Genomic DNA, 72,089 nt, shown 5'->3' on the forward strand with positions numbered 1-72,089 from the left:
AAGACAAATGAAGGGGGGAGGGAAATGGAAATTCGATTGAAAGTAGGACAATTTCAGGGAAATGTGACTCAATATTAGTACAGGATATATTAGGTTCTAGCCTCATGTCCTTGTCCCGTTGCTCGTACTTTGTCTATTTACAAGGACGTATTTAATGAGGGATCCAAGTGGTCCGGACCCCCCCCCCCCCCCCCAGAAATACTTACTTAGTAATAACATTAGATAATGAAAATAATGAAATTATAAAATAACTAAAATAAAATAATGAAAATATACTTGTTGTATAATTAAGGTTTTATTTTTTTCGTCGAATGTATTGGAAGGCAAGGATTATATTGAGATCATACGACTTTGAATGAAAATACCAATGAAGATTTATTACTAGTTATAATAGCATGCATAAAGTATCACCAGGAACTTTAATTTTCGTCAACTGGATCTAATATCCATTCTTGATATTCCATAAATATTCAATTCTTTATCAATTTGACATTAATTTCCATGCCAGGATTTTTTTCTTTAACAAATTTTGCCGACCTTAACGATACGTAAGATAGAAAATGAATACTTGCTGTTATATTGCTATATAAGGAGGAACTACGTGGATTTGTGTGGGGCAAGAGAAAGGTCAGGATTGGCCTGGTTCCGACTGGGGGGATGGGCACAAGTTAAACTAAAACGGAAGGACGGGAGCGTAGAATACCCGCTATGCGGTGAAGATTAGACAAAATTTCAGATTCTCCTCCAGTGCAAAGAAACAAGGGAGGCAAGACAAAAATATATCAGGGAAATAAATGAAGCTAACATTGAGACTATAATGACAAGCGTTATTAGGAGGGAGAGACCGAGAGAGGGGGGGAGGCGCAAATAGCCTAAGGAATCTGGGAACTTTCCTACACTACGCCTGGGCAAAGAGAGCGAAGAAGCTCAGTGGGGATAGCGAACATGTGTGAAGGGGTGGGGGTTACTAAATAAATAAATAAATGTGAGAAAATTTAGGAGTCACTCAGGTAACGGTGCAAGTGTAGTGAAAGAGTTGAAATGAAATAGTGTTTGTGAGCTCCCAAGCAGTGTGAATGTGGAAGTAGATTGAGAGGAGGAAGGGTGTAGGGAAATTGTACTAAAAAAAAAAGTTAATCCTTGTATGGTATGTAGAAGACGAAGATGGAGGGACAACGTTGAGACAGACCTAAAAGGAAATCGGTAGGGATGGAAAAGAGTATATAGATCTTGCTCAAGATAGGGACAGAAGGAAGCCCTGTGTTGCTGCAGCCATGAACCTTCGGGTTTAGGAAGGCTAGAGAGTTAATTAGTTATGGTATGTACAGCTGTAAAGGCTCATACTGGAAATAAATTCTATTCTATTCTATTGCTATATCCTTACACTGTCTTTTCACCTATTCATGAATATTTTAATCAATAGTATGTTAATTAATTTCATATAATTGTAATTATTTTAATTTATTTTGAGACACTTGGTTCCGAGCCCCACCCCGCTGAAATGTTTTTCTAGATAGGTGCCTGTGACTATTGAGTATAATTTTTCTACATCTTCGATTAATAGCGACGATGAGGATGTATTTTGATCATTTCTACATTCATGACTGACCGGGTTCAAACCTGGAACATCTGACGCGGAAGAAAGGAGGCTGCATAAAGGTACATAGACGCGGGAAAACACGAACAAATCCGGCAAACAGAACTTCTGACGTCTGCTTCTATTGAAATCAAATGGTGTAACGCTCACTACAGAGGAACGTGCGGAACCGTAGGACGGAATTTCCTGCTAGAAGTCTGCACGTTATCTTGGGGGGTTATGGCCCACTGAGACGCCGGAAGCGAAACTGTTCCGTTCTTTTTGCAGCGCTTCCGGCTTCTCAGTCGAGCTTAAGGCACTTCGTGATTCATTTATTTAACATTTTTCATGTGTGTACATGGCCCAACGAAACCACTACTAGAGGAAAAGGTCTGAATATGGGCCCCGCTTTTTATGTTGTCATTTTCGGAGGAAAAAAAATAATATATCAAGCACCTGCCTTTAAGATGCATATCTATGAAATATATTCTTAAATGTAATCGCATGCTAAAGTATAGAAGGTCTCCATTTTTTTTTTTAAAAAAAAAAAAGCAATTTCCAAGAAATGGTAAAATGTTGTATTTCAAAATTGTGGTCTAAATATGAGCTACTAGTGGCAATATCACAAAAAGCAATTAAAATTTTAAAAAAAACAGTTATTTATCGCTAAAACATTATAAAATTCATATTTATGAATAATCTTTTGTTTTGAAAATCACGCGGAATGGGAAAAATCGAAATTAAGAAAAACATCCAAATATTTGTTGAAAATGTGATCTCAACATAAGGACCTCATGTCATAGCCCATACTTAGACCATCACGCTATTTTTCTTCTTCAATTTATTTTCTCTTTGTGTGGAACATATTTCACAAACAAATCATGGCATTATAAAAGCCCACATTTGTTTTATGTACAGCTAATATCATAACTTTTACAAATCAGATGAGAATTCAGAAAACGCTGAGTTAAAACATACCTGCTAAAAGTTTTCGGAGGTCGTAATTCTATATCAGCGTCCAAGGGCGAAACTAACCACCACTTTCTCTTGCGAATTGGCGCCGCAACCTTTGTCCTTGACAGATAACCAGTTCCAATAGCCTCTGCCAGGATGCAGCACCCGGTATTAGTGTTGCTCACGGGACGGGACATGTCCCGTCTCGTCTCGTGTCTCGTCTCGAAAACGAGACGCGAGACGGGACAAGCCTTTTGAAATTCGAGACGGGATGAGACGGAATGCCTTTCTCGTCTCGTTTTCGAGACGAGACACGAGACGGGACGGGACGGCTTTTGGAAAGTCTCGTCTCGTCTCGAACGTCTCGAAAAAATAAAAGCAAAATTTTTAATCAGTTGCAAATACTTGTTTGCTTGGAATAAAGTATTTCAATTAGAAACGTTGATAAGCGTGTATTAAGTCAAAATAAGAAGACTATTCTAGAGAGAGGCATGAATGAATACCTAAACTTATTTCCTATACTCTCTCGAAACACAGCGTTACTCCCCATTTTTTTTTTAAAAAAAAATATTCCAGGTTAATAACTTTGTTACGATAGTACTCCAGATACTAATACAATTCTGAATAACATCAAGTAAAAGGGCAGGTAGAGAAGGTGGAAGGAGGGGCCAAAAGATCGTGGAATGTCCGCGTCCGAGGTTTATCTTGTAAAAATAGTCTCAGCTCTATAGGTTGGAAAGATAAACGGACCGACGGATGTGGTTTATTTTTATTATATATTTTTTACATCAAAGGGTGTACAGAAGTGATTGTTATTAGGAAGTAGGAAAAGCAATGTATGAAACATGGCAGTACAAATTGATAAGGAGTTATTGGGAAAGTTATTAAGGAGTCCAAGATATAAGCAAGACTAAGAGAAGGAGATAATTAGGGACAAAATATCTTGCATTATCCCACGCCGAACAGCTGAGAGCTAAAGAGGAGGAGAAAATACGGGAAATATGGAAAGAAGTAATTTGGTGATTTTAGTGTTTACAGGGAACCACGACAAGATTTTACCACATGATTATTTGCACGGGTTGCGAAATTATTAGAATGTTATGGAAATTTCGGATATGTCTTTGTTGAGAAAATTCTTGTTGTTTCCCTCAGGCATTCTGCAGGTGGTTGGATTCGATTTTTTACGTCCGTTTGAAGATTATTTCCAATGTTTTTTTTTTTTTATTTCTTTATTTCTTATTTAAGGAGAATACTATTCCTTGGATTGTAATACCGAAATACTGAGGCTGATATAGAATATATTTCAAATGAAGGAAGTGCACTAAGTTCTGTATAATCGTCGTAGAAGGAAACTTTGTTCTATGAGGGGACTCCCCGATGGTACAGTGGTTGCATCGTCGCCTTGTAATCAAGGGGTCCCGGGTTCGATACCCGGTGAAGGCACATTGTGATTTGAACCCCACTTTAAACTGTGGGTCCAGTCCCAATTAGCCTTTCTGTAAATCGATGAAGGAATGTTGTAGCTGTTCTTTTTATTCTGTAAATTTAGCCTTCAAGTTTAGGAGCAAAATACATGTAGTATCTACTGTCTACATTTTCACTCGTTATTAAACACATGTCACAAAGTAGTTTTATCGAACTTCAGAGGGAAGCTGACAGCAATGTCAGGGTGGCGGGAGATTGTTTACGACCAGGGTGTATTCCGAGACTATTTTTCGCCGTTCCCCACTGACAAAGGTTTCGCTTTGAAGAATGGACACCGTTTCTTCAGGGGGCAAACACCAAACATAGGACGAGGTTGACCTGCAGTAGCGGGTTCGTGCCATAAATCAGGCCTAAAGTAGGAATTAAAGTTGATGCAAGGGAGGGCCAATAAAAATTCTGTAATTTGGTTTGCTTGCTGACAGGAAGTTTTGCAGGAAAAGCTGAAAAGGAAAACGGCAGACTTTGAATGAAAGAGGGACAGTGAACACAAGTTCTTTGTATTATTCGTCGACACACAAGCTTTCATTTCGAAGGTGAGGCTATCAGCAGCGAAGTTATTAGAGGGTTGGAAGCAGTGACGACGCCAGAGGGGGCAGAGGGACGCCCCATGTCAGACACTTCGCTCCTCCCCACCCGGGCCCCCAACTGAAGTTAATTAAATATCGAATAATAAGAGAGTTCATTTATAAGAGTATGACGATTTTCACCTTTTCAAAGTGGTGTATTCTGCATGATATCACTTTCCTGCTTATAATACCAACTTGATTAACAAATATTAATTTGCTTCGTTCAAGATTCGAGCGCCGACCTGGGCATAGGTGATTTCTCATTCATTTATGTCCTGTAATAGCCGAGATTAACCTAAGTTTTAACCAGTCTTAAGAACTGGGAAAAAGTGTTGAATGTGGATGATTTTAAAACATCACGAATATTTTCAGGACCACAAGACATCATCTGTAATACGGGCGAATTATTCTAATCGTGGTCGTTAGTGACAACGCTAATTATTAAAAGACATTCAAAGTTGATTCAAGATTTGGTTGGTTGGTTGATTTGGCGTTTGAAGTCCACTTTATGCACAGTAAGGCTAATCGGGACTGGACTTATAGTTTAAAGTGCCTTCACTGGGTATCGAACCCAGGACCAAAGGTGATCGAAGAAAACCCGTCACTACATGTCAGTTGTGGATTCATCGCGGTTTCTTACTATTCAGGGACTTGAATTTCGAGATGATGAGTCTGAGGAAACCTTAACAAAGGGGATTTCTTCGATACTCTTGAAGCTAATGAGGGGATATTATTTGGAAATGTATTGAACGTGAACCTTAAAATGCAAATTACACTTAAAATTCGATTCAAAACATATCGCGGGCAGGTAAAATAACGCTTATTAGGATTTGCAATTCTTCAATCATTAGATGCAGGTTCGCTCTTTCTCGTACATATCAAAATCGAAGATGTAACCTTTGCCTGATTTTTTATCCTGTGATAACATTTCCCTGAAAGGTGAAAACACAAATTTTGCCCAAAACTCTTCAGCGTTACGAAGATGCTTGTCCTTAAAGTCTTTGAAAAGGCTTGCTCCAAACAGGATGCTGGATGCAAACTGCCTCATTTGGCTGTTCTTGCCATTGAGAAGAAATGTCAAGTCCTGGACGTACCAAAGGTGCGCAATTTGTTCTCCAAAGCACATAGAGCAGAGTTCTCCTACAGGAGAATTGCACTTCACTAAGTGCCTCACATTGTTTCTAATACTTAAAAAGATTCATTTCTTCCAACGTCACGTTTATTTTGCAAGAAAATTAAACTCTTAGAAGCATTATTTTCATCATTTATATTATTATCTTATAACTTAAATATTTATATCAGTAGTTTCATCTCAAGAAAGACGATGAATTATAAAATTATGAATGTCTTTCAATACTGAAATAGGCCACTAGAGACAACGCAACTTACCAATAAAAAAGAATTATTTTTTTATTAAAACGAATCATGTGGAGATAAACTCGTAATCAAGAAGTAAATTTAGGCAGTAAACGTCCACTCTAAATAAAAGACACACACAAAACACCATACATGAATATAATAATAATTATAATAATAATATTATTATAATTATTATTATTATTATATAAGTATATATATGTGTAGTGTTTTCGGGCGTTTTAATGTGACTGCCCCCTTACAATATTTTGTTGCCAGCCAGTATCGACGCGAGGACCCTTCATTACAAGACCTCGACGTTATTACTACGCCATCGGGGAGGTACCCAATTTACACAAAAATGTTGATTCCAATAACACGTTATATGCATAATCTGATAATGATGCACTTTGGGTGCATCTAAACATATTTTTTTTCAACTATAGCATGTCTAAAAGAAGCATTGAGGTTGGGATTTTTATAACTTCAGGAGGCACGGCTCTGTAAACGTGCGATATAAACTTAATGCAGGTTTTCCTTCCATACGTGGTGGTTTTGTCACGTTTCTTCGCTTCGTAAAACATACACTTTTGCAGGAAAGGCTTCTTGTATCCTCTTGGGGCCTTGCTCTAGCTAAACAAAAAATATATTTGTTTAGCATAATCGAGGGTTACATATTCCTGCCGAACTTACTAGAAAACAAGGATTCTATTGGGATCATACTGCTTTGAATGACAGTATCAATGAAGTTTTATGTACGCTACTACTTATAATAATGAGCATAAAATATTAATCAGGAACTTTATTTTTCGCCAACTGGATGTAACATCTTTTTTTGTTATTCAGCAAATATTCAATTCATCACCTTTTTTGACATTAATTTTCTTGCCAGGACAGCTGTTTTTATGCAGATTTTGACGATCTTAACTACACGTAAGCTAGATACTAGCTAATATTTGTGCTGTTATATTACTATTCTTCTACCATCTTTGTAACATGTCATGCAATAACAATAATAGAATTGATTAATTTACATATTCAAGTGAATAGACCTATGAATTATATTAATGCATTAATTTAAACATTTGCTTAATTGTTGTCGTTAATGTTATTATTATCATTTTTTCTGAAACACTTGGCTCAGACACCATCCCCCGACATATATTTCTAGATGCGTGATTGCCGAAGGATAAATTAGATCAAGCGGTGGTGGTACCGGACTTAGAGGCTAAGGGGAAAACAAAGAAGTATGTGCGTCATAAGCTGAGCATAAGAAACAGCACAATATCACAAAGAAACACTTTTTGAAACTTATGTCATAGAAGATGTTTAACAATATTAAGAACAATAAATGCTTTCTATTTGTAATATACTAAATATTGAACTTTTTAATAGTCTTTTGTGTTCGTACTACACATTTAAAAACTTTTTTGTTGCTCCCCAGCGCCAAGCTTAGAATTTAAAAAAAAGATGTACATTTTCATAGTGCACGGAAGTTCGACATTCAGAAAGAAAGAAGGTCTATTTGAAAACATTTCAAGACTTCCAAAAGGTATAGCAGTAATGAAAAAGAGCATTCACTTATACCGTGTTTGTTACAACCTGTCCGGCTTCCCGCGGTAGCTGATCGCTGGCTTTTCTAGCATAAACCAAGCGGTGTTGCTGCTGAAGACCACCTGAACTCCGTGCTGGGGAAAGCCAAAGCCAAAGCCAGGCAACAAATTAAAATACGCAACGTGGCAACAACGTCTACGTAAACTCCTCTCTTCTAGCTTCCATTCGCTCCTCGCTGCCCAGCAGACGACTTTTTTCTCGTTTCTCATTGGCACCAAAACTGTCGAGCGATCGCTAGCGCGGGAAACGGGACAAGTTTTAACAAACTTGGTATAAATGTACGATGGATAGACAGTTGTATGAAGCGAGAAAAACCACAAAGTAGATTTCATAAGATACCTAGCAATCAGTAACCAACAAACTGCATTTTTAATATTAATGTCCTCATGATTAACGAACCTTATTTATTCTCACCACGCAATGGGTAAAATATTTGGAGCTTTATCCCACTTTCCGGAAAAATATTTCTTGTTTCTGCTACTTTTGACTTTTGTTGGCATGATATCCCGGATCACTTTTACGAGACGAGACGGGACAAAACGAGACGGGACGAGACGAGACGAGACAGAACCCTTCGAGACGGGACACGAGACGGGACAAACGAATATTTTCGAGACGAGACACGAGACGAGACAGCATTTTCACGAGACGGGACGGGACAGACCAAAGTCTCGTCTCGTCTCGTCTCGTGGGCAACACTACCCGGTATCGCTGATAACTCCAAAACCCATATTTAAACCTTCGCCCATATTTAGACCTTCTCCTCTACTACTGCTACTACTTTATTGTTGCTATTATTATCACTTAATTTACATGATATTCTTAGATAAAGGGGAATATTGAGCGAGAAAGTTGAATTTTGTCAGTTGCAAGGAGATATTGTGACCTCAGATTATGACAACACTGGTCATAAGGGCATGCGATACAGTCTCCACGGGACTCTTCTTAGCTCTTCCGTCCGTGACAGTGTGCCAACTTAGCTCCCTTGGAGCCAGATCTGGCTCTTTCGTGCACTCGTTTCGATGTGAACTGGGACGCCCAACCCCGTGCCCAACTATGATGCTATCACTGGTTCCGGCTATAGACCAACTTTTGTCATAATTATACATTTTGCACGTGACGTGATATTGTTATATTGGCTGCGTCGCCCCACTCCCTCTTATCTCCCCAGCTACTTCTTTATATCGCTGCGTTTAACGTGAAATTGACATAATATTGTTATCAGGGAATTCTTTATTTTCGATTTCATACGACCATCGGTGGATTATTGAGATGTGCGATGCCGCCAGATCTAGATGTTGAAAACAGAATAAATTGTCATAAATTTAAAGTTATCGATAATAGTAGTGCTCCCACCTCTCTGACAACTAACATTACCCTAGGAAGCACTTTATCCAGCCTTCGTAAATCTAGCTCCTTGGAAGTCAGTTTAACTCCATTTTAAGGTGAAACTTAGTTATTTTATGCGCGTCAGGTTGGCAACACTGCCAGGAGGCAAAGAGAAAAGCATTGATCATATGGGAGTATGATTTGATTCGTTCTCTTAGGATAGAAAAATATGTCAACGGGTAGAGGGCAGTTTGAAGCTGCATTTCACCAGCGGAAAAGTCGAAACGTCCATTTGATTAGCCGTAACTTGATGTTGAAGTTGATTTCCCGTAAGGAATACATGGGATTCCGAAAATTCTTATTCAACATATTTTTCAAACATCGTGTTCAGCTTAATAATCAACATAACAAAATATTTGCACTTGCAACATTGAGAGAAATTCATACTCTTGGATACACTCAGGGTTTGTTTTAGTAGCAGTGCCCATTCGGACGATACTGAAATAAATGCACAATTGGTGCGTAACTGTATCTCCTCTCCATAAATCACCTTTCGGCAAGTCGACATCTGTCCGTTCGCAGTTGAATCATAGAGGGACCTATATTTAGTTAGGTTAGGTTTGGCCAGTGGCGTCTCGTGGCCTCAAATTTGGCCGGGGCTTATTTTTTAAAGAATTTAAAATATAATTACAATACACATGAATTACAAAAAATAGGTATTTTTTCTTCTAGACTACAAAACTGGACTTACTTTTTTGAAAGAATTTAAAATGTAATGACAAATTACATGAATTACAAAAGAAACAGGTATTGTTGTGAAACATACCTTTCTACGAACGTTGACTCCTGTTCTTCTGCTCAGCAAATTTTGTTATTACTTTTTCGTTGAAGCCCTCTATGTTTGAAAGGTATTCTATCTGTATTGTAAGCAAGTGCCAAGGAATTTGGTCTGTCTTGTCCCATTGCATTTCTTAAGCAGGTTTTAATACGCTTCAATGTGCTGAAACATCGTTCAGATTCAGCTGTTGCCACTGGAGTTATTAAAACTATGTTTGTCATTTTTACTGTTTCTGAAAAGGTACCCTCCAAATAATTTTAAATAAAAAATGAATGCAATCTACTGATAGAGTTTATGTTTTTCAACTCTTCACTACAATAAAGAACACGAAGTTCCCTCTTTAGTTTTCCCTCTTCTATGAAGGGATAATAAATCTGGGAAGATGCCTCTGTCTAAAGATTGTTCTCTTTCATTATGTCCTCGTAGAGCAAGTTCATGTCGACCACAGAATTTTAAGCAATCGATAATTCTATTTAATATATGCCTATTTTTCCGGACAAATTCATTGTGTCTTGTAATTGACAGCCTATGTCCTTCATCAATTTGTGTTCGAACATCAACCCTGCCAAACTCACTCAAACATAGCGAATGAAAGCCACCAAAACTCTACAGAACAACACGCGAGATCGAACGCGACGCAACGGAACTAGCCCCGAATCAGCACTCAAATCCATTGCACTCTCCCCTCCTCTCTCTGCTAGCATGTGACCTTCACTGTAGCGTAGGTGGGTGTAGGCCACGCCTTCCTTTGCGACGTGCCCCGGAAACCGATAATTGACATCAATGCCGCTAGGAGCGCTGTTGTATCCATTGCAACACACGATGAATTTACGTGAGTAAAAATCGCCTTTTAAAAGACTGTGTGATAGTTATGTGTTATGGTGATTGGTCCGTTTTTCTTTAGGGGCTAAGCCCCGGAAGCCCCAAGGGACGAGACGCCACTGGGTTTGGCCTAACTTAACCTAAATGTAGGTTCCTCTATGCTTGAACAATGAAGGTTGGAAACAACAGAGACGTTCCAAAAACTGCCCCCACTTCCATTGCTATGCTGTAGCAGGTGTTTGGCAATGCAGTTCAAAACAAAAACAGATTATTTCCATGGTAAAGCACGTTCCTTGATTGCTTCAAGGCAACACAAACCCCACAGAGAATTATACTGGCAGAGGCGTCTCCTGAACGCATGCGGTGCATGCGCGCATGCGTCAATTGTGGGGAAAAGGACAGCTTGCTCTGCGACGACATTAATGAGCATTTCTACATTCTGATTTCTTCGTATAGGAGAAGCATTTATTTTACACGAGAGCGCTCAATTAAGCTTGTATTACATTTCTTGGATCTGAAGTAAAAGAAAGTAATAATTATTTTCCCACAATTGACGCATGCGCCACTTCAGATCCAAGAATTGTAATATAATCTTAGTTGAGCGCTCTCATGGTAAAATAAATACTTCTCCTACATGAAGAAATTAGAATGTGGAAATGCTCATTAATGTCGTCGCAGAGCAAGCTGTCCTTTTTCCCACAATTGACGCATGCGTTCAGGAGACGCCTCTGTATACTGGCGAGGAGTATTATACTCGCCAGAGCCTCGTTAGTCTGAGAGGTGCAGCGCAGTTCAGAGTGTACTATGTGGAAGAAACGGACATTTGGGTGTAGCCTATTCACAAATGATCCCCTCTTATAGAGCGACCACAAACAAAAGAACATTCGGCTAAAACTTTCCCCTCGATCCGTTCAGCTAGGGTACCCCCGCCTCCCGGCAGTACAGTGCACAGGAGTCGCGGGTATGCGCAGGTTTTCTTGCCTGTGGTTCCACTATACAAGGGTTGCTAGGAGGTCCAGGAATTTTAAATGAATTCAATTCCGGTCCAGGAGAGAAAATCAGCAAGCGTAAAATGGCTCAGGACCGCAAAGAACCTTTTTTATCTGTAAAATATTTCAATTCTGTCCAGGAACCTTTCCTCCAGATCAGTTTAATTAGGGTCCAAGTTCCGTATTGAAATTAAACAAAACGCAACTTGGACCGAATTTTATCGGGTGATCCGTCTGAGACGTCAGAAAAGTAAACAATAGGTTAATGTACGTATCTCTGAGTAGTTTGTTGTAATATATGCAGAAAGGATGTAAGTTTTGAGTGAGTGCAGGTTTATAGACTTCAGCCGCGTGGCGCTAGCGTTCATGGTAGATAAAGATAGTGTGGTCACAGCACAACAGCGCACAATGTATCGTATGGGATGTGAAATTTTCACTCAAAAGTTACATCCTTTCTGCATATATTACAATAAACTGCTCAGAGATACCTACATTTCTACACAACGGTTTACTTTTCTAACATCTCAAACGGATCACCCGGTATATTGTGCGAGAAAATTGATTCCGGTCCTGCAGCGGAACCCAACAGAACCCATTATAATTTATGGGCTCCTGTACCTTTCACAACCCTGCCTCTTACACTCCACGTACATGGAGTGCCGATGATACGGAGAGTGTGGAGAAAGGCTGCCCATAACGGCAGAGAAGGGGAGAAAGCGAGTAGGCGGAGCAAAGCAGTGCACGCTGTTGCAAACACCTGGTAGCTGCAGCCGCGTTGCCCCTCCATGCACTCACTTCCCCTCGCGCACTCATTGGCCGAACCCTCTCGAGGCACTGCGTGCGTAGAAGAATTGTTTCCTTTCGCCCAAGAGTGTAGCATAAAAATGGCACAGCCTGTCCCAAGATTGAAACCGACAGGTCATGACATCTCACAGCCCTGATAGATGAGGTCGTAATCCTCCTCGAGGACGTCTTTGATTGGCAATCAAATTCAATTAGCCACATGCGGTGATTAATTTTTACTCTGGTTTCCGGCCTAGCCGGACAAGGAAAAGATGTGGTCGGTAATCTGGCCGATATGTCCCTCCATAAACATTCCGAAACCCGATGGCCAAGAACGAGGACATGGAAACGAAGTCACATTCGGCGCAATAAACCCAGTAGAAGCTTTATGGGAAGGGGAGGGGGGCAATCTCCCCCTCTCCAGCGACTTTTGAAATAGTGAACCAAGCTATGGGACGTCACCCCGAGGCAGTTTTGGACTGTATAATTATGAAAAACGATCCCCTTTTCCCTGTAACAATAGACTGCCGTATATCTGCTTTTACGAGCGGCGTTTCCTTCCCATACCTTCCCCCCCGGGCACCAACTTTTAGAAGCGCCATAAAATGGAGGTTTAGGATGGTTCGCAAACGTGGCATTAGTGCGGCCAGAGGCGCGGGAATTAAAACAAACAGCGGTGCATGGGGGGTAGCTGGCTGCGTAAAATTGGCGGCAAAAACTTTGCAGGAATGCACAAGGGTAGCAGAAGGTTCTAATAAATTTCCACGCACCGGCGCTTTCTTAAGGTGATCTTTTACCCTTAACATTCTCCTCGTCAAGCCTGTGTTAGCTTATAGGATAACTTTTGGTCACGTTTATCTCGAGAACCGGTAGGAAAAAAATTGTCAAATTTTATCTGAGCACTGAGAAAGAATGCTTCTAAGTAACCATTTTCTGATATTTGCATTTATTGCACCAACGTTCTCAAAATTAATTAATGTAGATCGCCTGGCCCAACTGGCAGGGTTTTGCATATACGTTGTATTATTGTTCCTAAGTTTCTTGAAGACTCAAGCGTTCTGTCTTTTTTTGTCACTTTTGGCTAATCGCGATGAATTTGAATTTAATCACATGGTGTTTGGTGGCTAGTCACAGCGGTTTTGCAAAATCTTGTGGAAAGGGTCTCCAGTCGCACTTGGAGTATGTCCAATGGCAATGGATATATAGTCCGTTTGCGACCATCGACGTTGGTGCGCTTGCGCCGATTGGACGAGTCCACTGGCAAAATAGGGGTGGAAGGGATAAGGGAAAAAGGTTCCTTGAAGATCGTCTGTTGCTGAATCCGAAAATCAGATATGATGTTTCAAATTCTGAAAACTTGCATATACTTTGAGCATTATGGCAATTCACTATTGCGTCATGTTAAAAAATACTTTTCTTCCGAAAGATGGGAACTGTCTTCCACAACCCTAAGTCAAGGGACCAGGACGAAGGAATACGACGAGTTCTGTGTCTCTTCGACTGGAGACTGTCAATCGCCAATTTCTGGAACATGTTCCCGTGCAGCTGTAGAAGAAGTACATCAAGTGGTAATCGCCATATATTAATGAATTATTAAATTACATCTCATACGTTTGCAAATCGTTACGTCTGTAGGAGCCAGGGAATATCCAGGGGATGCTGTTCGCACGTTTTGGTAAAACGAAGCCGGACAATTTCATTGGTCCAGGGGGACACGTGATCACCCCAATCTCATAGTTTTTAGAAAATAGTTTGAAGACAAGGAAAGTGTGCGCCTAGTGTGTGTGAAAGGACCTGATAGAGGAAAGATAACAAGCTGCGATACCATTCAGAATGCAACTCGAGACAGCACAGCCTGTGATAATACACTTCGAACCCCGGAGAATGCAGTACTATGTAGTGAACAGTCGTGTGTGGCAAAAGGTGCCAGGTTGGTTAATGAAGTAGCGATTGGTCTGTAAAGAGGCGCAAGTTTCTGTATACAAGTGTATCTTATGATTAAATATTAATAATAATAACCCTTGGCTCTACAGCCCGTAAGGGTCTTAGCCTATCTCCCGACTACCAGTTTCCCTCCCACAATCCTACCTATAGGTGTGGAGATCTTATACCGGTAATGGGGTGACGTGGGGTCAGCACGTTGAACCCTCAGCCGTTATTGGAGATTTCCGTGACCGGGTTACGCTACTCACTCGCAGCTCCTCAATTTCCTCACGATTGTGGGTTGCCACCGGTCCTATATACACAGGCCGAGAACCCAGAGACTGAACCCAGGCGGACTCCAACCCATGCCGTCCCGCAGTCGGAGTCCAAAGCACAGCGCCTTGTAGACTGCACGGTGACGGAGGAGGACTATGCCAATAGTTTGTTTCCCTCAAGTAGAAGAGATAGAAATTAGGAAACTCATCCTTGGTAAGTGCAACGAGTCAGCAAGGCCAGATGCAGTTAGGTCAAGCCAGAGGCTTATAAATTCCTCCAACTTCCCTGGCCGAATCCTGGAACGAAATCCTGCAATCTGTTGCAGCATTCACGAGTTAAAAGTTGTAAAATGCATCACAAACACAACAAAGCGAGCCATAATAATAAGGGTTTAAAGTGAACCGGAATGCACCGGAACTCCATTCCGGCAAATCAGTTTTCTGCTGAAGCTCAGTTCCTCCTGCAACAATGGATTTCCATTTTACACGTAAGTCCATCCTTTGTTACATCAATTCTTGTAAACAGTAGATGAAGAGCAAATAAGAAAGTTCTTGGGTTACTAAATGTGTCTCCTGTCGGTGGGCGGTCGGGAAATTTAGAAAAAATATGTTTTGCAAAGGGCTAGTCGTTTAACATGTAAATTAAACCCTAGTTTCCTGAAATGACAGACGTGATAGATCTTGTTGTTCATATATTTACTTTTGGATGCAATAATAATAATAACTACAATTCTTATTTTAATATGCATTTATTACTCCTACTCCTACTTGTGTCTATTTATTTGTGGTTGGCAGTGGTAGCGTCGTCATCAAGGAATCCCGGGTTCGATACCCGGTGGAGGAACATAATGGTTCGGATCCTACTTTAAACTGTAGGTCCAGTCGCGATTAGCCTTTCTGTGCATAAAGTGGACTTAAAACAACAATTCAATGAATCAATTCAATCAGTTGATGTTGGCGTTCAGGCTAACACAAGGTCTCTCCCTCCAGCTTTCCGAAAATAAAGAACGTCGGTTACATGAAAAGATTGTAAACTACACTGACTGCTAAGAGGAAAGCCCTATCTCCCACTCCATAAGCACGCCACTGTCGATGGAGAGTAGGAAATCCCCATACAAGACTTCAGCCTCTGTTGTTGGCAATTCCGTATTGCAATGCCATGTCCGAATTAACCAAACATCAACACGTCCTCCTTGGACGACAGCTATATGCAACTTCAAAGCTTTACAATATGGCGTCGGTGCTTCAGTCTTAATTATTTCTTGCTTTAAAATTTCAAACGGGTCTATTTGAAGCGTCTGTGAAACATTTACCCGTCGCCTGCGACTGGCGTGAGTGACTTTCGATGTTCAATCAATTTGAAGGAAAAGAAGGGAGTCCGTGACGCCTCCTCCGGTAGCCAGGCCAGCTCCCTGACGCATGAATACTACATACTCGTCGACAGAGGCAAAGACACGTCTCGCAACGAAGACCTCCGCCTTCGCCTGTTCATTTGGCACGTCGTAGCCGGGTAATCAAATCACTCCCGCCTGTTTCAAACGGATGGACGGGATTGTCTTCGAGCCCTTTACCACCCTTACTGGAATACCTTCCCTCCCTCGCCCAAATCATCCCTCTTTTATATTTTAACGAGGTGGACGTCGTTGTCGGAGAAGGGAGTGAGACATTTGGCGTCCAATTTGACGGCTATAAGTTCGCGCGAGAAGGTTCCATGATCCTTTGCACGGAAATAGTGGATTGAGATAATCTTTGCCGCTTACGACTAAATCTTTTGCCTGTTGTGCACAGAAATAGACATAAGCTAGTTCGCTGCAGGTTTTTTGACTCTGTCTGCACTCGCGTGTCTAGTTGGTTACACGGTGCAACACTGACTCGTGTACATCTTTGATTTGGTGTCAGGTAGTGTATTTGGTGTCTGCACCGTTTGCACTACGTTCTGGAGCTCCGTAATGTGCGGTGTATGATCACGTGGTGCGTGCTAACGAATCAAATGAACGTTTAAAGCAGCAGACAGGCATTTGTTGAATCTTCTGAATTTGAACACCGCTATGCGTCAAAAAAGCATATGATTCGGTCAAAAGAGATAAATTATATAATATATTAGTAGAGTTTGGAATACCTAAGAAGCTTGTTAGTATGATAAAAATATGCACCAGTGAAACAGAAAGTAAAATTCGTGTGGGTATTAATATGTCTGACAAATTTACAATTCATGATGGGTTAAAACAAGGAGATGCATTATCTCCATTGCTCTTTAAGTTTGCCTTAGAATATGCTTTTAGGAAGGTAAAAGAAACTAAAGAAGGACTAAAATTAAATGGTGTGACTCAGTTGTTAGCATATGCAGATGATGTAGACTTACTGGGGGATGATGTAAATACAATTAAGAATAATGCTAAAATATTTTTCAAAACTGCTAAAGAGATAGGTTTGGAAGTTAACAAAGAGAAAACTAAATATATGCTTACAGGCCGAAACCAAGTGTTAGGTAATAATCTAATTATTGATAACAACTCGTTTGAACAAGTTTCCAAATTCAAATACTTAGGAGTAATATTAACAAATGAAAATTATATTAAAGAGGAAATAAAAAGTAGGCTTAATTCAGGAAATGCATGTTACTTCTTTCTTCATAAACTTTTGTCTTCTCGTTTAATATCTAAGAAACTAAAAGTTAAAATATACAAAACAGTAATTTTGCCTGTAGTATTATATGGATGTGAAACTTGGTCCCTTACATTGAAAGAGGAACATAAGTTGAGAGTATTTGAAAATAAGATCCTTAGGAAAATCTTTAGACCTAAAAGGGATGAGAAGACAGGTGAGTGGAGAAGGTTACATAATTTAGAACTACATAATTTGTATTCATGTCCAAATATTATTAGAATAATTAAATCAAGAAGACTTAGGTGGGCAAGCCATGTGGCACGAATGGGAGAGGAAAGAGGAGTTGACAGGATTCATGTTGGGAAACCTGATGGTAAGAGACCTGTAGGATTTCCAAGACGAAGATGGAGGGACAACGTTGAGATGGACCTAAGGGAAATCGGTAGGGATGGAAAAGAGTATATAGAACTTGCTCAAGATAGGGAAAGATGGAAGGCCTGTCTTGCTGCAGCCATGAACCTTCGTGTTTAAGAAGGCTAGGGAATTAGTTAGTTAGCTATGCGTCTACCTGGTTGAACATTTCCTTGCACCAGCCTAGTGTGGGGTTATACCTGCACCACACCTAGTGTCCAAAAGTGTAGCGAACTAGATGCGGCTAGGGTGACTTGGGCGTAACTTGGGGCTTGACACAGGAGGGTCAGAATGAACTTGAGGTTTATTTTAAGGAGAAGGGGGCAGAATCGAAACCCATGAAAATAGAGACCAGCACTATTTTCGGTAAATAACTATTACATATTTCAAATCATAAAAATTGGTGTTTATTACTTTGCTTCTCAGGTCCTAAGATTAACAAAATAAATACTTAACTTGAAAATGTTAACAAACCTGAACATTGAAAGGGACAGTGCCCCTCGCCCCCTCCAAGTTTCGTCTATAGACTCACATCATCAGTTACTTTACGACACGTAAATTGTTAAGTTGGAAAATTGTAACATGGGGCAGAGCTAAATTTAACGACTGTGTGTGCGTTCTCTGGATGAAGGCAAATAAGAGAGGATTCGTTGCCTGCCAAATTTGGGACATCCACGCTTTAATGCAATCTGTCTTTTCTAATTCCGTTCGAAAATTTCAGTGTTTTGGGTGGATTGACACATTTACTGGGAATGTGGTAGTCTAGCTAGAAAGAATACATTATTTAATAAATGAAAGCGTTTACGGCATATGCGTATATAGAGAGCGTAAAATGAAATGAAATAATTCAAGCAAAACTGATTCCTTTTTCCATCATTTATTTGTTTTATTAAGATAAATATATGAACAGACATTATGTTCCAGAAACATAAACACATGCAAATCTACATTGTCCCTTTCATTACAATTGATAGTATCTAATATGATTGGAAGGACATTCTCAGCAAAACTGTAACTCGGTTACATTCAAGATTTAACTTTTCGAACACCATCTATCAACATTTTCCAGCTAGTGAGCAGTACGGATATCACGTGAGCAGACGAGACAGTTTTAACTTGTGAAGTATGTAATGTTTTACTGCATAAACATACAGTTAAAATTAAACACTCCCAAAGAACTCTTAAGCACACAGGTAATTTTCACTAAACTAACACTTTGCTGACAATGCATGAACAGCAGATGTGACTTTCCAGTATTTCTTCAATAAAGTCTTACTTGATTTCGCATAGGCATCGAGGATATAGCTATTTCATACACAAGACAACTTTCCATGAATTAAATCATTGATTAGGATTTTGAATAAATGTTTTACATTACGACTTAATTTGTTAAATTACAATTTTAACTGGCTTTGCATTGTAGAAAGTTTTAAAACTAACTTCAACAACCACCATAGCTCAATTGTACGGCAGTGAGCAAGCAATGCAATAATTGTTCGTGAAGCAACGTTGAATTTTTATAACTCCAAGATAACTAACCATTCGTATACTCTTAGCTAAGAGTCAATCTAATCTTGCCCATTGAAATACAATCGATTCAAAATATATTGTTTGAATTTGATTTGTTTACTGGAACTTTTGATAAAAGTTTAACACAGAATACAATTCAAACATGTCCATAATTCTTCTTAGGTAATTAATAAACTTTACTAATTATTTAAATTTTCAAATAACTATTCCTCTTTTGTCGAAATACAAAACAATTATTTGCAAAATTTGAGTTTCAGATTCAGAGTAGTCGTGTATTTGACTCTTAAGTATAAAACAAGTGAGACAGGAAAGTTGTAACTTGTTTCACAATACTTGACATTCATTTTCGATTAACGTATACGCATAGAACATTAGATCTCATCAGGGCTATAGCGAATTCAAGAATAAAGGCAATGAAGCTCAGGGCAAGACCTATTACCCCAATGATGAAAGCAGGTTGGAGGTGGTCCGTTGAGAAAACAACTTGCTTGTCTGGTTCGTTGACCGAGTTCGCCCCGATTCTAAACTTCAGTTTCAAATCATGCATCAGGTCTCTGGACCACTTGTCCCTCAATCCAGCTTCCATTACCCTCTGTATTATTGCATTCATTCTAGGGATATAAGGAGAGCCTTTGGTCAGGAAAAATGAACAGTAGTTCACAATAACCGGTTCTTCTACGATATGTACCAGGCTTCTACCATTGGCGGTTAGATAGTTCATAACTTCGTATTCCAAATACGGAGTTGGCTCATAGAGGACTATGTCTCTCCTGTACGCTACACGATCCATGGCTCTTCCGATTTCGTCATCTGCTTGGAAACGACCTAGCATATCTATCATGGCAGGATTGGATGAGACCCTTATCACTCCTTCATGTTCTGGAAAGCACCTTACTGCCAGGCCAGACTTGGCTACCTCTTCCAGTGTGTTCATCTCTGGATAGTACTGCGTGAGTGTGAGAAACCCTGCAATGGAGCCTTGGTATATTGAACTCAGTACAAGGCTACAGAACGCCCACAATAGGAAGTGGAGTCGCAAAGTGACTGTTTCGGGCTGAGGAACTGACATTTGCAGCAGAACCGAGTACAAATACAGAAAAGGATTCGTGTGACTGATTTTCAGATCATGCTGGCCAATGTATCGTAGGAGCAAACGAAGAGAGATTTCTGTGACAACCAGAGATACCAGCATCATAATCCACACCTGCTTGTCGAAGGCTTGCAGCAGGCACATCCAACGAGGAACCTTCCCAGCGCTGGGGACAAGAAACGACAGAGGAAAGAAGAAGACTGGCTGAGTAAAATCCAGAGCTCCTGTGTTGCCAGGATACAAGGGTAGGGCATTAAGAAATACATCAGCTCGTCCGGTTACAGTGTCCTTCAGCATAGGATCCCAGGAGATGTTTTCCGTGCTTGCAGGTCTACCCCAGCCTCTGTCTTCCATCTTGAAGTTCATACGCTCTTCTAGTAGCAGTATCATTGAGCCGTCCAACCCACCTACAGGAATTGTCCCTTCGTCCTTCTTCTCTACAATCAAGTAAGGTAGTTTTGAATCTCCAAACTTATTTATTATTACGGGATACTTATACAGATTTCTAAGTTTGTCAGGAAACAGCTCATTGTGATGATCAGCTCTATCTGGTACTTCGGACGTCCCACATTTCATCACATCATACACAATACCTTGGTCTCGACTTCTCTTAGGAAAAGGATTGTAGCTGAGTACACTTACCGGATTATCATTTGTGTGGAGTTCATGATCACTCTGCATCACACCTATAAGTAAGGCGTTGAGGATCTTTGACTTCCAGCATTGCTTCATGATGAATGCAGCATCGTTTTCACTGATGGTTTGGTTCACCACAGCGATTACATATTTTCCCCTTGAATTCCATGATTGTACACTTCTCGCTAGGTCCAGTGTCTTGTTGAACGTATTTGGCTCGTCCGTCAGAATAACAATGGCACCATTCTTACCAAGAGGTCTGTCTCCTTGAAAATCTTCACGATGCAGAGTGGATTCTTCTGAGTAGAGAACTAATGGAACTTCAAACTCCGTGTTCTGAAAGAATTCTGGAGCTACGTCCACATCTTTTCCCGTAACAAGAGTTAAGAACCGAACCATTTCTAATTCTGTATTCGAAATATATTTCACACAAGATAGGACATTATCCCCAACATGTTCCTCGCCAGGTATTGATACGGCAGAAATCGCCAAGAATGATGACGTCATGATACAAAGTTGGAGTACAAAGGCCATTAGTTTTCTTGTCAAGACGACAGGTACAAACACCATCTGGAAGCACAAGAAACAATCAATGAGATTTCAATGTTAACAGCATTCTCTTACCGTGTGGCCACATTGGATCAGGTTTCGGGCGAACATATGCACTGCTGTGTTCGACTGGAAAACGTACTGGCCACATTAAACCAGAAATATCGTCAGTGTACTGGCAGAGTTCTAGGTGCGGAATGTATCGTAACGGTCAACTAAATGTTCATGTTGGAAAAATGAAAACCTTTGTTGAAAATAAAAATTGGAGAGGGTGAACATGGTGAGATTTTTTATTTATTTAATTGTGTGCATTATTAGAAACGAAGAATGTAGTTGGTGCTTTACCATACCCCTGTAATTTAAGCTACTGTTTCCTTGTTCCCTATTGGGATAGCTCTTGAGTGATGTGAACTTCTCATTATTCACCATGCTACCAAAATAATCCAAGACGTGGAAAATATAGATAGACAACACGATACCACACTTCTGTTGTATTTTGCTGAAAAATGAAAAAGAAAATTGGCTCGAAGTGGTGGTCGGTGAAACACGGCGTAGCTTGGCTGCAATATGACCGTCAACACTTATTTACATTGTGTTGGTGGTTCTACTGTTTTCCACCATGTTGCCAACCCCCGTGGTGAAGTGCTTAGCATAGCGCGCTAAGGCGGCAGGGGTCCAGGGTTCGAATCCCGCCCTGGGCATGTTTGTTCTTTGTAAATGTCCCTTCATCGTATCATCACTCCTCATCTTCGAGATTAGCCAAAAGATTAGACAAAAGATTAGCCAAAAATAGCAGAAAATCGAAATAAAATGAACCATATTCAATTTTCTGCAATCTACGCCAGTGTAAGAGATCCGCCTTAACGGAATATAAGATTGCCATACTTAGATATAGGGAGTTCTGCCGGATTTGATTGCTGACAGGAGCAAACATATATGACAAGAATTCCTTTTTAAACTATAAGTCGAGTACCAATTTGACAAACTGGGTTAGCGAATATGTAGGAATCGCTTGCATTGTTCTTACTTGGCAATCATGAATATATTTATATTTTTCTGGTAACAAATTCAATTTTTCTAGTTCCATAGTCGACTGTTGAAAACGTATTCAATGTAAAGGGTCACTTTAACTGGAGATATTCACATGGACCGTCATTGACAGACTGCTGACCTAACTGGCTTACCCCCAAAGCATTCGCCTGATCTTTGAGCGGCTTTTTCTTCGTATCGAATTTCAACTTTTGAAGAACAGTTTGTGTTGCTCGAACTGACAAGACAAAGTAGCAGACCTTGCCTTCAAAGGAACGGACACTAATTCCTAACCCACTTGAAGCAGGATCTTTGTGATGTTATTCGGCACTTTTTGTTAGTTCATTTCGCAGTCGAATGACAGAAAAGTAATTAATGGTCTACAGTGCGGAAGTTTTTGAGTAAACCTCTACGTGAGGTGCAAAGAATTGTAAGTGATCTGCAAGGGAAACAGTAGCGACAATGTTTCCTGAGGAAAGAGTAGCTGTTTTGGGGTAAATGATCTAGGTTCAAACTTCACTTATCATGATTGTTGTAACAGAACATTCGATATTTTGGCGAAAGCAGCATATATTTATATACAGGCCGTGACGGCGATTAATGGGGTGTATGGGGGCAGTTACCCGCACTTTATGCCACTTTTGCCCCAGCACTATGCTAAATCTTATGTACGAAGGGAAAGTAAATTGTCCCCCCCCCCCAAGCTTTGGCATCTTGACCTCCCAGTTTTTGAACCCAATCGCAGCCACTGACTGTATACAGGATATAAAACTTTTTCTTGAAATTACCCACATTTAGCTCTTAAATAACTTTGTTTTTCACTCTACAAGATATAGTAAATGGTTATAAGTAACCTATAGTTGGTACCGGCATCACTGTACCAACACTCTAGTGTCCCTCTCTCTCTCTCTCTCTCTCTCTCTCTCTCTGTGTGTGTGTGTTTGTATGCAATGCATATATCTTTGAGCGAAATAAAAACCTCTGCGGCTTCATCTCCACCACTTAAATTAACCCATTAATAAATAGACGAAACCTCATAGTGGGAGTAATAATTGACGTTCCACAAAAATGCCAAATTAGCACTAGACCGAAAATACACACACACACATCTTATCACTATATCTAGAAAGTCTAAATACAACAAACTCTACAATATATATGAGGGACACTATTTTCAAAATGACTGCTTTTCCAAGAATTGTTGTAAAAATTAACAGCCACTCGTTGAGTTGGACGAAGTTGTACAGTGGGATCCATTAGTATTATCGTGCAAATTGTCCATCACCATGTTCGTGCACTTTATTTGACCCGATAAGAGCTTCAAGAATTAAAAGAAAACTCAAAACAAGATGTTGACAACTTCTGCACCAGCATACATAAAAATCCATCGCTTAAAAACACATGGGATGTAAGAAAAAAGTGAATGAAAATTGTCGTGGACAATTTGCACGGTAATACTCATGGATCCCACTGTACATATGTAAACCATTTTAAAGTCATTGATTTCGATTCTTTTTTGTTTTCAAATGAGATAGATTTAAGGTAACGTGTTGCATTTAAATGGATATTCCATAACAGATTATTTCAAGGAAATAGTAGAACAAGATGCCTAAAATGTGTCTAGTACTACAAGGGAACGTGTGCATTAGAAGTTGTGCGTACACATATTATAGTTGTGACCAGGGGCGTATCCATAATTTTGCATCCGGGGGTTGTGAATTCGTATTTAGGAAGAGTAAAGGTAAATTTAGAGCCAAAACATCCAAAATTTGAACCTTTGTGAAATTTGGGGCGTTAGGTGGTGTTGAGGGTGCGTGGATAAATCACTGGTTGTGACATTCTTTTCAAGTAAAGATTGTTACGTCATTGCAACCTGCCCAATCTCGTTGAACGTAGAGTTAAGAGACTCCCTGACGAGATTTACTCGAAAAAGTGTAAATTGCCTTATCTCGGGTGCAAATGAGCCGATTTGATGGAAACATGCAGCATTTGAAAGATAAAAATATCTTCTTTTTGCTGTAGCTATAATGAATATTCTTCAGGATAACTCTAATAACTATAATCTCAAAAACAACAGTAAATAAATAGAACGCAATGGCAGAAAATAAAACAAGACTTAGCGTGGTCGCCGCTTTGAAACCAAGAGGTTCCAAGTTCGATGCCCGTTCGAGGTACAATGGGAGTATATCTAGCATTTTTCTTTTGGGGTTGTAATGGCAAATTTTGAGTCGAAATTAGCATAAATTTGACCTTTGAGAAAAATTTTAGGGTGAGGTTGAAGAAATTCGGGAGGGTGTTGGGGGTGTGTAGATAAAACAATGAGTCACTAGTGGCTCGGACCCCGATTTAAGCTGCATGTCCAGTCCCGATTAACTTACCTGTGCATAAAGTGGGGTTCATGTGGAAATCTTACACCCTCGATTTCGCAGGTGATTTTTTTTTTTTTTTAATAAAAAGTATGTGCTGATAATTGTGAATAATAAAATTCTGGAACGCGGAAATAAGTATTTACGACTGTACAGCCGTTTGAAGTTGCGAGGTGGTTGCTGTGTTGAAATTTCCCACCGATTTCGGGCTCCGCCCCTGGGGTAATTAACCTACCGCCTCCTACCGCTACCGCGGCCCCGCCTTTCTATATAGATTTCCTTTTGAAGGTATGTTAGAAACCGGCCGGAGCCACCTGCCCCCAATACTATTCTTTGCACGGACACATTTAGGTACCAAAGAAATAAGGCTAAAATTAAACCTCAAAAGTAACTTACCTCTTTATCCCAAGTACAGGCTGAATTGCGGGTCGAAGTTAATTTGAAAGTCCAAAAGAGAAGTCAGTTGTATGTCAAAAGACTTTGTTGTTTTCCACAGAATACTACCCTCCCCTGTCCGTACAATCATAGAAAAAGGAAGTTGCAAATTATCCCATCCCACAAGTCATTTCTGGCCCGCAGTTGCGAAGAGAAATTTGCACGATGTTCCACAAGATAACGTATTTACACACGCTCAGGATACCGTTCAACAATATGTTGAATGATATTCCTCATCGCGTCTCGTCGCTGTTTTCCATGCCTGTCAAACCATATAAACTCATCCAGATACTCCTCCAAAAAATGTCGCAAATTATCCCATTGCACAAGTCAATCATAAGAAGAAAGAGAAAATGTTCAGACGTGCGCCTGTGACATGAATCCAATATGGAATGCCTGAAAAGCCGTATAGACGCAACGTACGAAACGAACTTTAATATCAAAAAAACTTAAGTTTCGTAGCCGTAGATGTAAAAAAAATACCTTCCGTGCTATTTAGAAACACCCTTTGTTACAAGAAGCTTAATTATTTGACGAAAACATTTAAAATGTTCGCGAAATCCATAGTGTAAGATTTCGGCACCGAGCCTGTAATTATGTATATGCATAACAAATTTCTCGTTTTCAGTTTAACGATGTTCAGTGTTTGTGTAAAGTACGCTATTCTGTTAGACTTCTTTCTGAATGTTACTGAAGTCTCTCTTTATGTGCATTGATTGTTAATCACTTGTTATAAATGTTTATACAAGTATTATATTTAAAATTAATGAAAATAATTTTCAGCCAATGTGTAATTTCCTTTACCTGCAGACTTTGAAGTTCTTACCTGCTCAATGAACAGAGAACTGTGGTTCTCTCATAAGTGTTGAATGCTGAAATGAGGTGAATATCAGAAAGATACTCAAAATAATTATTATCTGATCTCGCAATCCTCTATTGGGAATTTTTTGCCTTGTTTAATTGCTCTTGTATCATTGTTACCTGTCCCTGAGTTCTGTAATTCTGTAATTGTGGCTGTTTGGATGTCTTACCACAGTTGACGTCTTTGTCAGATGGTAAACAAAGCACAGGAGATATGAAGTTCCTATTCTCTGTTGTGGCATTGATTATTTCAATAGTGAAGTCTAGTGTCCTCAGGAATGTTGTCTGTGGTAAGATCAAGAACAATTCTTGTTGTGGCAGTTGTTTACGTTGAACTTTTTGACATGAATTAAACATTCATTTGCCTCAATTATGCTTTGTTATCTTTCATACATCTTTACTGCTGTCATTGCTTTGATGTGAAGATTTGTAAACCGATGTTTGTTCCAAATACCGTATTATCAAGTGCGAAATTGACCAGTTAGCATTGAAGGACATGCCCCACTTTAGGCCCAGTCCCGATTAGACTTTCTGTGCATAAACTTGACACTCCCAAGACCAGTTGGGATTTGTTCTTTGAGGACATGCTTGGATTTCCAATGACTATTTCTCAGAGGTTTGGGAAACTGTTGGTTGTTCAATAGATGATCCCCTTCCGGCTGCCTTGTCGTATAAACAGGAGCTTGGAAAAAAAAGGCCTGTGAACGCCCCTCCACCCTTTCCGTCTCCCTGACAAGGGGGGGCTGAGTACAAACGTCCATTGGAAGCAAGGGAGACGGCTTCTCTTTTGTGCCGCGTCGCTTATAAAGGAAAATAAATAGCATCATTAGGAAAGACTTCCAGTTGCTCTTGTTCTATATTTTTGTGCGCATTTGTTGGCACATGTCGCCTCCTCAATCACTGTCTGACGGGGCGCGATTTGTCATTGGCGGAGGAGCAGAAGAGAGCTCGTTTCGAGGGAGACCTCAGACTTTTCCTTAGGAGCTCCAGGCTGCAGGCTCGTGCTTCCTCCAACAACACTTACGAAACGAGAGTAGGAATAACTAACTGATATCCGGGTTTCAAATTATCCGATATCAGTTTCTGATGCAACGCATAATCCGGATAATCTATATCGTTCGGGTATCCTGTGGATATGACTCACTATTTACTTTTATCAAGTTAACAAGGACGTATTTAAATGAGGGGGCTCCAGGGGGTACACCCCCAAAAGACTTACCAAGTACTAGAATTAAGTAATCCAAATATATATTTTTAGCATTTGTTACGTAATCGATGGTTATTTATTACAATCGAACTTATTGAATGGCAAGAAATTGGGATCATACGGTTTTAAACGACAGTTCCAAAGATTTATTCACACTACTATTTATGATAATATGCAGAACATATTAATGAGGAACTTTACTTTTCGTTAATTGAATCAATTCCTTTCTTTGTTATTCAGTAAATATTCAATTCTTTATCTATTTGACATTAATTTCTATGCTAGAGCAATTGTTCTTTAACACATTTTGGCGAGGTGAACTAGATAATGAATACGTGGTGTTATGTCTCTATTCATTTGCCATATTTTTACCTATTCATTTAATAATAACAATACAATATTAATTAATTTATATATTTAATTAATATATTAAATTTTTATTACAATAAAATTACGGTTTTGTTATTATTATTATTATTATTATTGACACACTTAGTCGGATCCTCCGGATATAAAGGGTGTCCGAAAAGTCTTTCCCTGATTGCAAACTTTATTCACATCCTCGATATATAAGGTAGAGATGTGAAAGTGGTGCCAAAATGTTGGAAAACTATCCAAGTTTTTTTGATCCAGGTTTCAGTAACGTGCTTTAGTGTAGCAGTGTCAGTGCACAGGAAACCGGAAATGTTCACAAATCAGGAGAAAGCTCAGTGTGTCCTCTCTGGTATCACGAGACCCGGTCACCAATAGCAGTACAGAGGAACTTTCAAACAACGTATGGAAAGATGCCGCCCGATACAGAATCTGTTGCTGACTTACCGAGAAGTGGCCGAACATCAACCTCAGCGATTTCAAACAACGTAAAACATCAGCCAAAAAGTTATCTTTATGATATATTACACAAACGTTTAATGTTTCGTGCATACAAAGTGCGAAAAAATTGTACAGGCTTTGTTGCCTTATGATGCCAGTGGACACACTGAGCTTTTTCCTGATTTGTGAACATTTCCGGTTTTCTGGGCACTGACACTGCTACACTACAGCCACGTTACTGAAACCTGGAACAAAAATACTTGGTTAGTTTTCCAACATTTTGGCACCACTTTCACATCTCTACCTTACATATAGCGGATATGAATAAAGTTTGTAATCAGGGAAAGACTTTTCGGACACCCTGTATATTTCTAGGTACGTGCCTGGAAGTTAAGAAAGTTATTCTGGTAAGAACGGTTTCTGAAATGAAGGAAATAATTACCAAATAAAGGTTCGATATTATCATTGCGCAAATGGCCCACATCTATGTCTAACGTTATAATACTGAATTTAGTGTTGCAGAGATCTGTTTTAGAAAAAAAGGTAAACATTTAGAGAATATGCGGAGAATCCGTGAACAGATAAACGATAATGCACATATTTGGATATTTCAGATATTCGGATAAGTCGGGATAATCCGAAAATTCTAACAATTCGGATCTTCGGATAGCTTGAATATCCGATTTCCGGAAAATAAAATTATCCGTATTTATCCATACCTAAACTACAGTTCTCATATTGGTCACTGAATTTCAAAATCTGGGAAGAGATTTCAAAAGAGACAATAAGAAAAGAAAGTTTCCCTGTTCTGGAAGAATAAGATGGGGAAGGGAGTTGCTGAGGACTTTGTGAAACCTGTCACTCTGCCTTCTTTGAACACTCCAGTTGAATTTGAGTTTTGCGTCCAATCTGTGCACAGATAGGCTAATCGGGACTAGACCTTTGGCAGCCGCAATGGCGATTTTTTTTCAAATTTTCCTCTTCATTCAAGAAACCGCTGTGATATTCCAAAATATGAAAAATTACGTCAGTTTAGAATTCCTTCTAGAGCATTGATATGAATTTTCGTGTAGTTTGCTTTCACTGTTATCTAGATATTATCAACAATTTAATAGATTTACGTAATCGTGAAACTTTTGATAATATCTAGACAACAGTGAAAGCAAACTACACGAAAATTCATATCAATGCTCTAGAAGGAATTCTAACCGTATGTAATTTTTCATATTTTGGAAAATCAGACCGGTTTTTCGAATGAAGAGGAAAATAAAAAGTCGCCATTTCGTCTGCCAAAGGTCCAGTCGAGCCGCGGTTGACGTTTGAAATTCCCTTCCCTTTCGAAAAGCACTATCAGAAAAATAAGGTAAGTTCGCCACCTTAAGCAAATTTGTTTTAAAAATCACGAAGAAATATTTTTTTTCAAAATATAATAAATACTTTTGCAATGATAATGTTCAATAGAACAACATATAAATTTGTGAGAAGAAAAACCGTCCCCTTTCTCGAATAATGACCAAGAGAGGTTGCAACTGGCGAAGTTAGGACGCACGTGTTCCCTAACTTCGCCACTTGTGTACAAGCGGTAAACTCAATTAATATTTTAATGACAGTAGAGAGTGGGTGCAATTTATTTTCATACTAAACAAGGGCAATATTAATTATAAAATATTCATGCATAAAATCAGTACAGATTGTTACAAGCGCAATTTTAGTCCAAGACAATTTCACTTCACACCGAGAAGGAAGCATCAATTTGAGCACACTGGAGAAACGAAAACACATTTATCATTTTTCGTTAATCCCACACATTCATCGTGAACGTAACGATGACATAAACTGCAGCATCTTGTATCTAGGACACGATCTTCTTTGCAAAGGAAACATTACCAGCTCTCTGTAGATTTGCCTGCTCCAGGATTCTTTTTTGGATGAGGATGGGTTGTGTTTTTAGGTCTTACAGTTTTCGGGGTTGTTGTGGCCGTTGGGTAACCAAGTGCGTTGGGACAGGAAGGACCGGGATCCGATGGACTGGAGAACAAACTGTTCTGAATTTGGACAGCGTGGCTGTTATTGGTGGACGGTTCCTCTTCGGGAGACTATTTCTTGGAGTCGATCTTACATGTTGTACACCCTTTAAATTTTGGCGGCCCTCAACTTTGAAAATCTGTATTCAAAAATAATGAATTCTAAGTCTTACTCTATTTAAAAAAAAAACAAGTTTCATTGTCATAACATCAGTTATTAAGTTCGCCATGACGCACGATACAGTGGCGAACTTAAGAACACGTGCAGCTTTTATTAAACATGTCAGAAACTACGACATAACAACTATACATTTAATTATAACAATACCCCTAGAAAGTACACAACGTAGGCTTTGAAATGATATATTACACTCTCTAAATGCAATAGTTATTCTGTTGTGTTAAACGGATACTTACGGAGCAAATGTCATATCAGCACTAGCCGGCCACCACTACCAACAGAATGTGGCGACTATCTCCAAGCAAGCACGCGCTAACTGAAATCGACCTTCGGTGTTCAACGTAGTTTCCAAGGCACTATCATGCACCTTGCATGAAGTAGCTTCCGATATCTCTCGGCTAAACATAGAATCTGTGGGGTGGCGAAGTTTGGGACAGTGGCGAACTTATGGCTACCTACCTTACATCTGGTTAGAATTCCTGGCATGCATTTTACAGACTAATGAGGCTCTGACCAATGTAATCTTTTGTAGGACTTCTGTGCTTGGAATTTTCCTTTCATCATTGATCCTTATATTAGTGATTTGCCAAAAGTTACAGAAAAGAGAACGAATAAAATTGAATGAGGAGAGTAAAAGTTAATAAGAAAATCGAATAACTAATGCACTTCAGACCACTAACAGCATGAAATGTAAGAAAGAAATCCTTGAGGAACACTCAACTGGTGGATCTATATCATTGATTTAATTTATTTTACTTTGCTTTTCTGCCACTTTTGGCTAATCACGAAGATGAATGTTGATAATATGAAATGGATGAAAGGAGAATCACAAACAGGTATTTACAAGCCAACGCGATCCCCATGGAGGTTATACCACAGATAAGTGTGTATATATACCCTTATCTGTGGTTATACTGGCCGCGAGTCCAGACGCCTGAGCCTGGCTAGTCTACAAACTGCAGTTCAGGGTGTACTAAGTGGAAGAGAGGCTACATTTAGGTGCCTGTAGAAAGGGTCACCCCTTAGGATGATTCATAAGATGATTTTAATGAAGAGGCATTCTCAGAGAACTCCCATTTCGATGATAAATACTATTGTTATTGTTAATCAATCAATGGCCTGAACTCTTGCAGAAATTCCTGGCAAGTCCCACTATATAGATATCAGATGCTCCACAATCAACCATTCCCTAAATAGAATTGTTCGTGCTCTGTACCATTGAATCGTACTTCAGGTAGCCTACTGCCTGAGTGCATGGAGCAGGAATGATTTCCTAGCAATGAGAAATAAAGAGGGAAGGAAAACGGTAGCAGAAAACTTTCTGAGGAAGCTTGCCTCAAGGCACAACAAGAGTTGATGATGCTTCTTTCATCTGTTTTGGAATTGGCATCACTCATTAAAAAGTAACGGCTGCATAACGATGTGTGCACTTGAGTGAAAAATTAGATGCCGTGAGGTTAAACTGACACCTTCTCTTTGCTACCGCTGACAAAGACAGCCGCTACAATGCTTCTTTGATCTGCATTCCTCTGAGGTGGAAGGACGATGGAAAACATCGTGATGGAAAACTCACGAGAAAGTTAGTTTTCCGGTGAATTGAACCATGCTAATGAGCCTTGCACTTGTTTTCCTCTTCCGGAGGGGGGGAAGGTGGAATCGTTCTTCCTCTATGCTGCGAGTTCCTTTGTGTGGATTCAGTTGATATTTTCCTCTGAGAAAACTAATTACAAACTTGTTTCTCAAAATGTGGATGAATTGATTTATCTTCGCTGCAGGGATGCTGCTTGTGGTGATGGATAAAAATGCGTCTTCTTGTTTTGTACTTTTCTAATTCTGGTGCAGGGGCGGCGCATAGGGTGGATGCATTGGGCCATGACACACCCAAAGTCCGGCCGTTCCTCTTGTTAGCATGTGAAGTGAAGACTTCCCAACAATTGTTGACTCTTCTTGACTTATCGTTTTAGTTTCAACAGAATTTACAAGTTATAAGTAATTGCGGCCATAATATGAACATGTATGCCAGAGCTGTTGCAGTTTCCGGACTGTTGCGTCGTAGAGGGAGTAGACAACGTGAATCGTCAGTTGAGGCATTGCGTTTCCTACGTGTCACAGCAGGCCTTCGAAATAGCCAATCAGACGAACATGTTCTTGGAATATTCCCGCGTTCTCATGCTATAGGCAGGGTATAGCGCCAGGCCAATTCAATAGAGATGCATAGGGTGAGAGTGTATATTTGTTACTTCTTGCAGCTTCCCTTACACTTTTTTCGGTCAATAATGACGATAATGGTATTCAAACAGGGCAATTTCATTTATTACACCTCTGAATGTGTCACGAAAATTCATATTTGGTGTAAAAGTATTTGTGGTTATCAAGTTTTCTTGGTAAATGGGGAGTTTGCTAGTTGGGAAGTGGACATCTCCTGTCACATCAATAATCTGGGTAACCATACTTGGTTAAGTGAAAGAAAAGATATATATGTATTTATTCTTATTTTTCGAAAACATACGTATTTGTTTTTAAGTTCATCTCTAACCTCAAATTTTTGTTTCCGCATCTTTATTTTCTAATATAACTAAAAAAAAATGGTAAATCAACTGGACGCTACATGATACCACATTCAAATAAATGTAGATACGAGTTCGAATCCTTGATGATGAAGCGATGCATAATGGCTTGTTTAGATGTCCAATATTGACCTATCGGTCGCTATCGACGGTGTTTGAGTATCGACTTTTAGAGATGATCGTATTCGGATTCAAACTAGCGTGACATCTATTTTTTTGTTTCTTAAGAATTTGTAGAAAACCCAATCATTTTTACTGTAAAAAGTTGATGGACAACTGAATAAATTTCCTAAGTATTAAAATGACAGTAATAAGGGAAAGAGATATGGTATCATTCGATTAAATATCTAACAAGTTGAGCCCATTGGCTGCTTTTATTATAACACTATGTTCCAACTACACAAATACGAACTCTTAAGAATTACTTCGAATATCATACATACAAAAGTGTTCAACTTTATAGATTAGAGATAATACTGCCCAGTTTATTTGCTTTAAGCTTGCATAGCAAAATTCCTGTATCACTTTTCTCATCTTCATACTGGCAGATGATTTTCATTTATAGTTGTTTATCTGGTGTTCCCAAGCTGTCCAATAGCGCATTTATCGAAAATCATTCCCAAGAGTTACACCTATACAAATCCTGCCATCTGACGTTCAATAAACCCAATAATAGATAACTGTACAGGGTGGGTCAAAAGTCGCAATACACCCAAATAAAAGAAGCCACTGTGGGGATAGGTGTCAGTGAGTGTTGGATATGCTTGTTGGGGGTGGGGGAAAACTTTATGATGAGGTTGATCTTGACGGCCGCCATCTTGAAGTCCGCCATCTTGGATTCAACTTCATTTTTTTAAATGGGAAGGGGGTCGTGTGACACATAATTTTAGGCTAGAATTTTATCAGGAATTAAATGGTGTTGTCCATTTTGACGTATCTTTATTCGTGTAGGAGTTACAAAGGTTTCTTTTTTCAAGTTTTGAAAAGTGGCACACTTTACATGATGTGTTCGATGTGGCGTCCTTCATGCTGGACAGTCATTTCCATTCTCTTCTGCCACTCCCTATGCACACGTAACAGGACATCTGGTGTAATAGCTGCACATGGATCAATGATCCGCTGTTCCAGGTGGCGAAGATCATTGATTTTGACCGCATACACCATGGCTTTGAGGTGGCCCCATAGGAGAGTGAGATCGGGGGATCTTGCAGGCCACTCCACTGGACCTCGACGGCCAACCCAGCACTGTGGATGAGTAATCCACGTACCTGCAGACCGTAGTGAGGTGGTGCCCCGTCGTGCTGAAACCATAAGGGGAAGTCACCATCCTCCGTCGCTACGGATGGGGACACCAGCTCCTCCAACATCTCTTTGTAGCTATCGGCATTCAAATTGTTGTGGATGAACACAGGACCAATGACCCGTGTTCCCCAGATCCCGCACCACACCATGACTTCGGTATGTCCAACCATCTTGGATGGATCAGTCCAATGTGGGTTACTGTCTGACCAATAACGCAGGTTCTGCTTGTTAACCTCCCCGTTAACGTAAAAGTTAGCTTCGTCCGTAAAGAGCACATTCTGGGCGAACTGTGGGTTATCTGCAAGCTGTGCTGTTGCCCATTCCGCAAACTGAAGCCGGCGGTCAGGATCGTCTTCAGAAAGGTGGTGTAATAACTGCAGCTTGAATGGATGAAAATGATGTGTCTTCAAGATCCGGCATATGGAGCATCTGCCAACACCAGTCACATGAGACATGCTACGCACACTCCTTGTGGGACTGAGGGCGAAGCTACCTAACACGGCGATGGTTGTCGCCTCATCTGTTGATGAACGTGGCCTCCCAGACCGTGGCGTATCTTTCACACTCCCTGTGGCAGTGAACCGGGACAGCAGTGATGCAACTGTGGCGTGGGAAATTGGATGTCGGTCTGGATGGCGAGCGTTGAAATCGGCTGCAATGGTGCGAGAACTTCTTTCCCCTGATATTAGGATGATCTCAACCTGTTCAGCGTCGCTTAGTTTCATGTTGTCCTGTCAACATGCAACCAAGAGAAAACCTTTGTAACTCCTACACGAATAAAGATACGTCAAAATGGACAACACCATTTAATTCCTGACAAAATTCTAGCCAAAAATTATGTGTCACACGACCCCCTTCCCATTTAAAAAATGAAGTTGAATCCAAGATGGCGGACTTCAAGATGGCGACCGTCAAGATCAACCTCATCATAAAGTTTTCCCCCACCCCCAACATGCATATCCAACACTCACTGACACCTATCCCCACAGTGGCTTCTTTTATTTTGGTGTATTGCGACTTTTGACCCACCCTGTATATTGCATTTTAATTTGCTGCTTTTAACTTCTTCCAGTTTTCAGATGATTTGTACGTACAGTGGGATCCATGAGTATTACCGTGCAAATTGTCCATGACTATTTTCATTAGTTTTTCTCTTACATCCTGTGTGTTTTTAAGCGATGTATTTTTATGTATGCTGGTGCAGACGTTGTCGACAGCTTGCTTTGAGTTTTCTTTTTATTCTTGAATCTCTTACTGGGTCAAATATAGTGCACGAACATGGTGATGGACAATTTGCATGGTAATACTCATGGATACCACTGTACATGCCGGAGTAAAAACACGTGTAACGTCACTTCGTAACATACCCGCAGCAGCGTTACGAGAAGTGATAAGCTATAACCCGCATCTATCACCACGCAACATACCCTTCGGTATGTGGAATCGAACTGGGTGATGTAGTTCACTGATCATTCATACTTAATCATATAGCAACTCGCTGCTCATGGTGAGCTTGATGGTAAGGTGCAAGAGGTACTAATTATACACTTGACTTGAGTTTAAACCCCTATAGACTGGATCAGCATGGTGAATGGAAATACCTCTCTCTCACTGTGTAGAAAGGCTCCACGGGCTGGTTAAACGAGGTGTCCGTTTGTAGTGCAAGTCTGAAACCCCAGACTTTACTCCCTTTCTCCTAGACTTTTAGCTCGTACTTCTGCACCTTCTGACTGATAGTTTAGAACTGACCAATGACCTCTCTCCTCCCAGATATTAATTATGATCGATTTTACTAAGCAAATGCAGAGTCAGACCTCTGACCTCTTCCTGGTTTTTGCCTGTTTACATGTTTACGTCGCTGATGACAAGGAGGAGCTTAAGTAATGTCTGACACTGCATTCCTGATTGGCAAGTTCCTGTATGGAAGTGCTGGCTGAATAACTGGGATTTGGAAGTTCATTGTATTGATATTTCTAATTATTTTATACATCGTTACGACTTAACCTAGAGCTGAAACAATGCTACTCGTGAAGGGAACTAACAAAATATTACAGATAAAAGCAATCACACTTTCCGAGATCAAAAGTTTTTATTATCTGAGTAAGGTAGTTATGGTACATACCTGTATAACGAACGTAACATTCAAATATCACTATTACACTTTTGTTGGTGGCCTCCATACAGTCAGTGTAAGATTCGAGAGAAAAAATGGTCAGCTGTATAACATAATCGGTTGTTTATTATGAAATTCGTGGCAACGGACGTAATCTGGATTGGATATAATATTAAATTTATTGTCAAAGTAATGCGGTTTCGTGCTCTAAACTTTTGACTGTGGAAGGTCTTCGTATGCACCATAGGCGTAGCTAAAACTTTATATTTGGGTGTGCACAAAGGAAAAAAAATGAGGTCTTGTACCTTTTTAATAGCATATTTTGCAACACAATCACTTGGCTCTTTAACTGCACTGATGTTTAAAAAGGAATATAAATTCACTAAATGACAGTGTTGAAAATTTCTGAATTATATGTAGTAGAAAAAATCAAATTGCATAGAAATTACACACACACAAAATGTTCATAAATGTTACAAACAAATACATCAAAATACACGTCATCTATAACAAGAGACGTCTGTCAAAAGGTACAATGTTCTTAAACTCATCAATAACTTTATTTTCATCAATAGACTAAGCTTTTTCCTGTTCCACAAATAGCAAGAGCAGGGCTTCCAATCTATCCTGCTTCTGAGTTTTAACTTGGGTAAGCTTGGAGAAAGCTCTCTCTCTCACGATCAGCTTGTGATAGGTATAGAAGAAAATCGCTGTAGTACAGAGTAGAATGCAGTAAGTATCTTCTTTCTCCAATGACATCAAAAAATCGAAAATCTATAGACACTCGTTTCATCAGCGATAATGCACACGTTTGTACGAAGTAATGACATTTTCAACTTCTTACAAACTGTCGCTTATTTTCTCTCTTATTGAAATATCTGTCTTTAATTCTCTTTGATAAAGCAGCCCATTAGGATGTGCCTAGGCACACCTGCACACCCCGTAGCTACGCCTATGATATGCACTTCATTACCAATGAGAATATCTCAAACAGCGTATGTGGCAAATATTTGAGAGCCTGTAATAGACGCAACATAGCAACGTCTACTGCAACAGCTTACTACGCGGTTCCTTCTACGAACCATGTGGAACATGTGACTAACGGTTGCCAACTACATTTTTCATCACTGTTGGAACCATATACATGCCATATACATGTTGCATACATATTTTTTTTTTACATGAGCATGTCCACATTCCGCTGGAATGCTTGGTTTCCAGCTACATATATTTTCAGTAGAAAGTACGTAAAACAATCATACTATGGGTGTAAGAAAGAAAATAATCGGAGTGCCAGTGGATGGGTCCATTATAAACTTTTACCTCAAAGAACTCATCTAAAATCTGTAATCCTACACATGCCTAATAACATCATGGTAGATAATAACAATCACTCCACAGCACTCGTAGTCACATTGCAGGAATGTTCGTGTAATGTAGCTTAGATTTTCTCACAAACTAAAAAATATGACAATTCTATTTCTTCTTCAATTAAAGTTCCAGAAGGATAATTTAGCGTATGTGTACATATGTTTGAATAATTAATGACTAAATTCTACAAGTTAAAATGGTAACTGCAATGTAGCAGATCATTTGCTTTCGTGATTGCTATGAAAGTTCAACCACTGAAATTTGAGAAGTGTAACTTTAGCCAGAAAACATAAGAAACTTAGTGCAACACCTATTCCACCAATAGCAAAAGCAGGATATAAATGAGACATTGACAATACAACAGTATTACCTCCATTCATATCACTAAGTTTTATATGCTTGAGTTTTACACCGTTCATGAGGTCTTTGTACCACTTGTTCCTAAGTCCTGATTCCACCACTCTCTGGACGATGGCGTTGAATCTTGGGAGGTATGGCGATCCTCTGCTCACGAAGTATGAAGTGTATATGGTGAGAACAGGCTCTTCGACGATGTGTGCTAACTTGTAACCAGAGCCTGTGGTGTAATTTGTGTACAGCCAGTACTCTATGAAAGGTCGTGGTTCGTATAAGGCGACATTCTTGTTGAAGACAATATCGTTCATAATACTCCGGACGTCTATCTGGGTTCTGTATCTAGAGGTCATTTTCATCATGGCAGGGTTTGAAGAAAAGTTCATAACGCTTTCATGCTCAGGGTAGCTTCTTACAGGAAGGCCAGAATTGGCAACGTCCTCCAAGGTGGTCATCTCTGGGTAATGCTGTTGAATTGTGAGAAAACGTATTAGAGTTCCTTGATAGACAGAACTTAGAATAAGAGTGGTCAGTGACCATGTTATGAATAAGGAACGTGCGGAAGTGTGGACTGGGTGAGAAACTGACATTTGTAGTAGAATCGAGAGTACATACTGTGAAGGGCATAAGCGTCAAAAAATGTCTTCTCTGTGAAGAGATATCTTCACGATGAAACGAAAGGTCACATCAGCCACGAAAATGCACAGTGCAATCACAATCCAGACATGTATTTCGAAGGCCCGGCACAACCCCATCCACCGGGGTATGTAACGTGCTCTGGGGACCAGGAAGGATAGGGTAAGGAAGAAGACGGGCTCTATGAACTCTGCCTTTGCTGTGTTCCCATGATACAACGGTAGAGCGTTCACCAGTAGATCAGAGTGACCAGACAGAATCTCATTCAAGGCAGGGTTCCACTCCGTGTCAAACGGACAAGCCGGACAAGAATCACCCCTGTCAACTATGCTGAAATTCATATGCGAAGCCAGCAGCAATATCATATTGCCATCTAAACCTCCTTTTACGTTTCTCTGGCCGTTTGAAATATTAAGCAGGACGAATGGAAATTTGATCAAGTTCAACTTATTAATAGAAACAGCGTGACCTTGCAAGTTTTTCAGTTTGTCAGGAAACAGCGCTTCTTCGTTGACCTCCATTGTGCATCTTGCAATGTTATTTACCACAGCAGCATCCTTTACGAAAGCGTTGTAGCTGAAAATTTGTGGAGCCGTTGAGTCATTCCCAGTCAGGGAGACAAGAACAGCATTGAGCAACTTTAGTTTCCAACAGTGTTCAAATATTTTCAGCAGATCCTTCTTACCAATCACTGGACTTGTTACAAAAATAATAAAATTAGCTCTGGGATCCCAGTAATTCAAATTTTGTGCCATATTTAATATTACATTAAGATTTTGTTCGTCTTGAGCTGATACGACAAACAGATTGCTCTTGCCAAATGGTTCGTCACTTCGAAAGCTTTCATTTGCGAAATCTGAGTTCAATCCTCCAAGTACAATGGGAGTTGTCATTTGATGAATATGTTTCAAGAGCGCCAGTGCTTTGTAGGATGTTACGTCACCCAACACACCTACCAACCGACTCTCCTGAAAGATATTTAGGAAAGTCCGAGCAGCACATTTCGCCATGTGTCCGCCGTAATCTTGTTCCTCTATTATTGTCTGTTGCAAAACTGCGGTTGCCATTTCTGAGAGACACCAAAGAAGAATCAAAAGTTTTGCGGATAAGGAGGATGTGCATCTTCCAGTGAGCTTGGAGACCATCATCTGAAAAATTGAATGGGTGTATAAATACAAACCAGAGGTACAATAGAAATATTACTGCAAATTGTCATGTAGCTGTAAAACTTTGAATTGTGGATTATTACTATTACCATTCAAATTTTGCTGTTATTACATTTATTAACAGGTATAATACATCTACCTAAGGTGGTTTAGGACTGAAAATGTTGGGAACAAATGGAATAAGTTTTCCAAAGAAATAATATGCGCTCTTACTATGCATATGGATAAGCTTTAAAAAGACAGAAAGTGAGGGTAGAATGTACATACATTTAGCTCAAAATTCAGCTGTAATGTATTCACACAAATCTTGATTTAAAATTTCCTAACACCAACAGAAAAAGCAAGAAACAAATTTAGAGAGTAAGAAAATAATACATCTATGCTAATATGGAGGGATTAAGACTAGGAAGGGTTCAATTTTCAGTACCTTGAAGGAAAGTAAATTTACTACTACTACTACAAATATTATTTTCTTGCTGATTTTACATTTACACAAAAAGTATAAATTTAATATAAAAAATCTAGCTTTTCACTTCCAGTAACGTAATAAGAGTAAATTCATAATTTCAACACAACTATGCCATAAATAAATTAAGCATTGCCATTTTATGTTGTCAGATAAAAACCTTAATGTAAATACTTTAACTGTTGTCTTCATTTCACTGACTGGAGCAATATTACTTTATTCGATTTTGTCACAAGTAGGCTTTTATCTATCGACAGTGTCATTGTTTGTTTTTAACAAAAATATATACAGTTACAAAACGTTGTGTTCAAATAATAAACATAATCTCGTTCTTGGAACTGAAGAAACTGGATATTTGTATGTTGAATTTAGAATTTGTGTGTGTAATTGTAAATATGGCACGGAAAGTTATACAAATTAATGTTTATGCAACACTGTGGCGCAAAGATTTTCTGCCAGTGTTATTAGTGTTTTCGTGTCTTCTGTGTGTGTTTAAAAAAGTAAGCTGGAAAAATGAATAAAAATATGCATCTGTTCACCAATCGTCTTCGGGGTGTGTGGGTGTCAGGAACTTCAGTTGGGAAGTAAAAGTTGTAGAAGTAACATCGCTCTCCCATTAGAAAGTTGGCAAGGGAACATCTGTTTTTGTCAGTTGTTTCTATTAGCTTATTTGTGCAGTGTTTGGATGTTTTGTGTACCAATTTTCCGTGCTTTGTGTACTATTGTGCAACTTTTATTCGGTAACAGAGCTGATCAACTCCCCCTCCCCGTTTTATAATACGTTTGGCAACATGCGGTGTATCCGACTCTCATTTGTTTCATCCCGCTGTGCCTTGTGACACGGAAATGCCCGATGTCAGTCGAAGAGAATTCAACTGATCATTGAATCCTCCTTTCCCAGACGCCAACTGGAAATGCGGGAAGCATAAACCAGGTAAATCTTCTGGTCTTTAGGGTTAAATGCGCACATGTTGAAACACTGCATCACTGTTTGGTCGAGAGGGAAGCTGGTTTCACGCGAGAAGGGTACCGACGCTTCCTTTCGTCGTGCGACGAGAGAGAAGGGTGGATGATGGACGAGTGCTTCGTCGCTCGTTTGTAACGACGCTCTCTCGCGTCTCTTCACAAGACGGCTGGATTAATAACATCCCACGCAACCCGGCCAGCGCTTTCGGAAACAATCATTTATCATCGCCCTTTATTCGTTCCGCCCCTGACTTGAACCGAATCTTGTTTTCCACCTGGACACTTTCCGCAGACGATGATGATCATGATGGCGGTGGTAATCCGCAAAATTATGTCCCCGGAGGAGCGTTAGTTACTCTGCTGTGGGTTAATTATGAGGGGTAGGGGCGGAATCGGAGCTTTCAAGTGCTGTGCAACCGTTAATGACATGTGTAGCAGACGGTGAACACAAGAGATATTGACTATCGTGTGCAACTGTCACGTTCCCTTAGTTGTGAACAACATGTCACTGTTGGACATGTGAACGAAGACATCCTTACCATTCTAACCTGGGTTAAGGATAAAGAAGTGGAAACTCATCACTAGGGATATTTGAACCCTTCAATATATTTATTCGGTAATAAGCCTCTGATCAAAAAATACATGAATCATAGCAACTGTCAATATATTCAGGGACCAGCCCTTTATCAATAACTATTGATAGCAAGTGTCAATATATTCAGGAACCAGCCCCTTATCAATTGTTGGAAATTTATCTATAAAACTAACCACGTTTATTCTTTCTTTATATATGTTATATTGCATATAGCTTCAATTGTTTATTTGTGTTTATCAAATGCCTTAAGTAGCCTGCACTCCCATTGGCTAATTCATTCTGAACGCGGTGTTACAGCGCCTTGAATAACGTAGTGTGGAAAACGACCCAAGAAACTGGTTCCCCAGACGGATGAGAAACATAGATGGCAGTGCGATCAATGTCGGTGCTAATTTTCTTATGAAAGTAATGCGGCTTTGTTAGTTTTTGGAATATATTATGTAGATTTGTTTGTCTTGAAAGGCGGTACGTGAATTGATGGAAACAGTTATATTTGTGGAGTGATTTGCAGTCACGAAATGGCATTAATTTCGAAAGAAAAGTAAAATAAAATTAATAAATAAATATCATGCGTAACACAAGAAGAAACATCGCAAGGTGATTCCGGACGTCAGGTGTTGGATTGTGTACTAGAGTTTCATTTTTCTATGTTATTAGAATATAAATAGTATCGTGAGAGGTATTTCATACCGAGGCGACAAACCACAAGTGTCGCTTGGAAGCGAGCAGTCCGTAATCAATGCAGCCTTTCGAACCGTAGGGACACAAGCTCTGACTGCATCGTTTCCTCAAGGAGATTTTACACCAAAGCGACACGCGACAAACGATACGAGGATTTCACTCCAAAGCGACACGGGTCCTTCGCGTGCCCCTTGTCGCTTTGGTGCGCAATCTCCCTAAAGCAAGACACTCATTGCATCGCGCATGCGCGAACAACAAACCACGGCAACATGTTGCAAGCTATTGAGGAAATGGCCCAGTTTGAGCGACAAAGCGACACGTGTGACTTATCGTATCCCCTACATCTGTTGTTGCAATGTGCGGTTTTTCGTGTCGCCTATCTGTTGTTCGCACAATTAGCAGCGAACGCTTGCCAATAGACTGAAGGCACCATATCGCTTGTCACTTAGTTGGGAACTCCCCCTGTAGCGCGTCGCTTCGGTCTGAGCACCCTTCCTTTAAGGAGCTTTCCGACCGAAGTAACAAGTAGCATGCGAATACGCCATATGAACGTGTCGTTTGCTGTTTGGACCCTCATGTGCAATGAATGCTATTTTACAGTCTGGAAGAGTGTGTCAATAGTGTGACAGTGTGAACATCCCGTGTCGCTTGTCCCATTGGTGTGAAAGTTTCCTTACACTCATGTCGATGGCACTAAGAAAGTTTTGTGGGGTTCCCCTTGTCGTTTCATGGAATCATCATTATCATCATCGCCGCGATTAGTTTAAAGCGGAAGAAAAGAGACACTAAATATCAAAAATACAAATGCTTCAGTGTGATATATCTTTAAAAGAAATGATGATGATGATGATAATAATAATAATGAACCTAATTCATACACAAAAATTTAGTCGCCAAGAGCATTCCACGCGTATTTTTTCTCCCGTATTATTAACGAAAGTATGACGATAACAGGACGTGGTCGACTGTCTAGAATGTTCGTTAATATCTTCGCGACCACTGTACCAAATATCATAGCAATTATCACATTCATAGAAATGCTTCATGTAAAAGAATCAGACGTTGCAGCGAAAACTCCATTTACTTCCATTATAAGCAGACGAATACCAAGCACCGGGTTCAACACCAGCGCCTCTAGCGGATCATTTTCGAGTAGAACCAGCCAGAGCGCGCAGAACTGTGCCGTTTTCCACACTACGTTATTCAAGGCGCTGTAGCGGTGTCTAGTTGCCGCCATCTTAGCGCGGTAGTTACTTCCAGCCAGTGTTCGTGCAGAAGTCACTCCGGCAGCAGCCGAAAGTCACCGCGTTGCGGATATTCATCAAAAAACGTAAGCCTAACGTGGCTACGTTTCATTCGGCATATCTGTGAAGTGCAGTGATATGTAGTTCAATATCACAGGAACATACAGTGCTGATATCATTCAGTGAGGAACTAGTGGCGTGTTATTATAACACTTCATATACACAGTTTACTGAGGCAGGAATGCAGGACAGTGTAATTACGTGTTATGTGTACATATTTATTATAATACAACGTTATAGTTTTTAGTAAGTGCCTGTATTTTCTTTACACCTCAAGAAGATCGCGGTGAGCTCAGCTCTATGGTGATACAATCCATTCCAGAGAGACAATCAGGGTCCTACAGGCAGCAAACGCGTTCATTTTGGTCCTCTAAGGTCAGAATACGCAAACATCAATAGCTATCAATAGCAAGTTTCAAGATAATCTGGAACCAGCAGATTATCACTAACTATCGATAGCAAGTGTCAAGGAATTCAGGAACCAGCTCTTTATCAATAACTGTAGATGATTCGACAGCAACCGTCAATACATTAGGGAACAAGCCTCGTCTAGTTCTCTGCACTTTTTGACACTCGGTGTAGTGCAGGTGTATCCCGGTGTCAGGCTGGTGCAAGGAAATGTTCAACAAAGTAGACCAAAAACGGTGTTCAAGTTCAGAAGATTGAACAAATGCCGGTCTGCTGACTTAAACTTTCGTTTGATTAGTTAGCACGCACCACGTGATCATACACCACACGCTACACCGCTCCAGAACGTAGTGCAAACACCAAATACACTTCTTGACACTAAATCAACAAAGTAGGCTAGTCGGTGTTGCACACTGTAATCAACTCGACGCGTGAGTGCAGACAGAGTCAAAATGTGAAACGAACTAGATGGGACTTGTATTGTATGACTGGATAGCAACCGTAATTATATTCAGGGAAGAGCAGTGATGTGCCGTAGACTATAAGTTTACGTCTTCATGCGTTGTCTACACGTAGATTACATTGGGTTATAGTTTACATAGACTACGTAGACAATCTAAAGTGCATTTTCAAGGGTTTCATGAAAGGAAAGTTACATTTTCAACTATATTGGTTCCTAACGAAATGAAAAGAATCATATTTACAACAAAATTTATCTTCTCTTCTATTATCAACTATGGAAGAAGATAAATTGTATGCAATAAACAACAACAGATGGCAGTCGTGAGGCAAGAGTGGTCTTTTCCCCATAAAACACTGGAATATTTCCCATATTAGGTTTCTTCCTAGGTGAGAAATTGTTCGAATTTGGAAGAAAGAGTATGAAAAGTTCTCCTCACACATCAGAAACTGATACGCAGTATAAATTGCTTTTAATTCCACGGCGCACTTTGATAAGTTATCACCTTTCGCCATGTTGTTTACATAGATTACGCAATCTACGTGTATAAAATAGTCTACGTGTAGAATGTAGACTATCGTTGTTTACGAGTAGGCGCACATCACTGGGGAAGAGCCCCTTATCAGCACCAACAGTGGAATTTTTTTCAATTTGAACTCCAAGGGGACACGAAGAAAGTTCGATTTATCCAAGTTCGAATAAAAAAGAGATCACTGTATATGTTAAGCGCGGAGGCTGTAAAGGGGGTACTTAACCCATTCAAGAACAAGAACATTCCCATAGGCTACATTTTGGGGGGGGGGTCGAGGCGGCAGAGCATCGTTGGCCTGCAAAATTGTAGTTTCTGGAGTGTACTATACCGCGTTTGTTACAACCTGTCCCGGTTCCCGCGCTAGTTGCTCCCTGGCTTTTCTCGGTGCTGGGGAAAGTCAAAGCCAGGCAGCCAATTAAAATACGCATCGTCGCAACAGCGTCTACGTAAGCGCCTCTCTTCTGGCTTCCATTCGCTCCTCTCTGTCCAGCAGACGATTTTTTCCTCGTTTCTCATTGGCACCGAAACTGCCGAGCGCTCCCTAGCGCGGGAAAGGGGACAGGTTGTAACAAACGCGGTATACGTGGAAGTGAGGTTGACGTTTTGGTGCCTTCTCAAACGGTCATCTCTTACACGCTATAACCCAACCCCCTAAAAAAATCAACTTTAAAATCGTAGAATTGTAGCGGAAAAATTGGAGAACAATGCTCTGTTATACCTTTATATTCTGCAGTAAACTATTCCTCTACACAACTGAACCACTTGGCATGAAACCATAACCCATATCAGTGAACAAATACAGCAAGCAGAACTATCTATTTACCTGTCAACAAATTTTCAACTCAGTTCTTCCAATCCCTCACTGCACATGTACTCGTCCCGGAAATGACTGCCAAAACATTTACTGAAAGAAGCATTGCAGTTTTCGGTTTCTCGTCTAGCAACACACCTTGACTCACGAAACAAGCCTCAGTTAATACAGTCCCTAACTTCCAACCGGAAAGATACGAGAATTCTTGTGTTTTCGCAGCTGTTCTCTGGATAGTACAAGCCCTTGCACCTTTTTTAAAGCCTTCTATTAATTCCAAATTCCCCCCACAACTTCTGATTGGTCGATAGCAGTAGAGATGTTCAGCTCTCGAAACAAGAGTGATCAATATTAAGTACAAATAGAGCTCATTCAAGAAAATTTTCTCGAGTTTGTCGCATTATGCCATTCATCAACTGAATCAACATTCCTATTTCCATCTCTGATGACTACTGTTATGACAGTGTGAATTGTCACCTTTAGATTTTTTGTAGACTTAATTCTTCCTGTTTTCACGAAAGATGTAATTACGAGTTACATATCGAATGAAGAATAAATACTTGATGAGAAGAATCCTCACATGGTTTCTGAAAAGAGCATCAATTCTCTTCTTACAGTATTTTTAAGCAATCCTATTGTTGTCGTTTCCTCGCTACCTTTAAGAATACATTTTCAGCAAAGACAATTATGATAAATTTGGTAATTTGTGTGACTCATGACAGCGTAGGTTTGTATCATAAAGTGGTGATTCAGTTATTTATAACAATCTAAGTTTTGGCACACATTGCAAAGTGGCAATTAATAACAATGACATTCGTTAGAATGTTGACTATGCTTAGTATATACTGGTATGTAGGTATGTAAGAAAGCTTTCTGTACAATCTCAAGATGAATTGAGGAAACGAGCTTATCTTCTGAATGGTCAACGACAATTTTAATATTCTCTTGCACATATTGATATCTTTACACACAAATCAAGTTTTGCTACGCTTACTGATTGTTTTCAACAGATGAAATTTTTGTAGGAGAGTTTCTTTGTAAACTTTGGAAGTTTCAGACTTCTCAACTGTGAATGGTTCGCTTTGTGCTGTATGTTGAATTAGAGTGGGGTTACATTTGATGCCTGAAAACCTTTCATTCCTGTATGTATAATTTATATAATCCGGCTGGATGAAGAGTAGTTACTGTAATTTCACCCTTACTGGTAATTGTTTAAACACTGAATTAGAGAAACTGTATCATATCTTAGCATTGTTGCCTGAGTTTTTATCAGGATATTAATATTGTAATAATTGGATCCCATTGTGATAAATTTTGAGAAAAATTAAGAAAATTTCACAAAATTTTAAAATATTCTTGGAACATTTTATATATGTACACATAATACACTGGACAATATGTGCCTTTGTGTGAAATAAAAATCGTTATTTAGGCCCTAGTTGCCACGCCAAACAAAACCCCTAACACGCCCAAATTTCCTCAACAATAAAGCTATTATTTGACAAAATTTTCCTTACAATTCGGGAATCTTTTCACATTGTTATGTAATATTGCTCATGAATCTTGTCATAAGAAATATATCTGGGCCAAAGACATTTTATGTAGAACTCTGTTCGGTGGAACGTAAAACATGATTTACATCAATGAAGCAACAATTTTCTAAAATGTACGTCAAAGTTCAAATTACAAATGAAATGCAATAATTTGTTAGCAAATAAGCACAATATAACTGATACTTTATAAGTTGCCACGATCAGAATTCGTGCGTCTTTTGCGAGCTCATATTTACATGCAGAAAAGTATTTATGCGCCTAAAAATCTGTACTCTATTGTTAGATGTCTTTGGATAAAATGTTTCTCAAGTAGCCTATTTCATTTCTTATTTGTTTTGATTCTTCTGTGCGGAGGGTAAAGAATCATTCATGGATGGTGGCATTGACTAAGAGTGAAAGATAAAATGGTGGCCATCGACAAAGGTGCATATGTTCCTTTGATCATTGTAATCAATCACCTGTCTTGTTGATTCTCTGACTCTGTTTTGATGCGGTGAACCATCCTTATTCCTATTCAGGAGCAGCCTACGTCATCATTCACTCTTGCTTTTGACGCTCGTCGACTCTGAAAGACATGCTTTCAGCGACTAAAGCATCACCTGGTGGTCGCCGAGTGACAGTCCTCGCTTCCAGACGGAAAATCGTGATTTCGGCGCTCGCACTGCAACGTTTGTTTTGTCGATTGGCCGCGACCACCGCGCCACGCAAGGACGCCTCGCAAGGGGGCGCTCGAGTCGCGGGACAAGATGGCGGGAGGCGATACAATGTCTTTTTCCTCGAACTCTTTGGACTGCTGCACTCCCGAGCGACCACCCAGCGGGTACTCGTTGACAAATGGTTTCACTGGAGCGTGATAACATTCACATTGTGGAGGACGGCCGTGGAGTTTCCAGTTCTTTACTCCCAACTGTTCCTTCGACCACACACGAAATGGAGCAACACAACCGCACAGTGAGTCGTCATATTCATCACGAAGCATACGCTATGCAGGCTTTCTTCAGATGAAGTAGTTTTCAAATATGGTTGTGTTGGAGATGAGAAATGTCCCTTATCAAAAGTGGTTTGGAGTTGTATTACTCCTTACGAAATATTCTGCCTGTCAAGATGACTCATCCCCTTTTCGTTTGAATTTTAAGTCCACTTTTGTGTGCAGATAGGCTAATTGGGACTGGTCCTACAGTTTAAAGTGGGATCCCAACCCCTCTGTGCCTCCACCGTGTACCGAACCCGGGACCCCTTGATTACAATGCGACGACGTTACCACTACGCCACCGGGGAGGACCACACCACCTCGTACACATTTTTCAGGAAAAAGCTTTTATCGCTAAATTTGGATCTGCCACTGAAAATAGATGTAATGCTTGGTGGTTCCTTTAATGTGGATCTGTGATCATAAATCATGCGTGTGCATTCCAGTATAGGAAGGCCAGTATGACCACAACACCAGGGGGTGCTCGTTCGGCGGCGCAGATCGTATGCGCAGTTGTCCGTGGATGCATGACATCATCATTGAAACACACTGCACGGAAAAGGCTGGTTCCTTATGCAAATATTGAGAAATTTGACAACGAATATCTTCTAAAATATAGTAGCAAGGGAAAAGTTACAACTTTTACTGTTAATATTCATCCTTTCTAATCAATTTATCACAAAGTTGATTCAAATGTGTAAAATGGTTTTCAAGAAATCGTGTTACGAAGGAACCCCTGTTTTGTTCTCTCCAGGCTTCCAATGTAAGGCAGTCCGAACTTTATATTGTTTGCCATCTCTAGTATATACGTATGTAATCATGTATTATTTATACGCGGATCATCCCGATGCCGTAGTGGTTACGTCGTCGTCTTGTAATCAAGGAATCCCGAGGTCGATACCCGGTGCAGGCACATTGTGGTTCGGACTCCACTTTAAACTGTAGGTCCAGCCCTGGCTAGCCTTTCTGTGCATAAAACAAATTTAAAAACAAACTCTACATTTATTTATGCATATATAGTATGGTCCGTTATCTACATTTATAATGGAAGAATAGTGTGTTTTACAATAATAAAAATAATGTAGTAACCAGCCCTGTTACGGAAACGCCACTGTTTTAGAAACATATTTGTCTCTCAGACTCAAACTCTCGGACCAAATTCCAACTTCATATTTTTCTTGGTCCGGAACACACTTCACCAATTTCATGCCACCACTTCCAGTCCATAATTTAAAAGCTACCCAGTTAAAAGCCAAAAGACATGTTGCTTTCTTTTCATCTTCTAAACCTGTTGTGTGTTGGGGCGAAACCACCCGCCGTGTTCCAAACCCTCTTTCTACAAGGTCATTAGGGGACCGCGAGCAGCTGCAGTGAACCTGCCAGCCGGCAACAGGGTTGCCCTGTCAAGAAAAGTGAAAAAAAGTCTGATATTTCACAAATAAAATTAATTAATTAATTATGGGGACGTTGATGCAGAAAATGAAAATATCGATCAGTGGTTCTCTAGAAACATCCTTTCTCAGCGTTCAGTTAAAATTTGAAAATTATCTGTCTACTGGTTCTCGAGATAATCGTGACTAAAGTTACGCCCATAAGCTTACATGGAAAATTACTCAAACCTTCGCCGGGGTAGGAGATCGCCTTAAGCGCGTTGGATTTCTTTTTGCTCTATGTTTTTAAATAAGATTATTTTGTTCTTGTCAACTGAAATCATGCCTAAATGCTATGGAAAGCTGTGAAAACTATTATTAGAAAACTAACGGAAGAAATCTAAAATATCACAGCTTGATTGATATAAAAAAATGCGAGATTGCCCATTTTTGTGAAAAAGGCATTGTGCGAGATCTAAAAGCAGAACTTTATAATATTGTATGTAAATGTAAGGGTGTAATAAACGTGACTGCTTCCCAGGCACGTATCCAAGGGGGGGGGGCTTAGGGGGCTCAAGCCCCCCGAAAGTTTTACACTAGATACAATTAGGTTTTTGTCTTCTTGAATAATGTGACGATAATTTTAGGAGAGAAATACTTATCAAGGCAAGACGGAGAATGTTCTATAACCCTGTTGTTGATAATATTGCACGTAAACTTTTCTTACGCTTTCGGTGTTGTCGCAGCGAACTTGAACACTATGTAGAAGAGACTTGTCAGCATTTGGAAGGTGCACAACAAATGTAGCGCCGCAGGTAGGGCGATTCGGATTCATTGTAATTTTTTAATCTCTGGATAGCGCGAGAGGGAACGTTCTTTAAAAAGAGAAGGAGTCGAACTACTGGCAATATTTACGAATCGTTTTATCTGCGAAACGTTCTAGAATATAATGAAGATATTAATACGCGGCTTCAATTTCCCGGTTGATCTGTACAACAGAATAGGTGGAGACTTCAGAGGTAAGTGTGACAATTCATACAGTCGATTAGTGATCAGTCAGTGTCCATTGGTTGCTTTATAAGATCTAGTGATTCGAAAATGAAATGGACTAAATACCGTAAAGTAACGAAGTCTACCACTAGTTCCAGTTCGGTCCCAAAGCTAAAGACATTGACGACAGCGGAACTTCGAGTAGTGCTACGAGTAGTTCGGGTCGAAAGACGAAGAGATGGAAGGTCTCTCTCTCTCTAAAGTGAATATTTCGGCAGTATCGGGCTGGGCATTGGAGCGATTTATTAAAAAAGAAATAAGCTGCACAGATCAACTGAAAATCAAAGTTTTAAGTGATGATTTGGTTGTGCCAGGACCAAATTTTGTGTATGCAGTCCGAGAATTTCATGGCATAAAAAATACTTTTGTTTAAGGCTACTGGGTTCGACACACACTCAACAGACAATTTTGGACACTTGCGAGTGCTTAGGCATGAATCTGAACAATTTGGTGGGTTTCGGCTTTTATAAGAGCTGCAAACATGGGAGGACAAGACACATTAGTGGTGTTCAGGCTCGAATGAGAGAGAAATATTCGTGAACTGTCTGATTCCAGTTTCCAGCACACAGTTTGAATCTTGTGTTGTCGAGTGGATTGTGCATTCCGTGCATGTGTAACACCTTCGTAAAAACACTTCTGGTACATAGATGTTTTGATGCCTGATGAGAAGAAATAAAGGTAAAGCGTTCCCCTGTGCTTAGCACCACGCCATGAAGGCGTATAGGGGGTGTGGGGGTAACGCCCCACACTTTCTTGATCCGGTCGTGAGTGGGGGTGATGTGATCAGCATCACGCCCCTGACCGCCTTTACCACCCCAGGGTTTCCCCCAGGTACCCATGTTATTCGACGCTGGGTGGGCGCCGGGGCAATGGACAAACATACATACTGAGATGGTTCCGGCACACAATATTAATACATGGAAACAGAGGAGTTGAGTGGTAGAAAATGTCCCGATTTCACGTTCTGATTAAAATGACAGCCTTAAACAGTGGCGACGATTTAGGAGATAGTTGCTCCCCATTCTTTTGCCTCCACACTATCACACTATGGCCTCTTAATGCTTGTCTCCTTGTCCCCCCCCCACCCCCACATTTTGGAACCCAATTGCCACCACTGGCCTTAAACATACAATTGTGATACCCCTTTAAAAAATGGTGTTCAGCCGCCGCCCCGAAAGGATTTCCTGGATACGTGCCTGCTGCTTCCCGTAAAATATCACTGCACTCTCCACGTTCTTCTTCTTCTGTCTTTTCTTTGGCGCTGTCAATAGCTTCAACACGTTGTTTTTTTATATATATTTGTCACATATTTGTTTTAATTAGTATTCTGCTCGTTCCGCCACCTGAACGCAGCAGCTACGGCTCAAAGGGCAGTGTAGTTACACCGGAAGAAGGCTCGGAAATGGCAGGCTTCAGAAGTTAACTCATCCAAATTAAATTAAACAGGTATGTGCTCTCTCTAAATTTAAATCATAGTTCACAAATAATTTGATTAATAGTTTTAAAAGTATCTGTTTTATTTAATAGCATATTAATTGGTGCATTCTTCTCCAGCATAGCCATAGGCAGTGGCCACACTACGGGGGGGGGGGGGGGGGCAGGAACGCCCCCCAATTCTCGTTCGACAATTTCTCTCTCTCTCTCTTATCTGCCCCCAGTAAAACGACAAAATAAATAAATGAATGAATGCTCTTTTAGCCAAAATATGCATTTTTGTGTCGTATGTAACGGAATAATAAAAATGATTGCCCCGGGAAAATATGATTTACCCCTCCATCTTTACTATCGCTGTCACTAGCTACAACATATTTTGATTTCTATTGTTCCCACATATTTATTTTCATTTTAGTATTGTGAATCATATTCCACTGTGTTACCTCACGTAGCCACACACCCCCTCCCCACACACACACACGTACGACTTCAGTTGTAAGTTTTAGCCTAAGCTTGTCAAATATCCACTTATATCTTTGTATTCTTGAGCCATTTTAAAAAAAAATCATTTCGCTCCTTCTTCTGGACTATTTCATAGGAATGTTTTCCCACTGGAAGCCCCTTTGCAGATGGAGATCTGGGGCTATAGCCTTCCCAAGCCAGCGTCCCCTCCAAATACTCTCTTGGCCTCATGAAAGACAAATATATGTATTTCTACGAAATATTAATTTGACTTGGCAGTTTCTCTTTTCGAACAGGAATAAGTTTTAAATTTTAATAGCTTATAAATTTACACTAGCAATTTTGAGTAAAGGTTTTGCGTAACCCTAAAAGTACATTTAGAGACTGCAAGGTCAACTCTCGATATTTCAGATATATTAATAATTTTCATCACAACGTCTCGCATATTAAAACATAGATGCCAATTTCTGTTTATTTCCTTGTAATGCTGATCTCCGTGGCGAAGTGGTTAGCACAACGCTTTACGATGCCAAGTGCCCCCAGGTTCGAATTCCCGCCCGGGCATGGGTCTACTTTCCTTTCTTCAATTTCATCATATCATCACGCATCCTCATCTTTGCGATTAGCCATATGTGACAGGTAAGCGAAGTAAAATAAACTAAGTCTATTAATCAATTATTTTTTTAAACTCTTTAATTCTTCTTTAGCATGCCACGTTTTTGTTAAAATTATATTACGATTTGTAAAATGACGAAATTCTAAAGGAGAACACGCAACTTTCTTTGTAGCCCATCGGTCAGAAAGTTTCAGGAATATGGATTTTCAAAATACATTTTTTCACATGTACTTTGCCCCCTTTTAAAAGTAGCGCGTTTTCAATTATGTTACTAATCATTAAAAGGATGCCTCAATACCAGCTTGGAGGATGACAATTATTATTTTCCCCCTCCTAAAAGTAATTATATACTTTCGCTCTCTGAATATCCCACGTAAATGCTAGGGACCGACTGCTTCAGCCGAGCTCACTGCTTCTCTGGTGACGTCACGCGTTCGTGCAAGATCGGCAATCTTCGGATGGCTTTACCTAATCTCTATATTCCTTGCCACAACACTACAATCGCAAAGTACTTTTTCTTTACGTGGAATTTTTCTTAATTATTTTACCCGATGGAGGCACATAGTGGTTCGGATTCCACTATAAACTGTAGGTCCAGTCCCAATTAGCCTTACTGTGAATAATCAGTAAATTTTTAATTATTTTCTACCATCCCCAAAGAATGAACTTGTTATCTAACCAGTCGCAGTTCGTTCGTTTCCAAGATGGAAACCCTTAGCACCATCTCGTGCCGAATTGACAAAACACTTGTGTATTTTATCCCAATACTCCGGGCCCAAGGGAAGATGGACATGGAAATGGGCTAGGTGACCTTGAACCATCCAATAACAGACCAACTTACATGCACGACACCTTTACTCCCCAGTTGGCAGGGGCTGAAATGCAGTCGTAGTATTTACATCAGCAAGGCCTGCTGCTGTATTTACCGTAGTGTTGCAAACTGCACTGTTAAATATCTATGCACAGGGATTTTTCCCCCCACCGAATAATACCGTTACCAGTGTTGAGGCAGACCAGCGAAGCAATTTATTAAAGTTATAGTTAGAAGCTTCGGAGCACAGTAGACACACAAAACTATGATAACATAATATGCATGAAGGTGATCCATCGAGAAAGAACTTTTGTAAACATTGGAAGCGAAGGACATTTTTATGAAGACATGACTAATGAGTTTGCAAAGGCAGCGAGGGACTACATTTCACCTTTAAATAGCCACTAATTGAAGATCGTTTTGAAGGAAGAAGAAATTCTCAATGGAAGAAAGTGGAATTTGTAACTTCGTAAATGGAAAAGGATTTATGATGGACATATTTTCGTGAAGTGGTCGAACAGGGAACGTTATGTACCGAGTTGAATGGTGGCATCAATTTTCACATGGTGACACCCTAAATAAAGTTTGGGGAATAATCACCAAATTAAAGGGTGTTGGCTTACCTGGTTGTTTATTCTAAATGAACACTACAGCTAGATGAACACTACAAACACTAAGTAATACTGCAAGAGACCGCTCCCGTCGTTGTCCTGGAGATGGCTGAAATCTCTCTCTCTGGCTCTTTTTTTCCCCAGTCTTTCACCCCTGGTTCCAGGGGTCAAATCCCTTGCGTCTGGTAAGGCGGTTCCTTCTCCCCCCGTTAGGTGGCAGCAAAAGTCAGCGGCTTTAGGTGGCTGTCGCTACACCAGCCCCCCACGGAGAAAAAGGGTTACACCTTGTGTCGGAGGCGAAATGTTACGCGTCGACCAGAACGGGTGACGTAGTCACCTTTTGGTGACGGACTCTCTTGCCGTTGCGCCGATGGTGGTTGGTTGGTGGGGTGCTGTGTTGGTGTCTCTGAGGAACCCTTGGTTGGTGGGACGTCCTCCGTCCAGGTGTAGGCTGGTTTGACCCGGTCAATGCTGACGCGGGTCTCACGACCGTTGAGACGCAGGGTGAAGGTCTTGTCGTTTTTGCTTATAACTTGGTGTGGTCCGGAATACGGTGGTTGGAGGCTGCCTCGTACGGAGTCGTCACGGAGAAAGACGTGGGTGCAGGTTGACAGGTCCTTGAAGACGAAGGTGCTGGGTTGATTGTGACGGGAACCGGATTGTGGTCGCAGGCGAGCCATGTGTTGCCGAAGTCTGGAAACCAGGTCGGAAGGGTCTTCCATCCGGGTGGCTGTTGGTGGCACGATGAGCTCTCCTGGGAGTCGGAGAGGTTCGCCGTACACCAGTTCGGCAGGCGATGCTGCGAGGTCATCTTTGATGGCTGCGCGAATCCCAAGGAGCACGAGGGGCAGGGCTTCTATCCAGGTGGAGCCAGGGTGGCACATGAGTGCTGCCTTGAGGTGGCGGTGAAAGCGCTCGACCATGCCGTTGGCGCATGGGTGGTAGCTGGTGGTGCGATGGCGCTCGGAGCCGATGGTCCGTCCTAGTTCGCGGAAGAGTTCTGATTCAAATTGCCGCCCTTGATCTGTTGTGATGCGGGCGGGGGAACCGAATCGCGAGATCCAACACGATGTGAAGGCCGTCGCGACGTCCGCCGCGGTGATGCGTTCCAAGGGGTAGGCTTCGGGCCAACGGGTGAAACGGTCCACGGCTGTCAGGCAGTACTTATAGGGTCCCGCTGATGGGAGAGGCCCGATCAGATCGATGTGCACGTGCTGAAACCTTGCAGACGGAGGAACGAAATTGCCCAATGGTGCGTGCACGTGTCGGGAAACTTTGGTGCGCTGGCAGTCTTGGCACGATCGAGCCCAAGCGCGACAGTCTTGCTGGACTCTGGGCCAGACGAAACGCGACGCGATTAGGCGCGCGGACGCTCGGGTACCGGGATGACTGAGGCCGTGCAAGGCATCAAAAATGCGGCGGCGGTGCGCGGCGGGTACATACGGCCGGGGTTTCGCGGTGGAGGTGTCGCAGAAGAGCTTGACTTCGGTGCCAGGTATGTCCATGAGCTGGAGGTGGAGATCGCAATCGCCGTTCAGGAGCTCACGGAGCTCATCGTCCTCTTCTTGGGCGGAGGCGAGGGAGCGCAGATCGGGGGAGGGGGTGTTCCCGCGAACTGCGTCCACCCGCGATAGCGCGTCCGCCACCACGTTAGAGGTGCCTTCAATGTAGCGGATGTCCGTGGTGAACTGAGCGATGAAGGAAAGTTGGTTGAGTTGCACTGGAGGTAGTTTGTCACGCCGCTGCTGGAAGGCGTAGGTGATGGGCTTGTGATCCACGTATATGGTGCAGTGTTGCGCTTCCAGGATGTGACGAAAGTGCTGAACGGCTGCGTAGACTGCGAGAAGTTCGCGGTAGTACGGTGGCCACTCGGTCTGCTTGGTGGTGAGTTTCCGGGAGAAAAAGGCGAGGGGTTGCCACAAGCCGTTGGCGAACTGTTGCAGGCATGCACCGACGGAGGTGGCGGAGGCATCGGTGAAAAGTCCCAGCGGGGCTTCGGGATGCGGATGGGCCAGGAGCGTGGCGTTGGCAAGGCTGGTCTTGCAGGCCTCGAAAGCTTGTTCCAGGTCCGGCGTCCATGGGAATGGCTGGGATCCTCGGAGGGGGGTGACGGCAGCATGCAGAGGAGCTTGGTGTTCGGCAGAAGATGGCAGGAAACGACGGTAGAAGTTGATCATGCCGAGGAAGCGACGCACGCCGCGATCCGTGGCTGGTCGTTTGAAGTCCTGTAGGTCTGCGATGCGGTCGGGAAGCGGTCGTGTACCGGCAGCGGAGACTTCGTACCCAAGGAACGTGACGGAGGGGGTCCCAATCACACACTTCTGGGTGTTAATCAGGATGCCGTGGTCCGAGAGACGTCCGAAGAGGGCGCGTAGGTGTTCGCGGTGTTCCTCGTGGTTGCGTGATGAGACGAGTATATCGTCGATGAATGGAAAGCAGAAATCCAGTCCTGAGAGCACTTCGTCGATGAAACGCTGGAACGTCTGCCCGGCGTTGCGTAGTCCGAAGGTCATGTATGGGAACTCGAACAACCCGAATGGCGTGGTGATCGCTGTCTTCGGGATGTCGTCTGGGTTGACAGGAATTTGTGTGTACGCCTTGACCAAGTCGATGACCGAGAAGACGGTGCATCCGTGGAGGTGGTTGCTGAAATCGTGGATGTGCCTCACTGGATAGCTGTCCGGAATCGTCCGGGCATTGAGGCCACGGTAGTCCCCGCACGGTCTCCAGCCCTCCGTTTTCTTGGGTACCATGTGCAGCGGCGAAGACCAGGGGCTGTCGGAGCGACGTGCGGTGCCTTCGCGCAACATGGAGTCGAATTCGGCCTTGGCTATTTGTAGGCGATCTGGAGCTAGGCGGCGAGGTCGGCTGGACACGGGGGGGCCCGGGGTCGTCCGGATGTAGTGGACCGTGGAGTGACGAACTTCTCGCGGCGTGCCGGCGGGACGCGTGAGCGTCGGGAAATCGGCTAGGACGTCGCTGTATGAAGAATCGTTCGACAAGGCCTTGATGCTGGGTTGCATAGTATTCGTTGGCTGGCAGGGAGCCGAGAGTCCCGTTCGTCCGTCGAGCAGGCGCTTGTTGCGACAATCCGGCAGCAGCTCAAAGTGGTCCAGGAAGTCCGATCCGATGATGGGCACGGAAACGTCCGCGACGACGAAACGCCATGAAAACTCGCGACGCAGGCCGAGTTTGAGGCAGAGGGGCAGAATTCCGTACGTCTTGATCGTCGAGTCGTTTGCGGCACTGAGCACGTAGTCGGTCGGATGGCGTCGGTCCGGGAGCAAACGTCTCGGGAAACAACAAATATCCGACCCTGTGTCGACGAGGAAGCGGTGGCGGCTATAGCGGTCGGTCACGTACAGGCGGCTTCCACCAGGACGGCAGCCGTTTGCCGCGACTAACGGCTGCCGTTGGTGTTTGTTGTCGCGGGCGCGTACGTGCATGGGTCGTTGCACCTCTGAGCCTGGTCGCCGAAGCGGTGGTGATACCAGCATATTCCCTCATCTCTTCCTCTTGACGGCGATCTGCGGCCGTAGCGGCGCGGGCTGGTACGGTCACGCGATTGCGAGCGACCGCGGAAGGCGCGAAAGTCGCTTTGCAGGGACGCGACTTGACGAGTTAGCTCCTCGACGCGTTGGAGAAGCCGAACCGTGTCGGAGGCGGGCGCGAGTGGCGTCGCGGTCGCGCAGATAGCCGGCGGGTTGGGCGAGACGAACTGTGCGGCGATGTTGCTTGTCGCGGGGGTGAGCATGGGGGGGCTCACCTCCACGATGCGGTCCGCGAGCGTGGCAAGTTGGTCCAGCGGAAGTTCCGAAGACTGCACCTGCAGAATCGCTTGAACTTGAGCGGGCAGGCGTTGGAGCCACAACGTGCGCAGCAAGTCGTCACGCATGGGAGTGGTGCCTGCGAGTGACTGGAGGTGACGTAGGAACTGGGACGGTTTGCGACTGCCCATTTCTTCTTCCATCAGGATCTGCCGCAATCGCTGATTTTCAGACAGGGAAAATCTTCGCGTGAGTTCTGTCCGCAGCCGGGTGTAAGGGTCGGTTGCCGGTGGTGTAAGTATAATGTCTCTCACTTCGAACGCGTACCGACCTTCTAACTGTCCTACGACGTATGCGAACTTCGTCTCCTCCCGGGTGATGTGGGCGATGGTGAACTGGGCCTCCACTTGGGAGAACCACAATTCCATGTCCTCGGGCCAGAATGGGGGGAGCTTCACACTCACTCGATGTACGGAGTCCTGTTGCGATTGTACTGCGTGCGGTGCTGGAGTCCTCGGTTGAAGTGCTTGCTGTCTGAGTTGCTCGTTTTCCCGCCTGAGTTGGTCGAGCTGCGCTTGAAGTTCCTCTGTCATCGCGGTGTAGTTGGTGCGTCCAGAACAAAGGGGGTTGGGCGCGTCGTCTAGCGTGAACTTGTTCGATCCGGCTGGTATGGTACACAAAGGGGGGTAATCACGATTCACGGCCCCCCAAAAAAACGATCACGTCGGGGTCACCAGTTTGGGGAATAATCACCAAATTAAAGGGTGTTGGCTTACCTGGTTGTTTATTCTAAATGAACACTACAGCTAGATGAACACTACAAACACTAAGTAATACTGCAAGAGACCGCTCCCGTCGTTGTCCTGGAGATGGCTGAAATCTCTCTCTCTGGCTCTTTTTTTCCCCAGTCTTTCACCCCTGGTTCCAGGGGTCAAATCCCTTGCGTCTGGTAAGGCGGTTCCTTCTCCCCCCGTTAGGTGGCAGCAAAAGTCAGCGGCTTTAGGTGGCTGTCGCTACAAAAGTATCTAAGATCACTTCACTGAAAATATTCTCTTACTGCTGCAAAATGTAAACTTCTTCGTTGCATATTCTGGCTTTGATGTTTTTTTTTTTTTTTGTTTTTTATGAAGCTGTGCATGGGGTCCTATAGGCTTGAGCTCCCCTAGCCTACCACTCGTTACGAGCCTGGTACTACAGGGTTAATCAAAAATAAGGAGCAGATTTCAAAATATTATTTGAAACAAACAATGCACGACAGAAACACAAGTCTCACATCATTGGATAGATTAGGGTTCAAAGTTTTGTTGTATTTCAATTGGTTTCGTTCGTGCACTAAGAATGACGTTTTATGTGCCACTATTAGCGAAGTGTGAATCCATTGTGCAAGTGCAACGTGAATTTCGCGAGATTCAACAAACAGCCGTCTCGTCATAAGCAAATTTACGAGTGGCGTAAGAAGTTTGACGAAGATGGTTGCATAAGTATATTCTACCATTTCATCCAAATGACTAATAGTTCCACAGTTTTCAAAATTCTAATAATTACAGTTGTAGGTGAAAGGTCACAAAACAAACTTTACGAATGAAAATCCCCCTAACATTTAAAGCCTTTTCTTGAACGAGACGTGAAAAAGTTAATATCAAAATGCATTTCAGATACTGACTGCATAGAATGCAAAACAAATAATAGAAAATACTTGTGCTGGTATTCACTCGTTTGGTTGATCGAGTCTCCACATTTATATAATAATAAAAATAATAATTATTATTATTTCGATTAAAATATATTTTTCATAGTTTATATAATTTATTTTTATATAATAGCATTTATAACCGTTGTAATAATACTTATTATTTTTCTACAATTCAACTTTTATCATTTGCCCGACCCCCCTGCAAAAATTTCTGGCGACGCCCATATCCGAGAGCCCTAGAATTCCTCAAAAAGCCGTATGACTGCTACTCTTCAAGACCTGAACAGTTCTAGGCTTGCCTGTTTTGTGGATATTCAGTTTGAATTTTGCGTTGCATTTGCACAATGATTCACATTTAACAAATTGTAGCACACAAAACGTCATTGTTAGTGCACGAACGAATCCAATTGTCTTACAACAAAACTTTGGATCTTTCTACCCAATAACCTGCGGGTTTTGTTTCTGTCGTGTATTGTTAGTTTGTAATGGCATTTTGAAATCAGCTCCTTCTTTTTGAGCAAACCGATATTTTAATGAATCCCACAACCAGGAACGTATCTAGAAATATATTTCGTAGGGGATCTGAAACAAGTGTCTCAGAAATAATAACAATAATAATTTTAATAATAAAAATGTTTGAATTTAAATAATTATATTATATTAAATTAATTAGAATACGAGTAATATTAATTAAAATGTGTAAATTAATTAATATTACATTGTTGTTATTACATGAATAGGTTAAAAGACTGTATAAGTATAGAGAGATATATATACTGGGTGAGTCTGTTAAAAGAGGCCCCGTGGAAAATGTGCTCCTTGCATGTAGGCAACACTGGTACACCGAAGAGAAGAGCGGGGTAGAGAACAGTCCAGGATATCGGTGCCAAGCAGTTTCGACAACATGACATAGAGGGGGATTGAAAAGAAACCACTTGTGCCTCCACCGGGTATCGAACCCGGGACCCCTTGATTACAACGCTACCACTGCGCCTTGGGGGAGGCCCTCCAGCACCTCCTCTAGGTAGGTTGTTGTCACACTGTACTGTATTTACAGAAGAGATGTTTCATTCATTTACGTTTATGTCAAGTTGTCTAAACTGCTTGGCACCGATATCCTGGACTGTTCTCTACCCCGCTCTTCTCTTCGGTGCACCAGGGTTGCCTACATGCAAGGAGCACATTTTCCACGGGGCCTCTTTTAACAGACTCACTCAGTACTATCTAGCTTACTGTTTGGCTGCATTAGCTGAGACCATGGACGGAAGTGCGCATGCGTCAACTGGACGTGTTCATTGGCAAAATAGGGGTGACGGCACTTTGGTCAGGAAGCTGGTTCCGTGAAAATGGTCTGCTGTGGAAACAACATTGAAATTTTAAACGTAGTAACTTCTCTGCCAAAATACGAAGAGTTCTTTACGAATTATGTAAGGGTACAGAATGAAAAAAAATAGCCATCAATATACTACGTATATAAGCAAATAGAATATATCAGGAAAATATTCATCACGTTACAGTAGTAGATAAACTTGTTTGTAAACCAGTACCTTTTTTTTTTGGATGATTCAATTAAATTGATCTCCTTAGTAAATATTATAATTAGCACAAATGTGAAAATTAACAGTAATCAGGATAGTATTCACTAATAATAGTATTATTATTATAGATAGTATTATAAATATAATATAGAAAATGTAGTAACTGAATGGTTTGTGGCATTGAGTATTATATCGAGGGCGTTTTGTAGAATGTGCAACAGGGACTAAAACGACACAGTTTTCTTTGTTCTACTTCGAAACGGTTTGTTACGAATTGTTAGACACATCACAAACACAACACAGTAAGCAGTAATAAACACAACAAGCGAACCCATGCAAGCAATATGCCACAGGGTGGTTTGGTGGGAGTTCTACCTGCTCCCCCTCTCGCGTTTGGAATCGTACTTTCCAGCTAGTTTCGTTTCCCTTGGCCGGACTGTACGTGTAGTTAAAATCGCAAACATTTGCATAAAAACAACTACCCTGGCAAGGAAATCAATGTCAACTAGGTAAAGAATTGAATATTTATTAAATTACCAAAAAATGATGTTGACGAAAAGTAAACTGATTAATATTTCATTCATATTATTATTAGTAGTAGTGTGCCAAAAATCTTCTTTGTAATGTCATTCACAAAGTCGTATGATCCCAATATAATCCTTGCCTTCCAATACGTTCAGCGGAAAGAAATAATCCTTAATTATAAAACAAATGCTAAAGCAGTATATTTTCATTATTTAATTTAAGTACATGGTAAGTTTTTTTCTGGGGGGGGGTCGGACCCCCTGGACACTCCCCCACCAAATACGTCCTTGCCCACAACTTACCTTTGCTTAAACATGAAGAAACCGTATCCTTGACACAGAGTGCCTTCTAGAACCTTTTTAGGAAAGCAGGAGATGAAGTGAGTGGTTATGCAACTAAAAACAGCGAGTTAGCGTTTCGTTCAAGAAATTCCCAACCGACCACCGAAGAAGCAAGGCGCTATATTCCACCACGCGTAGTTAGGTAATTGAAAGAAGAAAGTCTCAGCGGGGGTTGTGACACAGTCGTCACTCCAACAATCGCCAATAATATGTCTATTTGTATCTGTCAGTTGCTTGTAGAGACCGTGTTGCATGGGTCAACGTTATGAAGTAAATGCAATTTAGTGTAATAGGCGTGTATTGCGTAAGCTACTTTAGGCATAAATTGCAGAATTAGCAATCATAGGAGCATTCATGTTTCTAGGCTCGCTTAACAACAGCTTCTGATTTGATAGATTGGCCATGATTTATTCTGTTAGCCCTGCAAAAAATATTCACAGAAAATCAGAAATCTCTCCATAGCTATGCGCTTTCTTAGGTCCGCTTTAGATGAAACCATTTCCTTTAATATTTTTACAAGCATAAATGCTACATAAACGCTTTTAAAAATCTTACAGCAGATACAAAAAGTTCGGTAAGCTTTTGCAATTACAATGTGTAATATATACAACACGAAAGGCACGTCCAGTTACACCATCTTTGCTGAGTGCACGGTGTTTACATTTGAAACAAGTAAAATATTCTTCCATACGTGTGCAGTAAACGATATGAAGCATGTATTTAAGCAGCGCCATTGCTTAGTACCTAAAACCATTTAATAGGAAACCTTATTTCTCTTGGTTGAATAGTTATCGTGTTTTAAAAATTCGAAGTGATACATTGTTTACATCTCACTCGGCCGCCATTACAGCTGGACTCGTGACCTAGAGCTCGCTTCTGATTGGTTCTGCTACGAAAAATGCTATGGAAATGATACTGATCCTGTCCTTGAGAGATGCCATAAGATTTTTCACTTTACACTAAGATTTTGGCCATGGCGTAAGCTTTGTTAGTGCTCAAATCCAGTGGCTCTCAACCTTTGTGAGACTTTTTGAAAAGTCGATGCCCCATCCCAACAATTTTACCCGAAAATACATTTCTATTTTGTAAAACTTTGTATATTTATTAATATTTGCTCTTGAAATTAAATATTAATAAATAAATTGTCATAATCATAAAGAGTAATAGTTCTATGTGTAGGCTTCTTGGGAAATATACAGGGTGTTTCACTCGCTCTCGGCCCCTGATTTTCCTTTATAAAAATCAAACTATTGGTCATAATGAAATTATACTTGTTCTTTGATCGAGGGTTATTTTATTTCCGCTGAACTTATTAGATTATATAATATATTCATTTCTTTATCTATTTGGCATTAATTTCCTTGCCATGGCAATTGTTTTTTTATACAAATTTTGCCTACCTTAACTCCACGTAAGCTAGATATTGAATACATGCTGTTATATCACTATACTTATAACGTATTTTTACCTATTTATGTAATATAGATCTAATATTAATTAATTTGAATATTTTAGTTAATACTATTTTAATTTTGAGGTGCTTGCTTCGGGCCCCGTCGAAATATGTTTCTTAGATAATAGATATGTGCATGCATGCGATTCGACTTCCGTACTGCCTGGAACAGAGGAATTATCTGACGAAAAAGACAACACTAGATGGTGCCGACGTCACAAAATATGAAAACACGTTATTGGTTTAACGAATGGATAATTCTACAAGGCAAAAGAAATTTAAGAAAAGGGACATATATTTTTGAAATTACCAACATGAGGTAATTGAAACATGTACGATTTTAGATCTCAAATTATACTTTTGAAGAATGAAGTTTCATTGTAATTAAGTTGTGCGACTGTTTTATTAATACCAACACGTTCGTGCACAGTTATTGAAGTGATTTCGTCGAATTCTTTATGAACACGTTGCTTACGTGCCCAAAACTAAAACTTGTATCGACAATTGCCCATAATGCAATTCATACATTACTAAATTAAATTGGTATTTTTTTTATATACCTCAATTGAAGAACTAGGTGACCCAATTTAAAATTTTCTTTTTTAAAAAATTTAAGTTTCGAAAGTTCATCATAAAATTAGCAAAAGGCTAGATAAAATACTCTGACCCCCTTTAGCCCAATGCGCAGTACTACTCTGATGGCACTTACGAGGTATGTTAACAAAATATTTTTGGACGCCATTTTCAATCAGACAATGAGATGAACCAGCTTCTTCTAATGGTTGTGCTAAGCAGACTGACAAATAAATGCATCAGTGGTTGCTTTGAAAAATGAATTGAACATTGGAATCAGCATATCACTTCAGAAGGTGATCATTTTGAAAGTTTTTAATTGAAATTTAAAACGGAGAACCAACAGTCTTCAAATGATACTATTAGTCGCATTATTTTTTGATACACCCTCGTACGAAGACATGGGAAGCAATGGGACAACTAATGATAACCTTCATTTGTTTTTGTTTCTGCGTGTTGGGTTGAACAAGTTTGCTGCATTTTAGAACAGATCTATTTGTGATCCACATACAGTGCTTTTCAAGGTCGAGTTGTCCGTGGAGCGGCGGCTAGCGCGCCGGGAAGTAAGAGCGCGTCTGCCGGCAAACTGGATGCAACATCCGCGTAACTGGAACCGCTAGCTTTGTAATGAAAAAAACTCGTACAATTACATTGTCAGTTACAATTAAAATGAGCATGTTACAAGAGATGTTGGAAATGTTGTCCTTCTGCATTAGAAACTTTTCACTAACACATATCAGTTCCTCTTCCGAAATTGCTTCAAATTCTATCCTGATATTTTCTTCCAATTCTTCTAATGTATGGCTGCTTCAGGTTTTAAAGCTTGGTAGCTCGCCACGCAGACGTCATGGAAATATCTGTTTCTTGTGCAAGGCGACGGAGGGATTTTTGAAGAGTATGTTCTAATCGTGCTCCAACGTCGTCTAGTTTCTCCTCAGTAAGCACATGTCGTTTTACCCTTCGCCTCTGATCAAGAAGATACCCTGATTCCCAAAATTTGTTCCCAAGTTTCCGAACACTGTCTCTGTGTGAAACGGGAACATCTGGGTATTCTGCTGCGAAACGCCTTCTAACTTTCATACAAGAATTCGTAGTGACGTAAGATTTGTACATAAAAATTCTTTGTTTGAAATTGTACGTATAGCGTGGCGTTATTACACTGCAGGAAACCACCAGTAATAAGTTTGTTTGAGTTGGTGGGTTTTTTAAGTTCACTTTATGCACAGTAAGGCTAATCGGGACTGACTGGACCTACATCTTAAATTGGAATCCGAACCAGTATGTCCCTCCACTGGGTATCGAACCCGAAACGCCTTCATTACAAGGCGACGACCACTGCGCCATCGTGGAGGCCACCAGAAATAAGAAAACTAAAACAAAACAATCTAAAACACTTGTTAACACCTTAACGCTTCACAAACACGTGCAAATTGGACACCAGCTATCTAGATACAGAAGCACTGACGCGTCCAGTAACAAGTCAACGTACAGCTGTGGGTCTAAGTGACGGCAGATGCGCTCTCACTGCCCGTGTTTGTGAAGTGTTAAGGTGTTAACAAATGTCTTTGTTTTGTAGTTTCCGTATTACTGGTGACCTCCCCGATGACACAGTGGTAGTCTCGTCGCCTTGTATTGAAGGGGTTCCGGGTTCGATACCCAGTACATACTGGATCGCGTTCCAATTTAAGATGTAGGTCCAGTCAGTCTCGATTAGCCTGACTGTGCATAAAGTGGACTTAAAACACCAACTCAAACTTATTACTGGTGGTTTCCTGCAGTGTAATAATTCCACGCTATACGTACAATTTAGAACAATGAATTTTTATGTACGAATCTTACGTCACTACGAATTCTTGTATGAAAGTTAGAAGGCGTTTCGCAGCAGAATATCCAGATGTTCCCGCTTCACACAGAGACAGTGTTGGAAAACTTGTGAACAAATTTAGGGAATCAGGGTCTGTTCTTGTTCAGAAGCGAAGGATAAAACGTCATTATCTTACTGAGGAGAAACTAGATGGCGTTACTCCTCAAAATCCCTCCGTCGCCTTGCACAAGAAACAGATATTTTCATGACGTCTGCGAGGCGAGCTACCAAGCTGTTAAACCTGAAGCCATACATTAGAAGAATTGAAAGAAAACGTAAGGAGAGAAGTTGAAGCAATTTCGGAAGAGGAACTGATACGTGTTAGTAAAAGTTTCCTAAAAATATGCTATAAATATGTGGATGCAGGAGGACATTTTACAACTCCTCTTGTAACAAGGTACCTACTCATTTTAATTGTAATTGTCAATGTAATTGTACGAGATTATTTCATTACATAGCTAGCGGTTCCATTTACGCGGTTATTGCATCCAGTTTGCGGGCAGACGCTCTCTCACTGCCCGGTGTAATAGCCGCCGCTCCGCGGAAGACTCGACCTAGATGTAGAAATTGTATGTACACTTCGCAACATCTTATTTGACCGGCCCGAAAGAATTCTAAGTCCCGAAATCGTAAACTTAGCAACATTGCACTTCAGCTCCAGGTGAGAGTAGCCAACTTTGAGTAAGTCCTTCCACTAGACGAAAAACGCTGCGGTGAGAGGTTTTCAATTTAACACTTTCCATGAACATAGAAACTATAAACCGCTATTATAATACGCAATCAAACAGAAATAATAAATTGGAAAAAGAACCTTGAAGGATATTTACGATTCTGCATGCTCGACTTGAAATTTGGGGGGTTTGAAACACTGAATAGAGTTTTTCTCCACCTGGAGGAAATTGCCATCACGTTTGTGCAGAAAAAAACAAATTTGTGAGGAGTTTATGCGACCTTTTATTTACAATACCTTGCATAATATCGAACAGTTCTCAAAAACATATATTTTGCACGACTTGTCGAGAAAATGTGCTTAAAACACAGGAAGGAGGGAGTCTTCATAAACGTCAACATGTTTTTAAGTGTATAACGTCATTAAGTTAACGTAGAGCAGTTGGTTAGGCGCTGCTATCCTTACTTTTCATCAAGCGTGAAAGGTAGCGGGTTCAAATCCCACCCTCCCCTCTTTCTTTTTTTTTCTTCTTTTGTTTGCTGAACAGATACCGTTGATATTTGAATATTTAAAAAATGAATCCGATGCATACTTGAGGGACGTCCCTTCTGCGCATATTTCCCCTTAGAAGTTGGAGATTTCCAGGATTTAAAGTTAAAACTTTTCTTTTTTAGTTATTGTTCATATGTTGTGTTAACACAAACATCATGATTAATTCACAAATCACATATATTTATTCAGGATGCAAAATGTAATGTTATTTAAGTTATGTATTGTTTGTTCTTCGCTGACACCTATAATATTGATTATTTGATTTCGATATACTAAACAAAGATAGACAGTTATGTTAAGTAACAAATGAGAGCATTTAATGAGTTCACATTGCTAAGATTTGTAATTTTATTTCCGTTCCTTCTTAATGACTGTTGTCAATCCCCTCACCACCATCTTACCATGCGTCTAAATCTAATAGTAAATCGCCAATTAACATAAGTAAATGGTTATTGCGACGGAGGCCAATTCGATAAGAAACTACTAATAAGTATTTATATAGTGAGTGACAAACAAAAAATTCAAAACCTCATAATGATCGTTAATTCCTCACTGCTTTGTATCTACAATGTTTGTCTTCTTTGAAGAGAAAGTACGAGTATCAGATATAAAAACTTTCCGCACTAACTTTGTAATATTCGAAACCACCATTACAGACTTAGCTCTATGTAACTTGATTCTGCGCATTCCACGTGGCATGTGACTTCCTCCTATCATCGAAATAACTTTCTCTTACTATTTCCTTTCCTCTCGTGAAATACAGAGACCAATGTTAACTTCTTAGCACGGTGGATAAACTTTACACCCAACGATATACTCCTGAAAAAATTCTGCCTAGGTGGAGAATCGAACCTACGACCTCCCTCGTAAGAATCAAGCACGTTACCTCTTCTCCAGGTAGCTCATGTTAAAATTTGCTACCAGTTTGAATAAACCAATTCACACATAATGTCATATCTATAATTTCCTCATGGCAATTTTCATGAGGAAACGAATTCAGATAAAATCGAGAAACGCTGAAAGGGAAAAATGATGAACATATCTATTGTCGTTTTGTCAAATTTTGTAAATTGTGTAAAAATTCGGTGTTTTGAGAAGTATTTTGTTGTTTGTTTAAAGTAGGAACAGGAGAGCGAAAAGGAGTGATTTGAACCAGACCCCGTTTGACAAGAAACTTCAGCTTTTTTCCAAAGACTGTATGAAAAGAGAGAGGAACGTATGAAATATAAAATATGTGTGAAATTAAAACAATGGAACCCTTGAAAGATAATACTAACGAACTTCAAACTATGAAAAACATATTTTCGTGGTGGAAAACTCCAAGTCATTTTCGAAATATGAACTTGATGTTTTTCTATATTATGAAGTGGAGATATGGGACGATACGATCCCTCAGCAAGAAAATTTTAAGTAAGCTACCTCCAACTTTTTCAATGGTCATAATTACTAATTAGGGTCCGGAAGTTGATGAAAAATCAAATTTTTTTTCTGACCCTTAAAAACAATGCTAAACCTGATATCATGTCCGTTTCCCTTCAGTTAGAGCCGGGAAACACTTTCTATTTTGCATTTTTTTTTTGCATTTTTCGGCCTTTTTGGCTTTAATTTATTTGTGAGTATTTTTAATAGTTTTTGTTTCATTTTTACTTATTTTTTGAGGTTTATTTTTCTCCTCGCCTGTTGTTTCGTGCATTTTAAATGCATTTACTAGTAAAACTTACATATTTAGATTTCTTGACATGGTCCATTTAGCAAATTCACCATGAATCGAAAAAACGGTCAATGGAATTGTTTGGCAATGGATTAAAATACTTTGTGTGAAGATCTACTTTGGCGTTATTTTTCTGGACACTATTATCGCTTTAATCTGTAGGTTTAGAGTAAAATTAGTCACAATATTAAATGCAATTACACTCTGGTATACGAGAAGCAGAACTGTATTTTCGGATGCTGGCCGACTAGAGTATTATAGAAGGAGATGAATTGGTTGATTTGGTGTTTTAAGTCAACTTTATGCATAGTAAGGCTAATCGGGACTGGACCTACAGTTTAAAGTGGGATCCGAACCGAGTGCATAAAATAACGTGAACCGTGTGGTATAGGGGGATCGTTTGCTTATGGAATGGAAGGTTATGGGTTCAAACCTACTGCTTTGCAAAATCTTTTTCGGGAAGTAAACGGCTTTGGACGAAAATGCTTATCTACGTTTCTTGGATATTTCTGTTGATATTTATGCGATTTATATCCAGCATTTCCGGATGGAGAAAGTTGACATGTAAGTTCTTAATATGTGTTAACTTATAACAGCTGAATGAAAGGAAAAGTATTTCGTAAAATCCTACCAATCACTGAAAGATTAAAAACATTACTTGAGGCATGCACAGTGGCGACGATTATGGAGTGTGAAGGGGCAGATGACCCAGCACTATGCTAAACATTATCTACCAAGGGAAAGAAACTGTCCTTGCCCTCCCCCTCCCCCCCACCCTGCTCCATCAGTTTTGAAACCCAATCGCCGACACTGAGCATGCATCGCATAAATATTTACAGTAATATCATATAATATTATATTACGTTATTACAACACTTCGTACTCGGTAAATAAAAAGGAAAAATAATAAGGAAAGGGTGGGATTTGAACCTACGATGTTTCGATCTTGACGAAAACAGTAAAAAAACGAAAGTGCTGTCATCTAACCGACTACTCCAGGAGATTGCTAGCAGAAAGCTCAGTAAAACACGTTAATCTCAGTTGAAGCAACATTGTGCCGGAGTTTCGAACCATTTTTCGCCAAGAACCAAGGAAAATACACACTTTGCAGAATCGTTTGGTGTTGTGCAAGGTATCCTTACTAAACATTTCGCATAAAATCATCATAAATTTGCCTACTTGTATTCAAATGTGACCGCAATTCTTTCCAGGTGAATGAGAACCTGTTCAGTGTTTCACAATGCACATACATTTTTCTATTTTCAAATTCAGAACGAAGAATCTTGAAATATTTTCAACATTCGTATTTCTACTTAACATTTTTTTGTCTACTCATATATTTTATTACTGCTTTAGGGTATCTTTACTTTATGGAATATGAAAGAATGAAAAAAAATCACGAGCGCTTTCATTCAGGAAGAAGAAATGTTGCAAAGTTGGCTACTCTTAGTTGGCTCTGAAGCGCTAGGCTGTCAAATTTACGAATTCCGGACTTTGAAATTTCTCAGGGCGGTCAAATAAGATGTTGCGAAGTGTACATACTTACTCTTTTCCGTTGAATCCGATGAAAAGAAAACTTTGCATTCAAGAAATGTGGCTAATAAAAATAAAAAAGACATCCCACACCATATACACTGAAGCAGTGTGTGTTATTGTTCACATCTGCAAAATGGATTGCAAATTAAAGATGACTGGGTGGATAAATAGTTTCCTATTAAATTAACATGTAAATGCTATGTTTTATTCCCGACGAAAGGAGGTGAGAAATATAGGAGAAATAACAGGTCGATCTAATTTCTTTCTGTGTTCCAGGGGCCTAGAGTGACAATGACAACCACCTTCGCAGCTACGGACCCAACTTTTAATAGTCCAATTTGATATATATTTTTAAAATCTTATCTATGATTGTAGAAGTACATTTTTGTCCCATGCTATTACCAGCCCTAAAGAGAGAGAGAGAGAGAGAGAACAAGAGATGTATGCAACATTCACACACAGGCTGACAGGGCCTCACCCATGTCGCAGTGGTAGGGTAGCGTCTTCGCCTTGTAATCAAGGGGTCCCTGGTTCGATACCCGGTGGAGGCACATAGTGCTTCGGATCTCACTTTAAACTGTAGGTACAGTCCCGATTAGCCTTATAGTGCATAAACTGAACTTAAAAGACCAAATCAGTCAATGAATCAACACACAGGCTGACATCATTCTTTGTTGTTCCTTCACAGAAAAAACTGGTTTGTTTGGAATTACCAAAAAAGTTTGGTTGAGCTGTTTGGTTATGTTTTTTTGTTTCCGATAACCAAATGTTGCTTGTAATTACTGTAGCATTTTGTTTAAGAATACCAAAAAATTTGGTCAGACGAAATATGGTACTCGTAAACAAAATGATACATATGTAAGTAAAGAGAAACAAAACGTTTGCTTAAATTTACTATATGTGCGTGAACGTGCTTTCGAATTTGAAATAACGATTGTCCAGTTTCGTCGAGTGTAGTATGAAAATCCTTTGTCGAAAATTGAAACTCATGTAGATAGATAATTACTCGAA

The 72,089-nt window shown here is 40.6% G+C and overlaps 2 protein-coding genes across 2 annotated transcripts; both read right to left on the minus strand.

The window, feature by feature from the left end:
- Nucleotides 1-19,398: 19,398 nt before the first annotated feature.
- LOC146003490 (glutamate receptor ionotropic, kainate 3-like) lies at nucleotides 19,399-21,183 on the minus strand. The gene has a single exon (XM_083141781.1). It carries the CDS (start codon nucleotides 21,181-21,183, stop codon nucleotides 19,399-19,401), a length of 1,785 nt encoding a protein of 594 aa, XP_082997907.1.
- A 37,072-nt stretch (nucleotides 21,184-58,255) lies between these two features.
- On the minus strand, nucleotides 58,256-59,215 carry LOC146003491 (uncharacterized). The gene has a single exon (XM_083141782.1). It carries the CDS (start codon nucleotides 59,213-59,215, stop codon nucleotides 58,256-58,258), a length of 960 nt encoding a protein of 319 aa, XP_082997908.1.
- Nucleotides 59,216-72,089: the final 12,874 nt, after the last annotated feature.

The sequence above is a fragment of the Lepisma saccharinum genome, chromosome 20 (assembly GCF_977018435.1).
Source record: "Lepisma saccharinum chromosome 20, izLepSacc3.1, whole genome shotgun sequence".
Lineage (NCBI taxonomy): Eukaryota > Metazoa > Arthropoda > Insecta > Zygentoma > Lepismatidae > Lepisma > Lepisma saccharinum.

Excerpts from the sequence above, each read along its gene's own strand:
- LOC146003491 (XM_083141782.1), bottom strand. The coding sequence starts at position 59,215 with ATGACAGAGGAACTTCAAGCGCAGCTCGACCAACTCAGGCGGGAAAAC.
- LOC146003490 (XM_083141781.1), bottom strand. The coding sequence starts at position 21,183 with ATGGTTCGGTTCTTAACTCTTGTTACGGGAAAAGATGTGGACGTAGCT.